Source organism: Taudactylus pleione, unplaced genomic scaffold (genome assembly GCF_031769625.1).
Source record: "Taudactylus pleione unplaced genomic scaffold, aTauple2 ptg000279l, whole genome shotgun sequence".
Classification (NCBI taxonomy): Eukaryota; Metazoa; Chordata; class Amphibia; order Anura; family Myobatrachidae; genus Taudactylus; species Taudactylus pleione.
Window position 1 is genome coordinate 508,273 of NW_028284681.1, and position 54,831 is coordinate 563,103.

The 54,831-nt window shown below is 42.6% G+C and overlaps 1 protein-coding gene across 1 annotated transcript; it reads left to right on the forward strand.

Moving 5' to 3' along the window:
• Nucleotides 1–10,566: 10,566 nt before the first annotated feature.
• Nucleotides 10,567–41,793, forward strand: LOC148512609 (protein-glutamine gamma-glutamyltransferase E-like). The gene is made up of 14 exons (XM_088481886.1): nt 10,567–10,630; nt 13,384–13,436; nt 13,971–14,144; nt 15,975–16,214; nt 18,483–18,601; nt 20,493–20,621; nt 22,712–22,883; nt 24,566–24,701; nt 28,657–28,760; nt 30,418–30,660; nt 33,387–33,722; nt 34,721–34,878; nt 40,960–41,093; nt 41,582–41,793. Exons 2-14 carry the CDS (start codon nt 13,430–13,432, stop codon nt 41,730–41,732), a joined length of 2,103 nt encoding a protein of 700 aa, XP_088338012.1. The 5' UTR covers nt 10,567–10,630; nt 13,384–13,429; the 3' UTR covers nt 41,733–41,793.
• Nucleotides 41,794–54,831: the final 13,038 nt, after the last annotated feature.

Sequence of the window (54,831 nt, forward strand, 5' to 3'; positions counted from 1 at the left end):
TGCTGCTTTAAGGATGCAGGTGCGGCTACAGCCCACACATTTCACAAAGACCGAAAAAAAAAGAACAATATTTTAATTGTTTGTGTAGAACACTTTGAGGTGTCACCACCCTTTAACAGACAGACGCACGCTTGTCGCTGCTGCTTTAAGGATGCAGGTGCGGCTACAGCCCACACATTTCACAAAGACCGAAAAAAAAAGAACAATATTTTAATTGTTTGTGTAGAACACTTTGAGGTGTCACCACCCTTTAACAGATAGACGCACGCTTGTCGCTGCTGCTTTAAGGATGCAGGTGCGGCTACAGCCCACACAATTCACATAGACAGAAAAAAAAAGAACAATATTTTAATTGTTTGTGTAGCACACTTTGAGGGTGTCACCACCCTTTAACAGACAGACGCACGCTTGTCGCTGCTGCTTTGAGGATGCAAGTGTGGCTACATCGCACACAAGTCACAAACACATTAAAAAAATAGTTTTTTATTTTTTGGAACACTTTGAGAGTTACACCACACTTTAACAGACAGACGCACGCTTTTCGCTGCTGCTTTAAGGATGCAGGTGCGGCTACAGCCCACACATTTCACAAAGACCAAAAAAAAAAGAACAATATTTTAATTGTTTGTGTAGCACACTTTGAGGGTGTCACCACCCTTTAACAGACAGACGCACGCTTGTCGCTGCTGCTTTAAGGATGCAGGTGCGGCTACAGCCCACACATTTCACAAAGACCAAAAAAAAAAGAACAATATTTTAATTGTTTGTGTAGCACACTTTGAGGGTGTCACCACCCTTTAACAGACAGACACACGCTTGTCGCTGCTGCTTTAAGGATGCAGGTGCGGCTACAGCCCACACAATTCACAAAGACAGAAAAAAGAACAATATTTTAATTGTTTGTGTAGCACACTTTGAGGGTGTCACCACCCTTTAACAGACAGACGCACGCTTGTCGCTGCTGCTTTAAGGATGCAGGTGTGGCTACAGCCCACACAATTCACAAAGACAGAAAAAAAAGAACAATATTTTAATTGTTTGTGTAGCACACTTTGAGGGTGTCACCACCCTTTAACAGACAGACGCACGCTTGTCGCTGCTGCTTTGAGGATGCAGGTGGAATCTAGACGGGATTTGGAACCGAGGACACACTACCTCCATCAATTGTCTAAATCCCACTGCACTAATGTCGGATACCGGACGCACGTCTAACACCAACATAGCAGTCAAGGCCTCAGTTATACGTTTTGCTTCAGGATGACTGCTGTCGTACTTCATCCTCATCGCTAGGGACTGTTGGAGGGTCAATTGTTTAGTAAAAGTAGTGATGTTCCTACTTCCTCTCTGGGATGATGAACAACTCCCAGCAGCAGCAACAGCACTAGGAGGAAGAGGTTCTTGATCTTTCCCTATTTTATTTTTATCGGAGAAAGTTTGGTCCTCCATTTATGTTATATTGATATATATACGTGCGGCTAAAGCGCACACAAACACAGAAAATATTATTTTATTTTTGCTGGAGAGTAGTGCACTTTGTGGGTTACACCACCCTTTAAGAAATGAGCCAGCCGGCTCTTTACTTATGGGACACAGGCGCACGCTTGGCGCTGCTCCTTTGTTGATGCACGTGCAGCCACAGTGCACACAATTCACAAACACAGAAAATAATTTTTTTTTTGGTTTGGACTGGAGTGTACTTTCGGAGGTTACAGCACCCTTAACGGTCAAGCCAGCCGGCCCTTTACTTATGACACAGGCGCACGCTTGGCACTACTTTGTTGATGCACGTGCGGCTACTGCGCACACAATTCACAAACACAGAAAATAATTTTTTTTTAGGTTTGGACTGGAGTGTACTTTCGGGGGTTACAGCACCCTTAACGGTCAAGCCAGCCGGCCCTTTACTTATGACACAGGCGCACGCTTGGCACTACTTTGTTGATGCACGTGCGGCTACTGCGCACACAATTCACAAACACAGAAAATAATTTTTTTTTGGTTTGGACTGGAGTGTACTTTCGGGGGTTACAGCACCCTTTAACGGTCAAGCCAGCCGGCCCTTTACTTATGACACAGGCGCACGCTTGGCACTACTTTGTTGATGCACGTGCGGCTACTGCGCACACAATTCACAAACACAGAAAATAATTTTTTTTTGGTTTGGACTGGAGTGCACTTTCGGGGGTTACAGCACCCTTTAACGGTCAAGCCAGCCGGCCCTTTACTTATGACACAGGCGCACGCTTGGCACTACTTTGTTGATGCACGTGCGGCTACTGCGCACACAATTCACAAACACAGAAAATAATTTTTTTTAGGTTTGGACTGGAGTGTACTTTCGGGGGTTACAGCACCCTTAACGGTCAAGCCAGCCGGCCCTTTACTTATGACACAGGCGCACGCTTGGCACTACTTTGTTGATGCACGTGCGGCTACTGCGCACACAATTCACAAACACAGAAAATAATTTTTTTTTAGGTTTGGACTGGAGTGTACTTTCGGGGGTTACAGCACCCTTAACGGTCAAGCCAGCCGGCCCTTTACTTATGACACAGGCGCACGCTTGGCACTACTTTGTTGATGCACGTGCGGCTACTGCGCACACAATTCACAAACACAGAAAATAATTTTTTTTTAGGTTTGGACTGGAGTGTACTTTCGGGGGTTACAGCACCCTTAACGGTCAAGCCAGCCGGCCCTTTACTTATGACACAGGCGCACGCTTGGCACTACTTTGTTGATGCACGTGCGGCTACTGCGCACACAATTCACAAACACAGAAAATAATTTTTTTTTGGTTTGGACTGGAGTGTACTTTCGGGGGTTACAGCACCCTTTAACGGTCAAGCCAGCCGGCCCTTTACTTATGACACAGGCGCACGCTTGGCACTACTTTGTTGATGCACGTGCGGCTACTGCGCACACAATTCACAAACACAGAAAATAATTTTTTTTTGGTTTGGACTGGAGTGTACTTTCGGGGGTTACAGCACCCTTTAACGGTCAAGCCAGCCGGCCCTTTACTTATGACACAGGCGCACGCTTGGCACTACTTTGTTGATGCACGTGCGGCTACTGCGCACACAATTCACAAACACAGAAAATAATTTTTTTTAGGTTTGGACTGGAGTGTACTTTCGGGGGTTACAGCACCCTTAACGGTCAAGCCAGCCGGCCCTTTACTTATGACACAGGCGCACGCTTGGCACTACTTTGTTGATGCACGTGCGGCTACTGCGCACACAATTCACAAACACAGAAAATATTTTTTTTTTTGGTTTGGACTGGAGTGTACTTTGGGGGTTACAGCACCCTTTAACGGTCAAGCCAGCCGGCCCTTTACTTATGACACAGGCGCACGCTTGGCACTACTTTGTTGATGCACGTGCGGCTACTGCGCACACAATTCACAAACACAGAAAATAATTTTTCTTTTGGTTTGGACTGGAGTGTACTTTCGGGGGTTACAGCACCCTTAACGGTCAAGCCAGCCGGCCCTTTACTTATGACACAGGCGCACGCTTGGCACTACTTTGTTGATGCACGTGCGGCTACTGCGCACACAATTCACAAACACAGAAAATAATTTTTTTTTTGGTTTGGACTGGAGTGTACTTTCGGGGGTTACAGCACCCTTTAACGGTCAAGCCAGCCGGCCCTTTACTTATGACACAGGCGCACGCTTGGCACTACTTTGTTGATGCACGTGCGGCTACTGCGCACACAATTCACAAACACAGAAAATAATTTTTTTTTAGGTTTGGACTGGAGTGTACTTTCGGGGGTTACAGCACCCTTAACGGTCAAGCCAGCCGGCCCTTTACTTATGACACAGGCGCACGCTTGGCACTACTTTGTTGATGCACGTGCGGCTACTGCGCACACAATTCACAAACACAGAAAATATATTATTTTTTTAGCACTTGGGGGGAGCACCCCTGATGGACAGAGCACCCCCTGGACAACACTACAGCACTCCTTTAGGACTGGGACACTGCACAGGACTTTGGAGTGGACACAGCCCCTATGGAGAACTGACTGCACAACACAGCCCAGCCAGCCCCTATGGACTTTGAAGTAGTGGACACAGCCCCTATTAACAACAGCAGCACAGCACAACACAGCCAGCCTGTATGGACTTTGAAGTAGTGGACAACAGCAGCACTACACTACACTACACAGCCCTAACTCCCACCCTCCCTCTTCACTGTCCACAGCCGAGTGAGAAAATGGCGCCGACGCGGGTACCTTATATAGGATCCAAAACCCGCGAGACTCGGAAGGCGGGATGATGATGTTTTGCCTCGATTTCAGATCCGAGTCAGGCGGGAAAAGTCGAGCCTGACTCGGATCGGACTCGGATCGGGGGGGCTCGGGGGGGGTTCGGATTTCAGAAATCCGAACCCGCTCACCCCTAATAAAAACATATGTAAAAATACTTGTGTCTATCTAAAAAAATAATAATAAAAGCGCTTGGAATGTAGCACCAAAAAATCGTTATCCTCAGATGCCAAAACCAGTATAAATATCATACATCGCTGTCATGGCTATAACTAAATATATAGTCCTAAAAAGTATACAAACTACCTATACAGACAGTGAACCGTATATACTGTATATTAAATGTTAAAGATAAGATATTTAGACCCCAATAATAATAGCTGTATCATCATCTAGAAGAAGAAAATACTGTAATCCCCTGCTAGATAAAATTGATCAAACCGAGAGATTCGTTAAGGCCTCTAGGGCGTAAAGTATCTAAACAAAAATCCAACGGTATTCAAGTTGGAGCAATTTTTTAGATCTATTGCCTCCCCTCTGGGATTCCGGGACGTGGTCCACTATTTTGTACCTCAATGTGGCCATGCTATGTTTGTATTCCGCAAAATGACGGGTCACCGGCTGGTCCACTGTGCCAGATTGTAGAGCTGAGCGAATGGTCAATCTATGTTGGGCAATTCTGATCTTAAACTGGCAATCAGTTTTGCCCACGTAGTATAGCCCACAGGGACACATGATGACATACACTACAAATTTCGAGCTACATGTTAAAGGCCAAATCATTTTAAATTTGCGACCTGCAAAAAGGATGAGTAATATCCTCATCTATAGACAAATAGTTACATGTAGTGCAGCCCAAACATCTGTAACACCCGTTCCTGCAGCTTAGAAAATGAGTGCAAACCTTTTTGAACCTGCCCACATCCGTCTTTACAATAGCGGTCGACAGTTGATGGGTTACGATATTCTCCGTGTTTGAGGTTTTGTAGGGTATCCAACACAGAAGTAGAAACAGATAAACAACTTAACCAAATGGTGGAAAAATTCCGGTCACGGGGAAATCCCTTGAAAGGTTTATTAAAAGCAAAAAATAAAGCTTGGTTTTTAAGTAGAACGGAGCTGTTGAAACCTGTGGTAAAAAAGGAAATTTAAAATGTAATTCCCTGGGTTAATGCTAATATCAGCTGTGATATTTTAATGTTTGCATTCACATTGCATTCACAGCCTGATATAAGGACGTCCACTTCCGCTTACTCACATACGTATACTTGACCAACATAGTGAAACAATCTCTAACATTGAGTACCATCGGAAAGTTAGAGAAGCCCAGACCTTCCTCAGGAATTGCTTAATTATGCGCACGCTATGACGCCCCAGGCAGCATCTGGAATCGCAGTGGATATTTTATGCATGCCCCTGCAATGGCGTTGAAACGCACTGGCACGCCTGCGTACGCCCAACCCCCCCTCCCCACACCCCCCCCACCCCACCCCCCGTCCCCACTCACAAACGGCACTTCCTGTCAATTACCCTGAAATGGGTCTGCGTAGTCACTGGGTTCTCAGGGGTCTATTTATCAAGCAGTGAAAAGTGTGGAGAAGTGAACCAGTGGAGAAGTTGCCTATTGCAACCAATCAGCTCCTACCTAGTATTTTATAGACTGTACTTGATAAATGCTGCTTCAACGCTGATTGGTTGCTAACTTGCTATGGGTAACTTCTTCACTAGTTCACTTCTCCACACTTTTCACTGCTTGATAAATAGACCCCTCAATTCCTAACGCAGCGCCTAGCTCCCGCATGCACATTGCGATGCATATGCATGCGCAGTGCAAATTAATCGACCGATTGCGTGCGTATAAGCAACCGCATTCCTTGCTGAATCAGGCCATGTGTGAGTAGCACAGGGTGCTTTGTACCCAGCATTAACCCTTGAGGTTTTGGCATAAAACACTGTTATTATTATTGTATTTTCATGATGGCAAAAGAAGATTACAATTTAAATATGCTTTAGTCTATAGCTGGGCATCCACTATACAATTTTCTGTCAGATATCTGTCCAATCTGGCTGGTTGGAATGAAAACCTGGTAATGTATGGGAGCAAATGACAATCATTTAGCTCACAAACACTGGAAAATACTGTAGGGGTGTGCACCGGCCACTTTTCGTGTTTTGTGTTTTGGTTTTGGATCTGGTTCTTTCTTCGTGTTTTGGATCTGGATTGGTTTTGCCAAAACCACCCTTCCGTGTTTTGGGTTCTGGGTTTTGTGTTTTGGATCTGTATTTTTTTTTTTAAAAAGCATAAAAACAGCTAAAATCACAGAAATTGTGGGTTTTTCTGCTCCTATGCTATTATTAACCTCAATAACCTTAATTTCCATTCATTTCCAGTCTATGCTGAACACCTCACACCTCACAATAGTGTTTTTATGTCCAAAAGGTTGCACCGAGGTAGCTGGATGACTATGCTAAGTGACACGAGTGGGCAGCACAAACCACGTGGCCCATCTAGGAGTGACACTGCAGTGGCAGACAGGATGGCAGTTTGAAAAACTAGGCCCCATACAGTACATAATGCAAAGAAAAAAAAGAGGTGCGAGATGGAATTGTCCTTGGGCCCTCCCACCCACCCTTATGTTGTATAAACAGGACATGCACACTTTAACAAACCAATCATTTCAGCGCCAGGGTCTGCCACACAACTGTGGCTGAAATTATTGGTTCGTTTGGGCCCCCACAAAAATAGCTGGCAATTAATCTGTCCCTGCACAAACTGGCTCTACGGAGGCAAGATGTCGTCCTCATCCTCCTCATCCACCGATTCCTCACCTTCTTCAGTGTTGTGTACATCCTCATCCTCACAGAGTATTAATTCGTCCCCGCTGGAATCCACCACCACAGGTCCCTCTACTTTCTGGAGGCTGGTCTCCCTGGAAGAGTTGGTAATTCATTTTTATGAACATCATCTTCTCCACATTATGTGGAAGCAACCTCCTACGCCTTTCGCTGACAAGGTTCCCGGCTGCACTAAACACTCTTTCGGAGTACACACTGGAGGGGGGGCAACTCAGGTAAAATAGAGCCAGTCTGTACAGGGGCCTCCAAATTGCCACTTTTTCCTGCCAGTACAGGTACGGACTGTCTGACATGCCTACTTGGATGCTGTCACCGATGTAATCCTCCACCATTCTGTCAATGGTGACAGTATCATATGCAGTGACAGTAGACATGTCAGAAATTGTTGCCAGGTCCTTCAGTCCGGACCAGATGTCCAAACTTGGTCCTGCCTGCCCTGCATCACCGCCAGCGGGTTACTTAGGATACCTAAGTTTTTTCCTGGCAGCCCCAGTTGCGGGAGAAAATTAAGAAGGAGCTGTTGACGTGTCACGTTCCGCCTCAGCTGACAGTGTTTTCACCAGCAGGTCTTTGCACCTCTGCAGGCTTGTGTCGGCCGGAAAGAGAGACACAACATAGGCTTTAAACCTAGGAGTGAGCACGGTGGCCAAAATGTAGTGGTCTGATTTCAACAGATTGACCACCCTGGAATCCTGGCAAAGCGAATGAAGGGCTTCATCCACAAGTCCCACATGCTGAGTGGAATCGCTCCATCTTAGCTCCTCCTTCACTTTCTCCAGCTGCTTCTGCAAAAGCCTGATGAGGGGAATGACCTGACTCAAGCTGGCAGTGTCTGAACTGACTTCATGTGTGGCAAGTTCGAAGGGCTGGAGAACCTTGCACAACACGGAAATCATTCTCCACTGCGCTTGAGTCAGGTGCATACCCCTCCTTTGCCTATGTCATAGGTGGATGCATAGGCTTGAATGGCCTTTTGCTGCTCCTCCATCCTCTGAAGCATATAGAGGGTTGAGTTCCACCGCGTCACAACCTCTTGCTTCAGGTGATGGCGGGGCAGGTTCAAGAGTGTTTGCTGGCGCTCCAGTCTTTGGCACGCAGTCGCTGAATGGCAAAAGTGGGCAGAAATTTTTTGGGCCACCCAAAGCGTCTCCTGCACGCCCCTGTCACTTTTCAGAAAATTCTGCACCACCAAGTTTATTGTGTGAGCAAAACATGGGACGTGCTGGAATTTGCCCAGATGTAATGCCCGCACAATATTGGTGGCGTTGTCAGATATCACAAATCCCCAGGAGAGTCTAAGTGGAGTAAGCCACTGAGGAATGATTTCCCTCAGTTTCTCTAAGAGGTTGTCGGCGGTGTGCCTCTTACTGAAACCAGTGATACACAGCGTAGCCTGCCTTGGAACGAGCTGGCGTTTCTGAGATGCTGCTACTGGTGATGCTGCTGTTGTTGCTGCATAAGGTGATACATCTACCCAGTGGGCTGTCACAGTCATATAGTCCTTAGTCTGCCCTGTTCCACTTGTCCACATGTCCGTGGTTAAGTGGACATTGGGTACAACGGCATTTTTCAGGACACTGAGGACACTTTTTCTGACGTTTCTGTACAGTCTCGGTATCGCCTGCCTAGTGAAGTAGGCGGGATGATGCCGTTTTGCCTTGATTTCAGATCCGAGTCAGGCGGGAAAAGTCGAGCCTGACTCGGATCTGCCTCGGATCGGGGGGGCTCGGGGGGGTTCGGATTTCAGAAATCCGAACCCGCTCACCCCTAGAAAATAGGCAAAAATGGTCATTCAGACAAATTGTTTAAACTTAAAACACACAAATGTAACCAATTTGAATATTTTTTTTTGTCCTTTTTTCGGTGTTTAAAACCATATGATTGACTGTCATTTGCTCCCATACATTACCAGGTTTTCATTCCAACCAGCCAGATTGGACAGATATCTGACACAAAACTGCATAGTGTATGCCCAGCTTTAGTATAATGTTTACCAACATTTTTTTATATTTTAAAAATGTTTTTATTTTATCTATATTTTAAACTATTGGTTTTTTTCCATGAGTGGAACTGAAACCACAAATCTGTGAAACTTCTGCATACAGAGACTGTACCAGAGAAGCATTAACCCTTAAACCTTTGGTCCAGTATAATCGGGGCAGCTATGTTTTGCCAGCTGCCCTGGCACTGTGTTTGGTAATGCTGGGCATACACTATTCAATTATCTGAAAGATATCTGTCCAATCTGGCTGGTTGGAATAAAAATCTGGTAATGTATGGGAGCAAATTACATACATCATTTGCTCACAAACACTGGAAAACAGACAAAACTTGTCGTTCAGACAAATTGGTTAAAACACACAAATTTAACCAATTTGAACAATTTTTTATGTCCTTTTTTCAGTGGTTAAAACCATATGATCGACTGTCATTTGCTCCCATACATTTCCAGGTTTTCATTCCAACCAGCCAGATTGGACAGATATCTGACACAAAACTGCATAGTGTATGCCCAGCATTAGTGATTTTTTAATGACAGAATTGGGGTTCTATTAATAAGCACTTTTATCAAAGTACTCACTTGAATGAGCCTTGAAGTTCATTAGGAATATTACTTTTATTAGTATTACTATACTTTTTATTTATTACATATGGCTTAGCAAAACTGCACTATGGTTTGTGTTTGTGTTTCGTAACTTTTTCCAACAGTTTGTGTTAGAAGTGTCAAATACATTGTCCATTACTAATTAAAATTAGACAGCATAGTCAGTTATCTGTGGGGCTGATATTCCTAGCAAGTGAATGAATCAGTTTGCTTGGTTCATAATTAATCCATCTGTTCCCTCACAGGGATAATCTCAAAACACGGCCTACTGGGGAACTTGAAAATCAAAGCATTAGTATGAGTCCTTCATTTAGGGCAGTGGTCCTCAGGACCCCACACAGTTCACGTTTTACAGGTCACCCAGCAGGTGCACAGGTGTATTCATTACTCGCTGACACATTTTAAAATGTTCACAGATGGAGCTAATTATTTCACCTGTGATTCTGTGAGGAGACCTGGAAAACATGCATTGTTTGGGGTCCTGAGGACAGAGTTTGAGAACCTGTGATTTAGGGGCCTATGTATCAAAGCTTGATGTGAGATAAAATTGTTAAATATATATCACCAACCAATCAGCTCCAAACTATCATTTCTTAAACACAGCCTGCAAAATGTAAGTTATATACTGATTGGTTGGTGATCTATATCTCACAAGTTAATCTCACATCATGCTTTGATACAAGTGATCATGAATCCTGTGGTATTGTTATATCTATTTATCATTCTTACTTGGTGGGGATTCATTCTAAATCCAGATCTTAGAATCCACTTCCAGGTTACAGTGACAGTCATTTTCCATCAACTTATAAAAGGTCCATGTGGTTTGTTGGATCACTATTCTGTGGTGCACAGAGTGGCTGTGTTGTGATTGGGAGAGAACGGTGTCTGGTAATTTGTATATTGTGATCGGGCATAAATATTCCAATTAATGCTTTATTATATTATTAAGTGGTTAATGCAATGCTCAGCAACATACAGTATATTGCCTTCCAGTGTATTTTCTTGTTTGGTTTAAATGTGTTCATCTGCATTGTTATAGCATGCTTCTATTTATTTGGACTGAGTGGCTTATATAGTTCTTCACTGTTCCTAATATTCAATGACCACATAAGGTTCTAAGATTTGTTCCACACAGGGATAATCTCAAAACATTGTCTCAAGTTTAATGTTCAGATCTTTTAAAACTGGGCAACTCTAAAATATGCAATTTTTTAAAAATCGGATTAAATATAAATTCTGATCCTGGGTGTTGTAGGTTGTTTTAAATTGGCAACTTTGCCACATTTTAAAATGTATGCCTGAAAATTGTCTAAGGGCTTTAATTTATTAACTTTATTTTTACTAAAATAAAGTGGAAAAAGGGTGTTTTCACACCCTATTCTCATTATTTTAGTTTCACCTACAGTTACTATAGGGCAATTGGAGTAGAATTCGTAAAATTCTACTCCAACCCAAAGTATCTCTACTTTTTAGTAAGCAGATTGCATTTCCCATAATTGTAATGGGAAATGTGATCTGACCAGAATTACTAAAAATAAACTGTAAAAAAAATATCGGGGAAAGCCCTGTGATAATGCCACCTGGAGGTGGCATTATCCAGGTTCTCCCACCCCCCAGTTACCGGACTCCTGCCTTGCTCTAACGGGGAGAGTAGAGCCGGGAGTCGGAGTTAGCAGCAAGGGTTGGTCAACGCATGCGCGGGGCACTGGTCACGGTATTTTTTTGCAAAAATACCATGACGAGTGTGTGGAGGAGATTTGCAGGGACAGAGCTTTCTCGCAAGCTCTGTCACTGCAAGGGATTTGTAGTAAATCCCTGTGATATTGCCTGAATTCGCAATGCGAATTCAGTCGGTAATATCACACTACAATCTGCACTACCAATGCGGATTGTAGTAAATAGAGCCCTAAATGTTAAGGCCCCCTCCATACACAGTGCGATATGTGACTTATGATCCGACATATCGGGCACTCTCCACACATGGAGCGATCGGGTGGCCAACTGCCTGATATCTTAGCTCCCCCACCTTCATAGCGCTGCATGGGATTGTACATCATATCCCCAGATCAAGTGAACATCCAGTAAAATCTGGAGGAGCGATTTATGATCCCACGGGAGCGGCACTGGCTGCTATCATAATCACACACAGTATGATACAGCAGCGATATCGATCCAAGCCATCGGATCGGCTGCTATATTTCACTGTGTATGGGGGCCTTTAGTGGTGATAGATTTGTTCCAAACTTGTTACATACAGTGCCCGGGGCATTTTTAAGAGGAGGGGACCCGTGTGCACTACTCGAGCATGAAAGGCATACACCTGTCTATATAAGGTCCCACAGTTGACAGTGCATGTCAGATCACAAACCAAGCATGAAGTCCAAGGAATTGTCTGTAGACCGACGAGACAGGATTGTCTCGAGGCACAAATCTGGGGATGGGTACAGAAAAATATCTGCTGCTTTGAAGGTCCCAATGAGCACAGTGGCCTCCATCATCTGTAAATGGAAGAAGTTCGGAACCACCAGGACTCTTCCTAGAGTTGGCCGGCCATCTAAACTGAGCGATCGTGGGAGAAGGGCCCTAGTCAGGGAGGTGACAAAGAACTCAATGGTCACTCTGTCAGAGCTACAGCATTCCTCTGTGGAGCGAGGATAACTTTCCAGAAGGACAGCCATCTCTGCAGCAATCCACCAATCAGGCCTGTATGGTAGAGTGGCCAGACGGAAGTCACTTCTTAGTAAAAAGCACATGGGAGCCCGCCTGGAGTTTGCCAAAATGCACCTGAAGGACACTCAGGCCATGAGAAACAAAATTCTCTGGTCTGATGAGACAAAGATTGAACTATTTGGCATCAGTGCCACGTGTTATGTTTGGAGGAAACCAGGCACCGCTCATCACAGGCCAATACCATCCCTACAGTGAAGCATGGTAGTGGCAGCATCATGCTGTGGTGATGTTTTTCAGAGGCGGGAACTGGGAGACTAGTCAGGATAGAAGGAAAGATGAATGCAGCAATGTACAGAGACATCCTGGATGAAAATCTGCTCCAGAGCACTCTTGACCTCAGACTGGGGTGACTGGTCATCTTTCAGCAGGACAACGACCCTAAGCACACAGCGAAGATATCAAAGGAGTGGCTCCAGGACAACTCTGACTGTCCTTGAGTGGCCCAGACTTGAATCCGATTGAACATCTCTGGAGAGATCTGAAAATGGCTGTGCACCAACGCTTCCCATCCTACCTGATGGAGCTTGTGAGGTGCTGCAAAAAGGAATGGGCAAAACTGCCCAAAGATAGGTGTGGCATCATATTCAAAAAGACTTGAGGCTATAATTGCTGCCAAAGGTGCATCAACAAAGTATTGAGCAAAGGCTGTGAATACTTATGTACATGTGATTTCTTAGGGGTTTTTTTTATTTAATTAAATTTGCAAAAATCTCACTTTTTACACATTGTCATTATGGGGTATTGTGTGTAGAATTTTGAGGACAGAAATGAATGTATTCAATTTTGGAATAAGGCTGTAACAAAATGTGGAAAGTGAAGCGCTGTGAATACTTTCTGGATGCACTGTAGATACGCCACTGTACAGTGCTAGCAATGATCACAGCTCCTGAAAACCAGTCTTTGTGTTTTAGAGCATTGAACTAAAGAAAAGCTGCTTTTCTACCAAACCGAGACACCATGACAAGTAAGTGCATTAATTGGTGCTATGTCTCTACTGTGGTGCTGAATGGTATGTAGAAATGCCGTGTCTACACTATACTGTACTCAGGTTTTTGCACATTATGCCACTTGTGCTTGGAGGCACACTAGTAATCCTAATATATGTAGTTATCTTATGGAAGGCTATCCCACTATTCATGTATCTATTGAAAAGTGGCTTCCTCCATATGTTGCATGAATATTGCAGTGAACGTATTACAGTAGATACTTTGCAGGAGAAAGAGGGCTCTCACCATTTGAATTGGCTTAAAGTCCAGTACTTTCAATTGCATACCACCATGTGTATTACAGGTTAATGTAAGTCAGTCTGTTGTAGTCTCATATTGCAGGACCTTTGACAAGACTCACCGTAAAAACATCTGTCCATGAATCTTTATCTATGGTAAAATGTGTAGCCTATGTTCTAGGTGTGTGGTGGTGGTTTTGTTTTTTGTTTTCTTGAACACCCGGCAAGAAGTCTCTTTAGTTACCAGTAACAGCATCTGATCTTGTATTACAGGCCTGCGGCTCCTAAATTCACGCTTTGAGCACAGCGCAAATTCTTTGGCACACAGAACTAACCATTTCTCCACCAAAGCTCATGTTGTTAGAAGAGGACAGCCCTTCAATGTATTGCTCACATTCAACAGTGCCTTTCAGCCTACAGACTCGCTCTCTCTAACTGCTGAAACGGGTAATGTAATCCAGAACCTTTTCTCTGCTTCCTGAATGCTACTTTTACTGTATGGTAAACTGTCTAAGGCCTTTTTACATGACACGGGTCTATTTACTAAGCTGTGCTAGGAGAAAGTGAACGGGAATAAGGTACCAGCCAATCAGCTCCTAACTGCCATTTTTCAAACACTGCCTGTGACATGGCAGTTAGGTGCTGGTTGGCTGGTACCTTATCACTGGTCACTTTACCTCCTAACAGCTTAGTAAATGGAGACCCCACAATATTTAACTGATGCATGTACCAGTACTTGGAAAACCACATATTAAGCTGCATGTCCATGGAATATTAAAGTAGATTTTATGCTAAATAGTGAATTGTTCCATATTCAATAAAGATGCTTCACACAAGGATGCTCCAAAAAGTGTTTTCTTGGAATGCAGCCTTTTTGGGCTTCCTACATGTACATGCATCCACTGTGATGTAATAAGTCAGTCCACTGGAGCTGATGTTCCTCTTACATTCATCATGGTTACTAACTGCTCAACCTTGGCATTACATCTGACATAGTTTGGCTGCCTTATGCCGGCCATACACTGATACTGAAACGTCACGATGTGTTGTACGATTTTCCTTTGAGATTCTTCCCTTGAAATTCTCCATAAGATGTGTTCAAATGGTTTATGATTGATTGTTATGATCATACGATATGGATGCTAATGTGGATCACATTGTACACAATAGATCACAATCTTACGGTTTTCCCATAAGATCTACAGTACAATCCAGCTATACGACTGGGGATGCACATCATAAACATACAGAATCAACACACTGTTGTATGGGCTGCTTTAGAAGCATTCGGGCATATTGATGTTTGGGCCATTTTCTTTAAAAAAAACCAAAAAAACTACTAGTTCTTAAATTCACATCCTTTTAGTGAGCAGATCACATTCCCATATTTTTAATGTGAAATCTGATCTGTTTCAGATTTACTAAAAAAAAAATTGTGGGAAAATACCAAGAGGGAGCCCTGCAATAACTCTGGAGATGGCATTATGCAGGGTTCCTCCCTTGTTGAACCTACTGTAGCTTAGCCTTCCATCTCTGCTAATAGGGAAAGCGGAGCCCAGAGCATTCTTATTTGGATTTATAAATGTCTGTACAATGTTTTAGAATTCCTTAATTTCGGTTCATGATTGGTGTTGTGGTTTAACAAATGAGGTAGATGTATTGTCATGGATGAGGCATTATGTAAGTCATTTGGTGCTTTCAGGGAGTGGCAAATCTTCCATGCATTACACAATCATCTTGGAATCTTTTTGGTACGGAGTGGGCATAATTTTCTAAAGAGTATTGTATTAGCCTGTTAGGACAGTGGGACCATCAGGCTTGAGGGCAATGGAGTCTTGATATTCTTTAAAAGAGCATCATAAGATTGGTGCTCAAATTAACAAAATGTAATGTATGTTAACTCCAAACTAAGTCTCTAATGACCAACCTAGATGGTCTAAAATGTGCTTTGACAACTTGGTAAGAATCTAACTTGATAAAACTTGTATGTGTGGAAACTGTAAAATGTTTGCTATGGCTACTCAAAATCTTGCAAGGGGCTTGGAGTGTTTGGTGGCACTCCAACTGAGTCTTTTCTGTTCTAACATATACCTCTATGATCAGGGCTATTCCTATTAACCTTTGGTACCAAACTGTGTTGCTCTGCTATTTCCATTGGATAAACTTGTATCCAGAAAGCAGCTCTGACAATGGATATTGGAAATTAAATTCTGCATGACAAACACAAGAGAACTGGAAACATGCCAATTGTCTGACTTTTTGTTTTTCTTGTTCCAGGCCCTTTTCCATCAGTAGCTACAAATACAAAGGCAGTGATGGCAATCACCACCTCTAGCAGTGGAACATCTTGGAGTGCAGTCTCTAAATCAATGAATAACCCCCTCATGGTTATCCTAAGCTCTCCTGTCAATGCTGTCATTGGGCGTTATCGTCTGAGTCTGTATGTTACTAGTGGAGGGAAGACCACTTATAACAGACTTGATGACTTCATTATGTTGTTTAATCCCTGGGTCTCAGGTAATATACCCTCAATAAATGGACAAATGATCAAATTATATTGAGGTCTATATTGATCATAGAAAGAACCCTAGGAGCTCCAGAAACTGTAGCTAATGAATAATTTCTAGAAGCGGCTCACCACTGAGGGGTTGGCTTGTCTCCAATTTTAGGATCCTATATCTAAGAAGCAGATGTGTGGGAGCGCTAACTAGAAATGGGTAAAAGGTGCACAAATAAGATGTGCAAATAACAATTGGTAGATTAAAATAGGGAATCCATTTAATGGTGGTATGAATTGATCATAATCATCCCATAATCTATGTAAGATATACATAGAAATAAAATGACAGAATGAACATGAGTGGTTGTACAAAAACAATAGGCATATAATAGGAATGTGTTCCTTGATAGAAAATAGTTATTTTCTGTATAGCAATGTCCACAGATGGCATTAGGAAGTTCTGTAAATAGGGCAAGTTCAAATCTCTTAAGGTTAGAGATGGTCTTATCACAGTTGAATTGGAATTTTGAATGTGACAAATATTTGTGCAGGATCAGTATGTGTCCACCCCCCTCTGTGGGGTACTTGTAGTAGTCCCGCTTGCTTACCTACTTGATGTAGATGTCTCTAAGTGGTGTAACGGACAACACTGTAGCCCCGCTTGCTTACCTGCTCGATGTGAATATCTTATGAGCAGTGAAGCTGAGGTCACGAGAGTCTGTCCTGTCTTTGAAGGATTTGTCCCGGCTGGGAAAGAGCTCTGACTCAGACTTATATTCTGCTCAAGTGAGCTCCGGGCGGCAATGCGCCTGTGAAGAGAGCCGTCGGAGCCGTTCGTGCAGTCTGCCTCCATATATTACTTCAAAATTTGTAAATCCAAGTGAGTGGTGTGGGGCTGATTGCCAGTAATTATTTGGTGCTAAGGCAATGGTGGGTGAGAGAACCTAATGAGTTTCTCGGCCTCACATATACTGGCTGTTTCCTCAGAGGTAGTGGATCTCACTCCTATGTGCCTTCTTTTTATGCTCCTGTAATGATAGTAAGCACTTACAGATGTGGATCTTGGAACATCATTTTGTTGCCAGTTTATTAGATGCAAATAACTTTGTATCCACTGTGTAATGTTTTATCTCAGTTTTGTTTCAATTGTAAATTTCTTTACAAAGAATATATATCATCTTGGATATAATTATAATAGATTATAATATTTGTTAGTCCAGAAGACTTCTAAAATTATGTATAAATAAAGCATACAAATAGATATATAACAAATTAACTAGATCTTAATTAAAACAATAAAATCTTTATTAAATATAACAAAATATATAGTGTTAGATAAAATTTGTGAAATGCAATAAAATAAACTTAATATAGTGAAGTAGATGTTTATAGATATTCAATAAACGATACCTTTTCCTTATTTATATATAATAAAATAATTTTATGTATTGTATTCATAGTTACAGAACAGATCATTGGTCAGTGTAGATAGTTTTAGTTATAGGTTTTGTTCTAATTTAGATTGAAAAATGTCATACAAATTTGATGGAACCACTTAAAAAGAAGAGACAAAAAACTCTTCTGCATCACTTGTTCTAATGTCGGGGGGGGGGAGGAAACCACCTGCCGTGGCTATTTAAAAATGCAGAACATTCTGCAGGGCTAATCGGGGGTACCCAGAGTGAACCCTTATGTCTGGACATCTTTAGGGGGCCCTAGGAGCAAAACCGCCAAATTCACTAACTTTAAGCAATTCTTACCTTTTCTGCAGGCTCCCGTTTTCACTGCTTCCTAATTGAATACGGGGATAAAGTGGGCACGCCCCCGATACTTTATCCCAGGAAAGGCTGCGATGTGGAGAGAAAAGTCCAGCACTGACTTTTTGCTCCCCCAATTGAATAACCCCCTAAGACTTGGATGGAGATAGTAGCAGCCATCAGCTCCTGACTGCCATGTCACAGGCTGTGTTTGAAAAATTAGTTAGGATCTGATTGGTAATGTGAATGGAGAAAGTACAAACCAACCAGCTCCTGTCACTTTTTCAAACTGCCTGTGACATGGCAGTTGGGAGCTGGTACTTTATCTCTGTTCACTTTTTTTTTACTTTCTATTTTTTTTTTCTCCATCTGAGGCTTGTTAAATGGACCCCACAGCCTGTAAACTGACATTTAGGAGCTGATTGTTTGGTACTTTATCTCTCTCTCTCCAAGGCTTAATGAATAGACCCATATGTGTATCTGTTATGTTGTTGAAGCCTACATCTAATGTGCATATTTCTGATCCAGGTGATGAGGTCTACATGAGCAATGAGGATGAGAAGAGAGAGTATGTTCTTAATGAGACTGGGCTAATTTTCATTGGGAATGCACAGTATCGGCAATCTCGTTACTGGGATTATGGCCAGGTAACTTTGGCTGCTTAATATTAAAGCTCTACACTTCTTTGCCGTTTTTGTTTGTTTTTTATGGTGTCCACATATTACATGGAACTTGCTGTCAAATTTCTCAATCAATTGTACAGACCTGTGTAAAGTGCGCTAACTTGGTAAGATTAACCTACAGTGTTTTTGGACTATAAGAGGAAACTAGGGTAATGTAGGAAGATGGTTAGTTATGGCAACAAATCCTAGTTGGTGGTGCATCCTGCACTCCCTTCTATGGTTTGGAGTATATGACTTAGGGGATATCATCCCTGTATGCTGCCCTGGTTACTAGTGACTTTTTCCAAGCTGTCAGGAGTTTAATAATCAAATAGTGTAAAAGAAAAGATCCCTTGATGTGTAAGATGGGTAGATGGTTTTAAACATGAATATTCACATATTTAATGTCTTTAAAGTTAGGTCTTAAATGGTCTCCTATAACATGTAGTAGTTATATAATTATGGTAACTTCTGACAAAACACAATATTTAAAACTGCACAGTTTGGATGGAAACAGTAAAGTGATAGAATGCTATGTTTTCTATTCAATAATTCTCTACTGGTACAAAGAACATATAAGGCAGAATTATATTAAGAGTCCTTTGGTGCACTAGTGAGTGAATTCAAGTCCAAAGGTTGTAGGGAAGCTGATGTCCATTTTACTCTTCAGTCATTAGGAAGGGAGATGGTGTGACCACCCATAAATTTTAAAAAGTTGGTTCCTTCTTATAGCCATAGGGGTTTATTTACAAAGCATAAAGTTGTAAACCCTGGTGCTTCTGATTACATTTGATATTTAAAAGGGCAATGCTTTTACTAGCCATGTCTTGATAGTAAAAGAATTACCCTTTTAAATATCTGGCATAAACATGGTCAGTAGCGCTGCTCTTCACCAATAAACCCCATAGTCATGGGTCTTAAAGTTGTGCTGTAACTGGAACCAAAAAGGAAACTGGTAGGGTTTATGGGATCAAGAAAGTTGATAAGATGTAGTTTCTGGTGTGCTGTTTCTAATTTATGGGGGATCTAGAAAAACTAGGTCAAAGGATTTGATGATTTATGCCAGGAAAACTTGTGGGTTGAGGTTGAGAACTCCAAACTACAGTAGCCATGTCTTGAGGATTTCTGTCTGTGGAAACAGGTGGGATAATCACTGTTTTATTGCAAAATAAACTAGCTCACCTGTGCATGATTACAGAAATTCACAAAATGACATGTTGGTGGTACTTGAAGACTGAGACACCTTGGTTTAGACGTGCAGAGTAAAAATGTACCTTGTGGCTTAGGTGTTTCAATGTTTGAGATAATTTGAACACAAACTTCCATGAGCATGGATTTGTATTTTGAGCAACTGTTTTGACTGGGGCAAATGGTGAATTCAGTACTAACACATCAGTGTAGTTTGATCATACAAATTGTGACTCATCTGATCCAGCTGGAGTGCCAAACCTGAAACCAGATCTGGTTTTACACTGTGTACACTGGCTGATCTAGAGCAATCTAAAAAGAGGGTCAAAATGGTGGTTCATGGTGCTGATGTTTCATTAATATTTGAGCACTTTCTATGTCAACAATGGTTATTTGCATGAAACATGCTGTTCCACTTTATAGTTGGTAGAAAAACATTAGGCTGCCTTCAAAAATAAGCGGTGAAGTGTCTGTACAGACATGTACTGTTCTAGAACTTGGATATCAGACTAGTCCATTCCAGATATCTAATAGACTAGGTAGACTTACCTGGCCACTTTTTCTAGAAAAAAAAAAAAGGATGGTGCCTCCCAGTTTACCATTACCCTAACACTAGGAACCAATGTTTAATTATAGGTTGAGTGGTCATTCTCGCTTTTATAGTAATGATTTCTATTTCTGTTTTCAGTTTGAAGATGATGTATTGGACATAACCCTCTCATTGCTGGATAAAAATTCAAACTACAAGAAAAATTCTGCTAAAGATGTTTCACTCAGACATGATCCAGTTTATGTGGGAAGAGTGCTTAGTGCCATGGTAACATGTGACTCATCTAGCTTAAGTTCTGTGTAATCATAAAAGTACAAGCAAATATGCCTTGAATATTTGCTGTCCACCTAGGAGATGCCCCTTATCAGTAGTAGTATCGGAACACTAGGGCCATCAAATGCTCACATCTACTGATGATGGTCAGTCATGCCTTCTTGGGTTATGGCTCAGACTCCCAATCAGCCCCTTAATATTTGGTTGCTGGAAAGAATGAACTGAAAGTGGATTGGGGAGTGTAGGACAAGAAGTAAGATTTCGCATGATGCAACATCTTGAGACAATGACTGTCTTTAGTAGGTACCAAACTCTTGTCTGAGGGAAGAAGTCCAGGCGTGCAGAGTAGCTAGCTGAAGTTTGCAAAGACACTGGGGGTTAGACATGGTGGATTTTGGAGGAGGGAAGAATGTGTGCTTTTCAAATGAGTGATGTTTATTGGCAGTTCCCAACTTTAATACCGTGGAGAGGCTGCAGCATCTCATTGGCTGTGGTCCAGTCCCTATAAATTGAGCATGTACACAAAAGCAGCACTGGTGCTAGAGGCTGCTGTAATAAAATGCTTCAAATTGAAGTGCCTCATCTGCTAATGTTAGACCAGACTGGCAGTTCCAGGGCCAGAATAATCCTACCCCCCCCCCCCCACTCAAGCTGCAGAAAGCCCTTCCAATGGGAAGCCCCTTCTGCTTTCATTATAGCAGCCAAAGGACTGCTGGAACACAGTGGTAGCCTAGGAGCTCACAGGAAAGTGATTATTTTATAGTGGGGGTGCAGCCCCTAGCTAAAATCAATCACTGGCAGTATTGTAAGATTAGTATGAATTCATTGTGGAGCAAGTTGGCATTGGAGTAAGATTGCCTCCAGTGGTGCTCAACAGTGTGTGTATTTTTGCAGGTAGTGGGTCTATTTAGTGTGCCATGGTTGAGGTTTAGATTGTTGGAAACTGTTGGCTGGATCTGCATTGTCTAGGACTGAAGTGTCTTGTAAATGAGAACTGCTTGGGCAGAACAGGTTGGTCACTGAGTAATTGTATTCATGAAAATGGCCTATTGATTTGGTCAAGAGTATTGAGGTTACCTCATGCCCAAATACAGTAAAGTGTGGATGGAAGGAGGTTGTGGTTGGACAGTAGGAAACGAGAGAATAGAAGTGAGGGAGGACCAGGTCAAGGGTGTTGATCAGTTTTTCGGAGATAAATTTCACTGGGTAAGACTAAAGAAGTAAGTGAGGTTTTGTGGCAATAGGTATTGGATTTTACTATGGAATTCTCCAATTTCCTTTGAACCACCACTAAGTGTTATTGTTAATGAGTAAACCAATTGTAGTTCACAAAACATAGCATGAAATAGAAGTGTAGTTGGCTGTTAGACTTTAAGGAGGTGATTCAGTTTTGTGTGCCCATCAGCAATTAAATTGTTCCCCCTCCCCATAGGGCAAAAGTGCTGCATTAGTGTCTAAAGTACACATTTCTGCTCACCACCTCAGAGGCTGCAAGCAGATGTATCTCCCGCAGTGATTTGCAGCTGAATAGAGCAACAATTTAATTACACCATCAAGCACCCACAAGAAAGTCATGGGGAAAACCTTTGAATCTCCCCCTTTGCTTGATTAATTTAACTCTTTGCTTATGTCTGTAATCGCTCTCAAATTGAGTTTGGCAAGGCTACAGATATTTCTACATAAGCTTCCATCCTAGCATAGGTCTAACTATTGGTCAAATGTTGCTTGTGTCCTTAACATATGCACTGCTACTTGAGGTTTAGCAACTATCTGCTTTAGGGGACCCTTTTTACAGACAAAAAAAATTATTAGTTTCCAATAGAACTTGTTATAGTTTACAACTAAAATCACTAAATTAGTTCATTAAATGGGACTTGCATATGGCAATTTCTATGTTGCACTGTCACTCAAACCTTCATGATTGCAAAATTCTAGATATATCTAATTCTGAATCGATAGTTTTGGTTGATCTTAAGGGGGGAGGGGGATGTAATTTCCTTCCCCCTTCTCTTCCTACTGCAGATACAGATCCAACTTTATTCCCAGATTTGAAAAGATCTTTGTTTTATTTCCTCACTTTTTAGGTTAACAGCAATGATGACCATGGGGTGGTTTTTGGAAACTGGAGTGCAGACTACTCTGGGGGCACAGAACCCACACAATGGAATGGAAGTGTTCCCATCCTACGCCAATGGAGTAAGGCTGGACCAGTAAAATATGGGCAGTGCTGGGTTTATGCAGGAGTACTTTGTACAGGTTTGTGCAGATCTAATTACACTCCATAGTGTTCAAGGCAGAAATTAAAGTGAGAGAGGGGGTAAAGTCTGCATAACTTGGGTGGCAGACATCAGGCAGCACTACCTGCTGAACTCCAGAGAAAAGGGATACACCAAAAGGCTTTCTAATTCACAATCTACAGTATATTTCCTACCACATATATGCACATACTAGGGTTCAGTTTTGTTGGGAGCCAATTATCTTACAGGCTTTGGAGTGTAGGAGGAGACCCTAGCAAGCACTAAGAATGTACAAACTCCGTAGTTTGGTTCGATTCACACCACGGCCTTAAGATCTCAGTGCTGTGAAGCAGTAATACTATCCATTACACCAACCATGCTTAAGATGAGAATTAAACTTTTATTATGGTAAAATATCAGGGTGGTCCATTTAATAGACTTCTACATTTTACAGCAATATGTAAAAATAAGTAAAAAAATCCAATTGTTGAAGAAAATGATTTCAAATGATGCTGTAACAGTACAATAGAATGTATTGTTTGCATGAAGGTGTCCAAATTGAAGTACTGAATTTGTAAAACATGAAGGGCCATATTCAATTACAGGCAAAAAGATGTCTTTGCCTGGCTTTTGGAGATTTTTTTTCGCCTGAAAACAGATCTCCAAATTCAATTCCAGGATTTCACCTATGTGGAAGCTCAATGCATTGAAATAAAAAAAGGTTCTCCTTTGAATAGCAGGAGATGAGGTAGATAATCTTTATTTTGTGGTGCTAACATGGGGAAACTACTCAGAACCCTTGGGACATATCTGTCAAATAAAAATGCCTCAACACCCCAAAACACATGTCCTTTTTTGGGGTGAAAATGTTAAAAGTATAAAGACTAGCAAAATGGGGTGCTGTAAGGAGGGGCCAAGTGTTTTTTGGATTGCAGGTGCATGTAGGAGGGTGTCTTTTTTCATGTTTTTAAAAGCTCACTATAGAGACCTGAAAATGGGTGCTAGCATATTGTCAGGTAGTCCATACGTGATTGGGCTACTTATTTTCACAAACACTGCTTTATGCCAGTCTTCACCACTTTTCCATAGACTTTAATAGCAAGCAATTAACACCACTTAAGTACCCTAAATAGTTCAGTTAGGGCTATTGGTACACATCCTTAATGACTTCCTGTGTCAGTCCATCTTTTCCTAGGGTACAGAGTGGTTCTCCCAATCCTCCTGCACTTTCCGCCAGTTCCCATTTTAGTCTATTTCAGGATTGAATTAGGCAGGAAGCGGGGACACGCACTGAGATTCCTCCTCTGAAGGAGGCGGAAAGTCTGACAGGCAAAACCTTTCCACGACAATTGAGTACAGGCCTAAGTTACAAAAGTATGTAGTAGCTTCTCATAATAAACACCGCTCCACCCTCTTGATTTAACAGGTGCAGTGTTGCTACACAATTTCAGTCAGGGTAAACTCTTCACGTGAACTGTAGGTAAAAAGTGTTAGCATGTATATACTTACAGAATGTAAATAACCATTACACTTAATGTACAGTAAATATTCAAAGTATGCTGCCCCAATATGAATGGGCATTAAGTAGGTGAGCATTGTGAATGCAATGATGTAAGCTGTGCAGAAGTATCTCTTGGATTGCATGACTATTGCCCTTTGTTTAATGTATGGAATGCAAATGAGCTGTGTATCTGTATTCAGTGCTCCGCTGCCTGGGGATTCCTGCGCGTGCTGTCTCTAACTTTGAGTCTGCTCATGACACTGATGGGAACCTCACTGTAGATCGATATGTTGATAGTGATGGAAGAGAAACATCTGACACAGAAGACAGCGTGTGGTAAGATCTTTGTTGTGTAGTAGCATAGTCCATGCTTCATATTTCGTATGCTCCTCTGGATTTTGTGCCATTGGCTTGACAAGCCTCACTTATCAGCATCTGATTGTACCTATTAGAGATCACATAAATATCTTTATTTTTACTATACCAAGCAAAAGGTATAAGACCAAGAACCTATCCAGTGCTATGGCCAAATGTATTAGGTTCTTTCATAAAAGCTTGTGTACGTCTAAATCAAGATCAAAGTCTAACTCTTTATAGCTGTCATTCCCTGTCGTCATCCTTAAATATCATCGCATATTTTATAATAGACTGTTTAGAAATGCATACCACCTCTGTACTTTATAAGATGGCATGTCATTGACAGGTACTTCTTGCCTGTGTAAATCTGAGTCAGATGTCATGCAGATGGATTTTTTACCTGGTCTTGAACAATTTAATTTAGAACTTTAGTTGCTAGCTGTTGGCCTGTTGTAATACAGTGCTCCAACATTCTTATAGTAGGGGCAACACTTCTGAACAGATGGCTCTGGCTTATGACAAAGTTGTCTGCCAAATGCACTTTTTAGGGGCAATATATTTACTATTGAGTCTGTGCATTTCTCCAGCACCTCGCACCCAATGATGTCCTAGATGGTGTGAATTTATTTAGGTTTTTAACCAAAGATTCTTAGAAAAATGTAATGCAATAATATTTAGGAATGAGTGCAGCTGAACATCACTCATTGGTGTTTAGGCAATCTCCTTTTAAACTTTACAAGCATTTTAAAGCAAGCCATTCTCTCCAATAGGACTTGTATAAATTGACATATTTGCATAGGGTGCACTCAGTTGTAAATCCTTCAGATCTTTCCCTGCCACAGTAGAGCTTGGGTTAATTGGCTTCTGACAAAACCGACCCTACTGTGTTGTAGGTAACTATAGATTAGTGTGGGGTTTTTTTTTTTTTCTTTTTTTTAATTGGGGGAACCACAGCACCTGTAATAAACAAACATGGTGGGAACATATATATTCCTCATACAAGGATTTGGGGGACAATCAAACCAGTACAATGTCTTTGGGGGTGATTCAGCAGAGGAAGCAGGATCTATTACAGCTGCTAACATGAAAGCAGCTGTAATATGGTAATGCAACAGGAGGAGTCACACCTTTTGAACGCAGCTTGAATAAATAATGCATGCAAGTACACAGCTGGCTGATGTGATTGCCGATTATCAGATCCTCAGTGATTGCAGATCACTCAGCTGGCTGGTTCGTATATGCAACAGAAGCCAGGAAATCTCAATCAGCCAATCCTGGTATCTGCGAGCACCCATGTAGGCCATGGCCTGGTTCCTCCAGGAAAACGGGGGTGACACGCGGTTGTGAGGCTGAGTACGCCTCCTGCGCATGCACAGTCCTCCCACCATAGGAGATGTGGGCTAACCATTGCATACATCTCTAAATCCGGCCCTCTGTGTGATCATGCAGGACCTATACTACGCATGCGCAGATTCCTGACAATCAGGAATCTGCATTCAGCAGTGCACTACTGAACTGGGGCCTCTATCCCTATGGGGATAGCTTATTATGGCATGATTTGGATTTTTTTTTTTTTTTTTTGCCTGTGAAAGGCCACAATTTTTCACACCCAATGCTCTGACTTGTGCCTGGCTACCAGTGGAATTGCTTGTGTACCAGTCGTCATGCAAAAAAAAGTTACTCTTTCCTACCAAAAACCTGGGTCTGACCTGTGTTTACAGACATGGTTCCAACCCAAGTCAGACAGTCTACACAGCACCATCAATCTGGGTTATCCTACGGTCAGCCCTGTTCACATTGAACCTGGGTCTGCCCTGCTAAACTTGTTAGGTCATAAAGTGGGAGATGATTGCTCCACAACCAACAGTCGGCTAATTTTAGGCATTACCAAGGTCAAATAACCCAGGTTGCGCAGTTTACACTGCATTACCCAGGTCTGTTTTGGGTCTGACCCTGGTAGCTACCTTGGTTGGATTGCCAGGTCACATTTACACTGAGTTGTGACCCAGGTAGACCCAGAAATAACCCGGGTTATCGCAGCAGTGTAAAAGGGCTATTGGTGAGGGCTTCATTGCCATGCATTACTGATTGGTGTCCTGTAAGTAGTCGGGATATGGTAAATACAATATATTTATTATTGACCCAGGAAGGATACTTGGTTGGGTCCCCTTCAATTAAGGATGGTTGCAGGATTTAAATTTGTTTCATTAGTAGTTGGCTACTGAAGTTATCCAACACCATTCTATTGCAATAATGTGGTAATACATACTTGCAACACTATCTCTCTATCATAAATAACACTCTACAAGACAACCTGTCATAACCAGCAGTGGCTCCTATCCTATTGGATGATGGGGCTGCCCAAGGAAAGGAGACTGTCCCTGCACCGGCATATCTGCAAGCAGCGATGGCGCCACACAACACTGGCTTCTAGGGACTGCATCAGCTGAAGCCCCTAGAAGCTGGATAGGGCTGCCTGAAAGGCAGGGGAGTGGCTTACCACTAGAAGTACACTTCTGCTTGTCATAGCCTGGATTGGTAGTCCCAGGGTAGAACACCTCCCCCTGTGACTGCCTGTACTGTGTATCTGGCAGGTAGCGCTTTCAATGGAAAGTGGTGGCATAATTAGGTTCTTTGGAGCCCAGGGCAAGATGAAAAAATGTCACACGCCACGCACTTTGCTTCAAGCAAAATTCCATTGCTACTTCGTACCGAACCACTAGAGGTCAAATGGCAATGTTTCAGGATGATATTCTTGCTGTCCACATAGTGACTATATCATCCTGACCCAGCTGGCTCCGAGATCCAACACTGGTGTATTGTGACTTAAAGCATTGTAACTGCATGAGTATTCTAAATGAAAAGATGCCAGTAAGCAGCATATTTAAAGTTGGAGCATTTTAACAATTTGTTGTAACTTTAAACATGCTGCTTACTGATGTCTTTAAATTTACAATACCCACCAATGTCAGGATCCTGTCATGGTCAGGTTGACATACTGTCGGGTTAACTCACACTCTGGCTGCATATTGAATTTAATTTCTAGGAAAGCTCCACTTGCTAAAGACCCTTGTATATGTTGATAGACTTATCCGAACACTCAGAGGACCTATGACCATGACAAAGCCCTGTGTTATGTAACTGGACACTGGAGTCAACCTACTTTAGCAAAACAGGGTGCTGTTCATGGAGTGGAAGACTTGTGTATAGTACACCTATTTATGACATTGGCTACACCAATTTGTCCCTAGATCTTTCCCATCTAGCTCTGGTAACCTGTGCTTTGGTGTCTTTACCAGGATTTTATTTCTATCATTTACTGTAAATTGAGGTGACATGGGAACATCTAGAGCCATTTTATTATCCAAAATGGCAAGGATAAAGTATGCTGCTTAATCCTGCCGCTGGTACACAGGCTTTATGGGACATCCTTATCGCTCAATTGATGCTGATGAGAACAGACGTCACTTTCTGTGGCACAATCTAATGAAATCAGGACTGTCCTATCTAAAGTTGACTTCAATTTTTATTTTTTTTTCCATACATGTGAGTTTTTGTTTTGGGATAAGCAAAGCAAGCACTCTGTAATAAAGGCAGACCAGTATTACTTCAATGTAAGCCATAAATGAGGCTATAGAGCAGGCATTTAGATGCATCCATTGGCATACTTGAAGGTTCTACTTTGAACACATTCCCTTTTTTACACCATTTTTGGGCATCTTCATACTCTTCCACCTAGCTATGCACAATTCTAATTAGTGAAAGTAGGCATGCACTGGGCAGTCAATCTGGGTGCATAAGTTTTGTAGGTTGTCTGTGTATTGACCACTGAGTTCACTTATAATTCAGCTAATATGTAAAACCTACTGTTGTCTGCCAATGTTTTATAGATTGTCCTCATCTAAAATTGAATTTTTCACTGTACACTATACAGGAATTTCCATGTGTGGAATGAAGGCTGGTTTGTTAGGAAGAGCATCGGTTCAAGCTATGATGGATGGCAGGTTTTGGATGCAACTCCACAGGAACAAAGTGAAGGTATAAACTGCATACAGAAGTTCTCGAATGGATGACTTTTAAATGATCAAAACCCTGCATTGTCATATTGTACTATGCACCACTTCAGTCCACATACTGGTGCTGAGGCACAAATGGCACCAATGTGGGTGTTTACTACTTAGAAGTTTGCAGAAAAATGGTGCATCTCTGCAAATACTGTATGAAGTGCTGCATGTCTCTGCATTGGTAACATGTGCCCGGTTTACAAACTTGCCTAGAAGGTGCAGAAATACTGTTCCTAATCTGTATATGCACTTACTTGCTGTGCTGCATTTGTGCATAGCTGGAGAGGGCACGGGCCACCAGGAATTGGAGCACTGCTCCTTAGGTGACTCTGCTGGATGCATGTCCAAGCACTCTGCAAGCCAAATGGGGCAGCTCTGCAGCAGCACTACTGGCTGTAGGAGTTGATATGGATTGGCCCCAATGCACTGTGCAATAACACAGCTCGAACACCCCTGGTTAGTCCTCTATCTGTGTAAATTACAATTACTGAACTTTGGAATGGAAATAGGGTGGTTTTTTCACATACACCTTTCTGTTTGGAGAGTTTGATGCTTCACTGTGGGGGGTGACACCAAAGTTCCGGCTCCTCCTCATTCATCTGGGTGCAGCTCCTGGTCGCTGAGGGGTCGGCAGTGCAGGCAATCTGAGGGCAGCATGGCACCTCTGGGAGTGCTGGGCATGCCCCCAGTGTGATGTAACCAGGGGTGTGCTGCAAGGTCACTCCCCCTTTCTGGTGGTGTATTGGGTGGACGGTGTCACTGGCCCAGTGATCCCATTGGATGAGAACAGGGCTGCATAGCTGTGAACGCATTTGCTTTCTTGGCATGTGCAATACAAACTTGCATACTACTCACTCTGCAGTCTTGCATATAAACCTAGCGGGGCTGAAGCAATTTTCCAGCATTTATGCTTCTGATTTGGTTCCCAAACTGGCTCATTGTATTGAACTTTCAAAGCCTGGTTTTTCTCATTTGTGACTAGCCTATTTGAATTAAAGTCAAGCAAACAGATTGGAGCGGTTTAGAGCTGAAATGACTACTGACCACACCTATTTGTATGGTATTTATAATGTCTATATTCCTTATGTGAACACCATAATGTCAACATTCAGGATGACAATGTTCAAAATGTTGACATTCACAATGACTACTAAAGTAATGTCATCCCTCTTAATGTCCGCATTGTGAATGTCAAACATCAGAATGTCGACAATGTTTTAGCCTAACCCTAATTTCAGGTGTCTGCGTTCTGACTACATCCCTGCAGTGTTCCTTGCAGACTCCAGTAACTGATTGTTAGAAGCACAAACCTACAGCATTGTATGTGATCACTGGACATGGGGCTTACCAGAGTGGGAGGTTTGGATGCAAGGAGCTGATGAATGGAGTTCCTGGGAGAAGTGGGCAATGTATCTTGGCCTTGCATGTTGAAACCTAAATTCCCAGCAAACTAGCTGTGAGGCCAGGAAATGATAGGTGAGCCCGCCAGAAGTATGTGTGTACAGAGTGCAGGCTGCTGTAGTTGTCACCACAAGTGTTAAGGTCACCTTCTTATTACAAATGGAGATTGCAATATAATTCTTATAAATATAATATTTAATTTTTATTTATTTTTTCCTTCTCTACATCAGGCTTGTACTGTCTTGGACCATGTTCGCTGAATGCAGTTAAAGAGGGAGATGTGGATTTGCAGTTTGATACAGCATTTGTATTTGCAGAAGTGAATGCTGATATTGTAAACTGGATGGTATATCCTGATGGGTCAGCCAGAAAAGTTTACTCCAACACCCGATCAATTGGGCAATTCACCAGCACCAAGGCAGTTGGCTCTAACAAACGTGTAGATGTGACTAATAATTATAAATATCCTGAAGGTATATAATGCACATCTAGTAACTTTGTTTATTGTATTATACTCACCACCCACTTAGTTGGAACTTAATGCTGGATGTTGTCAGTTTTTGTTTTACAACTTTCTTATTTTCAGTTTCTTTGGCTCATCTACTACAGCAGAGATACAGGCCAGGGCTGGATTAACCTTCAAGCAAAATAAGCACATGCCTAGGAAATCATAGGAAGGGGGGAGTAGCACAGAAATTTTCCATTGCTGGATTTACAGTGGACCATATGGTGCAGCAGTACCAGGTTCCACAAAAGGGGCTATATACAATAATAAACATAAAATAGTAGTACTAGTAATGGAGGTTAATGACATGCATTACTATTGGGAATACAACAAAAATAGACTCTGGTAAACTGCAGCATGGTCCACCAAGGTTCTTTATCGTTCTTGTCTTGGTCATGTCGCTGTCTGTCCTTCAGAGTACAGCAGAGCTCAGTACAGTGTCCCAGATGGGGGGGGGGGGGGGTGGGGGGGTGTCCTACAAACTGAGGTTTTTAAAGGTATTGGTGAGAATGTTTTATCTTTTTGGGGGGGGGGGAATATATAATATACTTGCATTACTGTGCAAAAGTTTTAGGCGGGTATGGGAAAAAATGCTTCAAAGCAAGAATGATTTAAAAAAATAAGTGTTACTTGATAGTTTATAGCTGTACAGAAGGGGGATCAAAATGAAATCCATATTTGATGTGACCACCCTTTCCTTCAAAATTGTATCAATTCTTCTAGGTACACTTGCACAAAGTCAGGGATTTTGTAGGATTCTTATAATCGGGTGTATTATTAACCAATCATACCAAACAGGTGATGATGATGACTTTAAACCTACATCTGAAAATGATGAACTGAAACAGCTGTGTAGGAGGCTCGAAACTGGGTGAGGAACAGCCACTCTGCTACAAAGGTGGGGTTGTGGAAGAGTTTCAAGACACAAGGTAGTTGTACTACATCAGCAAGGTCTCTCCCAGGCAAAGATTTCAAAGCAGACTGGGGATTCAAGATGTGCTGTTCAAGCTCTTTTGAAGAAGCACAAAGAAACTGCAAATGTTGAGGATCGTAGACTCGGTGGTCGGCCTTGAATCAGATGAAACGCATCATGCATGATTCCCTTCAAATTGGGAAGATGTGCCATCAGCTCAGAACTGGCAGAAAGCAGTGGGACCCAGGTACACCCATCTACTGTTTGAAGAATACACAAAAAAGAAGAAAATTCCCCTTGCGCTCCACACTCTATATTGCTGCTTACAAGACAAAAAATGGAGGCTTCACACTCAACAAACAGTATTATATCACATAAGATAATGTCCCGTAATAGCTCTAATATAGTTTTCCACAGTACTTTCATTTTAGAGTTTGTTCCCAAATTTTACATACAAGAATTCCAATGGTCGCTGTATCTCCTCTTTGGTAAAATTACTCCAACTCCTGATATTGGTATACTCAAAGAGGAGATACAGCGACCATTGGAATTCTTGTATGTAAAATTTGGGAACAAACTCTAAAGGAAAGTACTGTGGAAAACTATATTAGAGCTAGTACGGGACATTATCTTATGTAATATAATACAGTTTGAAGAAGTCTGTCCAGAAGTGGCCTTCATGGAATAACTTTTGCCAAAAAGCCATACCTCCAATGTGGAAACAAGGCAAACTAGACTATGCATGAAAAACCTATCAACTGGGGTGCAGAAAAATGGCAGCAGGTGCTCTGGCCTGATGAGTCAAAACTTTAAACATTTAGCTGTAACAGAAGGTAGTTTGTTTGCCGAAGGACTGGAGAGCAGTACAATAAGTGACTGCAGGCAACTGTGAAGCATGGTTGAGGTTCCTTACAAATTTGGGGCTGCATTTCAGCCAATGGAGTTGGGGATTTGGTCAGGATTAATGGTGTCCTCAATGCTGAGAAATAGACAGGTACTTGTCCATCATGCAATACTATCAAGGAGGCATCTGGCTCCAAATTTAGTCTGCAGTAGGGCAACTACCCCCAAACATACAGCTAATGTCATTAGGAACGGTCTTCAGCATAAAGCAGTACAAGATGTTCTGTAATTGATATGGAGCCCTGATCTGAACAATGTGTCTTTGATTACATGAAGTGACAGAAGCATTTGAGCAAGTCTATATCCAAAGAAGGTCTGTGGTTAGTTCTCCAAGATGTTTGGACAACCTTCCTGCTGAGCTCCTTCAACTGCAAGTGTACATTGAATGAACAGAAGAAGAGAAATCTAGCATCAATTCTCTTTGTTTTTATCAATTAACAAAAAGCAAACTCCTATTTTTGAAAACATTCTTACTGTGCAGCATTTGTTCCATACTTTCCTAAAACATATTTGCACAGTACACTGTCTAATATATATTTTAAATATGGGCACAGATCTCTAATGCTTTAGGTCCTCTAAAGGTCTTGAGATAGCCCCCCCCCAAATTGCCATTAAAATATTACCAAAAAGTTGAGGGATCCTTGTTTCCATGGTAAAATTGTCTGTTGGCGGAAAGAGGACTTGTGCAAGTTTGCCTGCCAGTCCTGATGCTATCTGTCTTTCTCTAGCCTTCAACTCCAGATCATGCATGCAAATTATTTTAGATGTGACCTTCTAATGGAGACTTCAAATTAGCAGCACCCTAAACATCTGATTAACACAACACATTTTTGAACTTGTCCTAATTATTCTGATTAACCCATATCTTCCATTATCAGGCTCTGGTAAAGAGAGAGACATCTTTGAGAAGGCTCAGGAAAAACTAAAGGATTCAAGTGTCAGCACAAGGCCACATGGCCCAACATCTGGACCTGGAGAAGACCTTGTACGTCATACAGGCTCTGCCCCAATACCTGACTTCTCTGCTACTTTTAACCAGGGCCCTGAGACGCAGGTTGGTCAGGATGTCCTACTTTCCCTGAACTTGAAAAATAAATACGCAAGTAGCAAAAATATAAGTATCAAAATGACTGCAACCGGCATTGTGTACACTAGAGCCGCAGTGAAGGAAATCTTAACTGACGCACAGTCTGCTACACTGGAGCCACATGAAGGTATGTATAAATGAGGTGTACTACCTTTCCACTACCACCCATGGTTTTTATACGTTAACACTTAAAATTTCAGGAGCACTTTAACACTTCTAAAGTGGGTGTAGTCTGGAAGTCGACTATCTAAATGCCGACCACCAGCTTCCAGACTCTCTACTCCCGACATGGGACTAATGACAGGCGTCAAAATCGGGGAGTTAGGGTTAGGCCTCCCTAAGGGAGGGTTAGGGGGTAGAATTAGGTTAGCGATACTTACCTTAGGGACGATTGGGATCTTCACCCTTGCCGGGCTGCGGCTGGCGGTAATTCCTACTACACCCTTCTAAAGAAGCCTGAGACTTCTTGAAAATGTTCAAGAATTCAATTAAGTTCAGAATAATAGGTAGTAAACATTAGATTTGTTTCACCCATAATTTATTACTAACTTAAACTAGTTTATTAGCTGTACTACAAAAATGTTGTAATTTTAGATCTTTTCAAATATAAATGACAAACTCAAGAAGTGTAACTTTGCTGCTGTCTTTTAGTATGCTGATGTTAAAGTCCATGTTTGCAGACCCCCGTGTTGGTAAAAATACCCTCAATTTTTTTTCTTCTATAGTTACTGATTTCATTCAAATTGATAAAACCGGTAAAATCATGTATTTTGGACCAGTTTACATGCTATCCAAAACCAGACATTCTGTTTTTAAATCCCGAACTTGCAGGAAACCCCAGCCGGGACTCTGTTCTTCTTGGAACCTTAAAAGTGATCAGAGACCGGACTCTTTGACCCCAAATATCAGGGGGTGTTTGGTTTTCAGTTAAACAAAACCACACCTAATTTTAAAGAGGCAGCCATTTTCTGGTCTGAACCATGTTTTGACCAGTTTATCCAATCAATACAAACCAATGACATTAACTCTTGTCTTGGGACTCCATTATGTTTCTGAACTTTTTTGTAGTAAACTTATTACAAAATTGCCATTATGTTGTTGACTTATTAATTTTTTGTTTTCCAGAGAAAAACATACAGCTTTCTATATCTTACTCCCAGTATAAAGACACCCTGACAACAGACAATATGATTAAAGTTGTTGCTGTATGTGTAGATGATGCTGGATTGATTTTTGTGACCAGAACAGTGATCACTTTAAAGAGCCCACCAATTCATATAGAGGTATGAAGTCATGCACCGTACAGGGTGTATATAAAACATGACAATGGTACAGTAAATGTTAAGTTGACATATCTTTGGAACAATAGAGCAATAACCCAACAAACTAGGAAGGATGTGGCCTAGAGGTGACTGTTAGGGAAACTCACTATTTTTATTGGCTGGTGGAGGTGAATCGCTTGGAGAAGACAGTTAAGTACTCAATGAGCATGTGTCCTATCAAGGGTGAGCATAGTTGCTGAAATGAGCTAGGATGCAAGGAGCATTGGAGGCAATGCTAGAGGTGAACATGAGGAAGGGGGCCCTTGCATAAGAGGAGGGTTGAACTGTAGAGGAGCAAATTATAGGAGAGGAGTGGAAATTCAGGAGTAGGGATGGTAGGCTTTGAAATGGTGAGTTCAAAGTGAATGTTTGAAGCTGGCGAAAGGCATCATTCCAAACTTCAAGACTACCAAATGTGGGAGCTGAAGCTTGTCGTCTACTGCACATTTCACAGTAGAAATTATCTCTTGCTACCTCAGTCTCTCCTCTCATACAGGTTACAGAATTTATTTAGAATAATGCTCCAAAAGCCCAAACCCCAATAGTGACTGACACCATAAGACTGGTATTTAATGGGGGTTTTTTAGGTTTAACCCGGTATATTTAGCACAATCAAGCAGTCTGCAGTAGTGTACATGTGACTGTATAACAGCAGTCTCAGTTAGACATTGGGTTTTCATGTCAAGGAAACTTGTACTAAATATAAATTGTGCTAAATAAAATACGTAAACTAAAAAATAAAATTAATCAAAATTCGCAACATTCAAGCTATTCATTTCCCTTTTGTGTGTGGTCCCCTGGGGCTTGATGATGGGTCAAACTTCACCATCTGAGAGTATATACAATGTTTGGATTTTCTGATAATTGGAAATTGACTGCAATCTGCCATTGATGCCTAAAACAGTGTTTCTTCTTCGGGGTCCACAGGATACACCTTGGGGTATTTAGTTGGAGCAATCCAATGCACCAAACAGCTGCAGCTTTGGAACTTCCAGCATGCACTGGTTCTCTCTAAACCCCGCCTTCAGCCACAGGCATTCAGTTTTTTTGTTTAGTGTGCGACCAGTTATACAGCGGGACTGCCTAGGCAGTCCCAGGCTTTATTTTATGATTTTAACTTTTTTTTATTTTTTGAAAGCTCAGAGTTTAGCGGTACCAGCACCGATAATGACACAGTACCACTATATGCCCTGAGGTTCTCGGCAGGCCTCAGCATGACTTGGCTAGAGACTTTCGCTGAGGTCCGGACTGCAGTCGAGTCATAGAGATGTTGGGTAAGCTATTCTTCACTGGGAATAGTGTGCGGCAATCCGGGCCTCCGGTGTAGACTCATCAGAGGCAGCTGCGGGTGAAGGCCTCGTGTGATGTGTCCTCAATGAGGCGGCCAGGGCCATATTGCCTGTAGCCAGGGACAGGTGGTAAGATGCACTAGAGGCGGACTAGTCAACGTCTTACTACTGTGAGGTCAGTGTACCTGACCCTCAAAATCGCAGCCTAGGGGAGATGGGCGCTCCTCCCCGTCAGACACTATCTTCTGGGAATGGATTCCTGTGTCTGGTTCACTATATCGAACACCTCATGTAAACAGACTCTGGCAGTTAGTGTTTGTTTGTACTGCTGTAGCTGTTGGTCTGTCTCTGTATACCTCTCCCCTGGGCCTGGTATATAGCACTCTATCAACTAAACAGCCCTGAGGGGGTTGTGGTAGAATATAGTAAATTTGCAATAGCAATTGTGCATATTTATGCATTGTATGCTAGCTGCTGTGTGTACTGCATGTGATGGTTTTTTTTTTTTTTTTCAAACTGTCAGTTATATCACTGTTTCCCCACATACCTCTTCAGGAGGGATGAGGAGAGTTTAAATGATACACACTGCATTGTATACCTTATACCATTTACTAATTTGTCAAATCTAAAGTTAAAGGTGAGATGGTTGAACCACCAGTGCTGAAGACATGTAAGTCCTGTGTGGCAGGCCTGTTGGAGCAGGATGTTATACAGGATGTATTGTGTAGTAACTTGTAAACAGATACCTGGGCCATCCAGTACACCTGCACCAAAGCCACCCTGGGTGGCCATGTTGCCTCAGGTTTTGTCATACTAGGTAGTCAAGGCTGCAGAAGCACAGGCTCCTGCTGCAGTGGTATTACCTCATGCTATGGGGTGTTCACAGCATGTGTATCCTTCTATGTGTATGCCCCCCATGAATTCCTGTTGGGTTAATTCTACTGCTCACTCTAGTCAGCAGCATCCTCTGTCTATAGCCTCTCAGCAGGTATAGACCTGTTAGGTAAAGCAGGGGCATAAGGGGTTCTTGTCAGTCATTGCCTGAAGAGTGAGTATCAGTCTGCTGAGGAGGCAGGGCCAGAGTTCTGGGTCTTACTCAGTGGAAGACAATCAGTCCTTTGTGGATGTCCCCTTTCTGGTAAGGGCTGTCCTCTGTATAGAGGAAGAGATGTCAGCCACTTTGAAACCTAAGACTCTGGTCTAGATGTCACTAAGAATTATTTCCCTCAGTCTGAGCATGGGGCACTCCTGGTAAGCATTTTCATGCTGCAAGGTATATAACCTCTCCATACCCACTTGCACTTTGAGTGCAAAATGGGAAGGCCCCGCCCCAACTGTAGATGATCATTCACAAGATTGATTAGGCAGCGTCCTCTTTGAAAAAGGTTACAGAAAGAAAACTTGCCAATTTCAAAACCATGTTTTAATTATCTGGTGCTATTACCAGACCAGCTATGGCTGTAGTCTGGGTAGACAAAGCTATGGAAGAATGGACAACTCTGTTGTTCTGTTTGCATCTGGCATAGTATCTTCCAATCTCTACTCCAAATGTGAGAAGCGGCTGTGTATATGGGGCAAGCTGTTATTGACTCATGTATTTTGCCTTCTAGGGTCTCTGCAAACTCAGTTGAAGCCCAAAGATCCAAGAAGGATCTTGAATCCTTGCCTTTTGAAGGGAGGGTATTGTTTGGTGTTGCCAAGGAAGTAATTATGTGATTCGGCTCTAGTCCAAAGTCTGCTGCATTGCCATCCACGGCTGCCTCTAAATTTAGGGAGTAGTCTGTCCTTTTGCCCACAGGGTGTCTCGAGAGACTGTGTTTATTTGCTCCTGTCATTCCTAGAGGAAACTACAGGCAAAAATCTTGGTCAACCAAGGGGCGATGCTGGACTCTCTGACAATTCTTCTACCAGAAGACAAGATTGTGGCACTACAGAATCGTGTGCACAGTCTCTGCATGCAAATGGTGTTGGTACACTTGGCAATGCAGGTGCTGGGCTCCATGACTTCCACACTCGAAATGGTGGCGTATGCCCAGTTCCACTCCAGGTCCCTGCAACAATGAATCCTGGCTCAATGGGATGGTCAGTATCATCGGATAAAGTCTTGGATGATTTGCATCTCGCCAGGGGTTCGGCTCTCCCTTGCCTGGTGGCAGGAGACTAATTTAAACAAGGGGCGACCATTATGGGTACTTCTCACCACAGATGCAAGTCTGCGAGGATGGGGAGTGGTGACAGGTCACCACACCTTCCAGGGAAGGTGGATCATGCAGGAAAGTCACCTACCAATAAATATATTGGAGCTTCGTGCAGTGCTCATTCTAGCGCAGGACCTCCTACAGGGAAGGCCTGCCCAGGTTCAGTCCAACAATGCAACAGCAGTGGTCTACATCAATCATCAAGGAGGCACACCAAGTCTGGCCTCCAAGGATGTGGCATTCTGCTCACAGCAGAATTTCTGCCATCTTCCAGCAATCTCTGCAATATTCATCCCAGGTGTTCTCAACTGGGAAGTGGGACATACGCACCGGAGAATAGGCTCTTCATGCGGATGTCTTTCAAACCCTGGTGGACAAGTGGGGATTACCAGATGCAGACCTCGTGGCGTCATGTCACTGCCACAAGTTCCCAGGTATGGGTCCAGAACAAGGGACCCATCAGCCACCTTTGTGGACACTCTGGAGAAAACATGCATGCTAACCTGAAATCCCCTCACTGCCAATCTCCCTCCTCACAAAAGTTGTCAAAGTTCAAGCAGGAAGGTGGCAGGATAATACTATTAGCCCCTGCCTGGCCCAGGAGGCATTTGTTCTCTGATCTGACATTTCTATCCATGGATAGTCCACTTCCACTGCCTCTACGACTGGTTCTGCTAAGGCAGGGTCCCTGCCTATACCAGGATTTACCTCTGCTGGCTTTGATGGCATGGCTCTTGAGTCTTCAGTCTTAAAGGCCAAGGGTTTTCCAGACTGAGGGCAAGGAAGCCTGCTTCCAGCTGCATCTGTCACAGAATTTGGCATTCATGGTTTTTTTTTTTTCTTTTTCCTTTGGTGTTCTCACAGAAATTATGACCATAAGATGCTTAAAGTATTGAGAGTACTTGCTTTTCATCAGGCTGGATTAGACTTAGGTCTGCGCCTGGCTACCTTGAGAGTTCTGGTTTCTGCTTTGACAGTTTGGCCCCAGCACAATATTGCCCTTTTGTCGGATGTTAGAACATTCTTACAGGGGGTTCTTTGGCTGCAAACCTCCATTTCTCTCACCGGTGGCACTGGATTTATCCTTGGTTCTCAGGGCACTGCAATCTCCTCCCTTAGATACAGTGGACTTGTGATGGCTGACAACGAAGACCCTTTCTCCTCGCTATTTCTTCAGCTCAGAGTTTGACTTTGCAGCATTGTCATGCCATTCTCCATACTTGAATTTTCATTAAAATGGAGCAGTCCGCCGTACTAAGGTGGGTTACCTTCCAAAGGTGGTTTCCATATGAATGAGGAAATTTGTAGTCCCAGACTTTCAGCCTTCAGACCTGTCCTACAGGTGAAGCTGCCCTGGATGTGGTTCGAACCCTTTGTATTTACGTGGATCGTACCAACTCCATCAGGAAATCAGATTTGCTCTTTGTGTTATATGGATTTCACAAGCAAGGCTGGTCAGCGAACAAACTTTGGCTCGCTGGCTACGTATGACTATTTTTCAAATCTATACACAAGCTGGTCTCCCTGTCCCTAGGAAGGTAACAGCACATTTCACTGTCTGTGGGACCATCATGGACGGTTTGACATGGCACCTCGGCTGAACAGCTGTGCAAGGCAGCCATTTGGTCTTCCGTCCAGACCTTTATCCAATTCTATGCATTTGATACTTTTGCCTCCCAGGATGCTTCCTTTAGGCGGCTGATTCTCCTCTCTGCGCGGGAGCGTCCCCACCCTTAAGGGAACTGCTTTAGAACATCCCCCAAGGTAGATCCTAAAGAAGAAAACTGGTTATGATGCAGCAACTTTTTTCTGTTAACTTTCTTTGAGGTCCACAGGGCACCCACGCTGATTCACCTGGCCGCACTAGGGATCTGTTCTTTAAACATACGAAGAGGGAATCAGTGATACAAAGAGGATAGTGTTTCTTGTGTACATTGTACTTCTCCATGCTCCATCTCTTGCCATTAGGCTTGCTTACAAACTATGCCTGTGGCTGAGGGTGGGGAATTTAGGGAGGAGGACCAGTTCATGATGGAGCAATCCAATGAACCAAATAGCTTTGGAGCTTGTAACTACATACCCCAAGGTAGACTCTATGGACCTCGAACAAAGTTAACAAAGGTATGTTATACCATAACTCTTATTTACAGTACTATGCATAGTGTATAGATGGGGAGGGGGGGGAGGAGTTAAATGTGTGTTTTTTTTTTTTTTTTGTTTGTTTGTTTTTTATTTGGTTTTTTCTTCGTTTTATCTGCCATTGATACCACTGACCAATTTGTCAGATTTTTGGCAGAATATTGGTTTCAAATCAATCACCCCATGCCATCTGAGCCTAGACTGCCATTTTCATCACCTAATTTTCAATACCAGCTGACACTAGGAGGAGGGCAGAGCATGGGGTTCCCCTGCCATAGTGCTAGAAGAACTCAAGCACCAAAAAAAAAAAAAAATTAAATACAAATGGCTGTCTTTAAACAAACTTTCTGTTGCAAACCTTCTTGCTTATTTCTACACCTTGCATGGAGATTAACTTTACAGTTTTTGTGTTTTAGGTGATTGATGAAGCCTATGTTAATAAACCTCTTCATGTAGAGATCACATTCTTCAATCCATTATCTGAGAGTGTTGATGATGTTGTTCTGACAATAGATGGCAGTGGACTGATAAAGCAACAGATTAAGATAGAGTAAGTACATTAGTACTGTTAGAAGTCGTCCTAAACAAAGTATGCATACACACACTGGTAAAATAAATTTATTTTTGTCCTCTTTGGTAAAAGACCAAAAGATACTGGTGGCTATTGGGATGTCTTCATCCAGGTCTCCTATGCTCAAATGTTACAAGTTAGGTGGTGTGATGTAACACAACCATGTTGAGAGAAAAGATATTGTCCTTTGAAGTGAGAGTTAATAGGCCTCAGGGTAACTGAGTTATTACTGATGAAATTGGGCCTCTGGCAGAGCCTAGCAGTGGGCTCCCAACCTGTCATTTTTAACTGTTCCTTAAAGCTGCATTCCCATTATGTTTTTATAGAGGTTGTAGAATGGAAAACCCCCCCACAAAGTAAACCTTCCAAAAACTATTTTTGGAAAAGTGTTTTGTTTTTTGGCTTACTGAAGCTACAACTGTATCTTTACTAACTATTTTATTTTTTTATATTTTTTTTTTTTTTAGTGTGCTGCCTGTGCAGAGCAATGAAAAATCCATTACAAAACTGGACATCAAGCCATATAAATCTGGCCAGAGGAACCTCCTGGTGGATTTATCATGCAATAAGTTTTTTGACATTAAGGGTTTTGTGTTGGTCAATGTTTCTTCAGATTAGCAGACTGTACTGATGCTGTTTACAGATGAATCATTGAAGCATTAAATATCATAAACTCTTAGTCTGCAGTCTGTCATTGGTTCCATGCGTTCAGATAGCATTAATTCACAAGTGTGCATGCAATTTTTAGTGGTTCCATTCTATATTCTCAACATGTGTGGCAATCCCAGGTATTGTCCTGGAGTAGGAAACTGTCCAGAGATGGTTTCACTGTGATGTCTACACTGTAGTACTACATTATCATAGAACACTTACACAAATTTTATATTTTTTTGACACTTCAGACCATGGGATATCACCACTGTTGGCAAAAAAGGAATTCAGGGGTATGATTTGCATAAGTTACCAATCGGACTCCCATATTACATAATTAGCGCAACTTGTCTTTTTTTATATGTGTATCATAAGAATAGCATGTAAACCAGCTTTATCTAGTTTGGAAGCCAACAGTCCGTGGGACACTTGGGCAAATTCAGACTCTTCTATCATAGAGAAGGATTGCACATGGAAATTCCAGCTGTTTGAGAGCTAGCCAACCTGCTAAATTTTAGAATCTGCCAGACCACCCATGCTTAAGGTTAGTCATAAGTAAGAGCTACTGTATATACAGTATAATTAACTAACTTCTAGTTCTCCATTCCATATTACCACCTCTTTCCACACAAGAAAAAAACACAATCAGGGAGGTTACATCTAGCTCACATGATTTTTATAAAAGTGTTAAATATACTTCTGGATATTCTAATTTCTCCTATTTGAAGATCTGTTTTATGCTCCCAAAGGGAGAGGTGAAAGTGCAACCTGGTATCTGTGTTTATGGTGATCACTTGTTAAAATAATGGATTACTCTAGTTTTCAACAAGCCTTGGACCTTTTTTAAATTTGTAGTAATGCTGTCTGTTTGCTGGAATACTTGCCTATTATTTTTAATATGAATGGACAAATTGACTGAGGCAAAGTTACTGGTACTCTAGCTGCTTATGGCAGTCAAAATGAGCAGCTGTAGTAAATTAATGGATTTTTCACTAATGGGGGAGTGTAAAATGCATAAGACCATTAAAAATGGTGAACAAACTATAAAATACAGGTATACAAAAGGATAAATTGTAATACATTATTTCATGCTGCATGGCTTTAGTCTGCTTCCTCAGGTTACCTTTGAACACCCTGCTTTGTCCTATCCTTGACTCTGCTCTTACCATGTATCAAGCTTATACTGCCCTCAATAATTTCTTCATAGATTTTTATTTATTTTTTTTTGTTCTCCACCTGATTAGCATGTTTTTCTTCTATACTGAAATCTAGCAAAGCCTTTGCATTAACCCTTAGAGCAGTGATTCCCAACCTCAGTCCTCAAGGCACGCCAACAGTCCTGGTTTTAGTGATATCCATGCTTAAGCACAGATGGTTAACTCAAAATAACTAAGGTACTAATTAAGTCACCTGTGCTGAACTATGGCTATCATTAAAACCTGGACTGTTAGTGTGCCTTGAGGACCGTGGTTGGGAACCCTTGCCTTAGAGCTTCAACAAAAGTAGCTGTTGCTGATGGTACGTTGTTCTTGGCTGTAATGCTGGCCATACACTAGAATATCATTCAAACCAGCCAACTAATTGGCTGGTTGGAATGAGAATCTCCCAGTGTGGGGAACAAACTATAATCAGCCGACCTATATTTTTATTATTTTTTTTTCTTAACTAATTCTAACACTCTGCTCCAGCCTGGACAGCAGATGAGCATCTGCGGGTCCCTCACTCTCCAGTCACCCCTGTGGTGTCCCTGCCTGCTGTTATCAAATCCTGGGAGCAGCAGCAGGTACATCAGACTCCATATGCCCTCTCCAGCAACAGCGTGCCCCCCAATGTACAAGCGGCACCACTGCCTCAACCCCAAAGCCCACCCCAGTGCCGCCAGAAATGTATACCACCTCTGGCACCACTACTCACCGGCTCAATTTTTGGTGCATTAATTAAGCCGATTCCTGTGACACCTGCCGGGGTGCTGTCTGACCTTCAATCCCTGTCTTTACAGCCACTGTGGTTCTGGGGATGGCCTCCCCCCTCAGGTAGTTGTACCCTGCTACCTGTTGGCTACTAGAGAGCCTGTTTATCAATGATTGCATTTGCAATGCAATCTGGGTGCCATATTGGCACCCAAGATTACATTGCAGGATGCGATTATACCACCCGGGAGAGAAGTGACCCTGTCAGCAGCCACTACACTCCTGTACCGGTGATCTTGTGCATGCATGGTTTAAGGAGGGTATCCACTACCCAACAGTGAAAAGACTGAACGTTATCGTTCAGTCGTTCACTACACTGCAGGGTGCCCACACTGAGCGATATGTCGTTTAGTGCAGGCACAATCAATCATCTGCAAACATGCTGAACCTGACTATATCGTTAGGTTGACCAGCATGTTTGAATGATGATAGATGTCTAAAAGACCAAATTTTCAAACTATCGAATGATTTTATCATAATCGTTCAACTTTATCGTCTAGTGGATACCCCCCTTTAGGGAACACTCTCCCAGGCAGACTTACAATGTGTAGTTTGTAGGCTACAGCAGCTTGCCTATGGGGGTTGTATTGCTGGCGGAAATGTAGAGACAGCGGCAGATATCGGAAATATCTGCTGCGATCCCTCCACAATACATTAGGGGATACTTAATATTTGCAGCTATCCATTTTCAGTTAATACCACAAATATTGAATGATAACCATGAATATTTTAGTGGGCCATCCAGACTCTTAATGCATCCGGTCACCCCCCGCACCAGCAGATCTGTCCTGACTCCTCCTTTTGGCAGTGTGTCAAGATATAATCTCTCACACATGATGGATTGTGTGTGCGCACATAAGCACACACATTGGATAGGGACCAACTTTCTGATCATCACCTGCGGGGACCACCCCTTCTAAAGGTTCTAGAGCAGTGATTCCCAACCTCTGTCCTCAAGGCACACTAACAGTCCTGGTTTTAGTGATATCCATGTTCCAGCACAGGTGGTTAAATCAAAATAACTGAGGTACTAATTGAGTCACCTGTGCTCAAGTATGGCTATCCTTAAAACATGGACTGTTGGAGTGCCTTGAGGACTGTGGTTGGGAACCCCTGTTCTAAAGGTATGAAAAGAAAAAAAAAAATCATGCACTCTAACCATAGCTTTGTTAGCTTATACACCACTTCATTTATTTGAATTGATGAAGTAATGTTCTCCCCATTCTAAATGGGGACTTGTGAAAACTCAAGGGAACATGGCTGATGGGGACCTCCTTTTCATTTCCATAGGTCACACTAATTCCCCTTTTGATTAGTGGGGACCTTGCAACAAGTGTATTATAAATGACATGCATCCAGCAGTGGCTCCTACCCTCTTACCTGAGGGGGGTTGCTGCTGGCCTGGGTCCCAGCGCCTGCTCAATGAATCTAGCAGGTGCCAGGAACAGCATATGTGCAGGTGCATAACACCAGCTTCTCTGGGGTGTATTTGTTGCATCCCCGAGAAGCCCAATAGGGCTGCCCGAACTGGCAGTCCCAGAGGTAGGAGACTCCTTGTGGGAACCAATTATGTCTACATTTTTGCACACTTTGTTCTCAAACACTGACTGAAGGTATTTTGTGGGGACGTTGTGAGTGTCCAGAATAGACTGATACAATGTCCTCACAAAACACCTTCAGTCGGTGTTTGAGAACAAATTGTGTGACAATGTAGACAAAATTGTCCCCACAAGAAACTTTAAACACTGAATAAATAGGCTTTGTGGGGAGTGTGTGAATAAAGAAGAAGAGATATTTTACTATGAGTATTTTCTCCAGGGCCGGATTTCCCGCTAGGCATCCTAGGCGCTTGCCTAGGGCCCGGCGGGACCAAGGGTCCCATGAACTGGCCCCTTTGCCCCTAGAAATTAAAGGATCACAGCGCTCCCAGAGGAGCACTGCATGTGGTCCTGCCTCCTCTCCCGCGCGGCTGTCTCTTTGAGAGAGACACTGTACGTGGCGCGGCCACCTGCCTGCAAATGAAGGAAGAAGCCCAGAGACTAAGACTGACCGGGTCTGGGCCCCACCCCCAGCCAGGCTCAGTAGCCTCTCTGCCAGCCTTCCAGGCCTACTGCCGCCCACTAGCAAGACCAGGCAGACAGGTAGGGCCCCTGATTTTTTTTTTATTTATATATATATCAATGGGTGCAAATATACATTGATATATGCATTTTCACATCATATACACTATATTTTTTTCACATCTGTTGACATTGTAAAGACTGCATATATCCAGTAGGTGTCACTAAGTCAAGACTTGACCTGGTGACACCTACTGGATTTATGCTCAGTTATTACAATGTTATATATACACACACACAGTTTTATATCTCCAAGAGAAACCTGTCCGATCTGTGGACAGGAATAGGCGGCAGTCTTTAAATCGTGATGAAAATGTCTTAGGACCTTGAAACACTGACTAAGTATTTAATCCATCGGTGATCAATACACTTTTGAGACAAAAGAAGGCAGCCTATTCTTTTCCACAGGGGGAGGGCCAGGTTTTCCTTATCTTGCTCCAGTAATACCTACTGTACTATATACACAGTTACTAGTCTTCCTAGATCAACACACATCTAATTAGAGATAGATAGAGATATATATATCTAATCATCCTGTAACAAATATATATACATGAAAGGAGTGTGCATGTATGTGTATACATACAGTGTGATAGGCGAAACAGGATGAAAGGGGGTCAAAAGAACAGAGGGAGATGGGAGGAAGAACAGAGGGAGATAGGAGGAAGAGCAGAAAATAAGATACCTACACAATAGGTAGTAACTCAGCTTATATATATAAAAAATTTATATTATGGTGCATGTATATAATATGATGTGGATGTGTGTCTTGCTCCAGTGACACCTACTGTAATATCTGCACAGGATTGTTTGAGGGAGGGGGCCCCTAACCAATATCTTGCCTAGGACCCCGTGAGGTCTAAATCCGGCTCTGATTTTTTTCTAAAATTTAGTTTTATGTTGGCATGTAGCACATTTTAGAGATGACAGGAGGTCAGTCTAATTGCATGTTATGCAGTATTTGCATCAATTACCATTTGTATTTTGCTTTTTTAAAATGTTTACAGACCAGTATTATAGATTATACCATGGTGGGGGAGGACCCCCATTCTTCACTCCTGTCAAAGACTGGATGGATGATGCTACTGGTCCAAAAAGTCTTTAACTAGTTCATCATTTCACAATTCTACAGTTTCTCTTTAATCATGTTTTTGTATTTTTAGGATGTTTTTAAGCAGCTAAAAAGGAGTAGTTTAGTAATTGCACTGAGCTTGTTCCCCACTCTCTGCCAATCTGTGGCAGAATAGACAAACACTAATGTCTACACTTGAATAGAGAGCTGAGAATGTATCGCAACATAATTACACTGGTATGATATTGGGAAGGAACTTTTGGGTTTAATTTTGGTAGTAATACAGCATAAATGGAATCATTTCTCTTCCAAAACTAAAACAAGTTAGTAGTCTGGGCAGGAAATGCAGTTATATATGTGGCCAATGGGTGTGGTACCAGAATGTGACTGGCGTTCACGATGTGGACATTATGTCAATATCAACATGTTCGCAGACATTCTGAATGCCGACATAACGACCTCATACCGTGGCCAATATAGCCAGCGCCACCCCTTTGTAGAAGATATAAAGGTTTGTTCCCAGTTGTGGCACTAGAAGAACTTTGCTTAGTGTTTGAGTTATTGCTGTTAGGCTGGTTATTGGTTACAGCTGCTTCAATATGCTACCTAGTCTTAGGGATCAATTCAATTAGGAACAAGTTTTGTTCGGCGAGGCATTTTCACTGTCAAATCGCACAGCTTTTGCAATTTTGCGTTGCATTTTAAGTTCAAAATAAAAATATTGGGTGCAGGATGCACCAGTGGTAGCACCCAGAGTTCTAGTGATGACAGATGCAATTTCAAGAAGGGGCAAGGTCCAGTGCAATGATTGATACATACCTCTGTGTATATAAGGCTGTGCTCTGTGCACACAGACACAGGTGTACTGTAAATACATCAATGCCTATACCTGTAGTCAGTTTCCGCTGCATGGAATGTCCGTTAGCGAGTCCCAGTTTTACCAGCTTATCAGGACATGTCTGTGTGTGGTTCTGTGGCCCTCCAGCTTTTCTGAGTTTTTTAGGTGACTCCACCGTGATCACTGGCCACATTCCAAAGATGTACTGTCCGGCCAAGCACCTGATAACGGGATTACTCACAGAAAATTACCTGACACGTTTACCGGGGTCGGGGTGATGTCTGCCTCCCCAGGTCGCTACAATTTTTAAGTTAGTGCTGCATGCCCAGTGTGAGAAGATGCTCCCTGACCACTTCATTTATCCTAATCATACAGTCAGTGACAGAGGAGCTTCTGTCTGTCTCCCAGCCGTTGCGGCAGGGCTGATTGGGAAGGTTCGGCCCGGGCTGAATCATATACCGCACTTCCGTGATTGCGTTCCATTGTGGAACGCAAGCCGGAAGCTGTTACCCGCTCAAGCTAACTGGCACATCCGGGTGCCGTTAGCCAGTGCAACCACATTGCAGCCGTGGCCGGCATCACTTGCGGAGGAGCGAGTGCCAGCAGGAATGCACAACCCGGCAGACAGGGTCACATGGGCACAGTAATGTAGGAGGGAAGGAGCCACATATACGAGCAGCCTCAATGGTGAGATGGATCCCAGCAGCTGGAAAAGGTGCTCTGGCAGTAGGAGGGGAGCTAAAGGTTGGCGCCACCTGGACCAACCCAGGAGTAGTGGGTCCTGGAAGTTGGAGAGGTGAGAGGGCGATCAGCTTCACACAGCCGCTGGGGAGGGGAAATCTGGAGTCGAATTTAAAAAGGGGGTGGCAGATATTTAATGAGCAAGGAGAAGCGGCCAGATTGTGGATCTGGTTTTATGCGTAATTATTCTATAGAGGTCACTGTTATGGTGTCTGTATTGAAGAGAGGACACTAGTATAGTTTTTGTTTTGTCAGATGGGGCTGGAAGGTTATGTATTTGTTAATAGCTCTTTGCCATAAGTAATTTCTATGGCTATTTAAACCACACCCACATTAGATACACCATGCCTCTGACCACACCCACATTAGATACACCATGCCTCTGACCACACCCACATTAGATACACCACGCCTCTGACCACACCCACATTAGATACACCATGCTTCTGAGAAATGTATTATGCTATTTTTTCCGTCGGTTATTTGGTCGAAAATTGAGGGCCATATGGTTGTGTTTGCCCCTCAGGCTTAACATTACCAGCCAGCCCCTGTCCATACTCCCATGCCAGACAGTGTACCTCTAATCAGAAACCTAATTTCCTGATTCAGTAGTGTGTACATATTCTGTGTGTGTATAAATAATTAAAAAAAATAAAAATGATATATATATATATATATATATATATATATAAAAAACACAATGGGGTGCTATCCAACCCCAAAGTGTTTACAGCTGTGCCCCCGGATGAGAAGACATCATGGCACGTAGATGTATAATTACAGCTGTGTGAAAACAGACGCTGCTGAAGTGTGATCTTGCTGCCCCACTATGGTGACAAAGCCACGCCGTGTTCTGGACCCAAAACTCATGGTGAAGATGCAGTTTTACCCAGTGAGCAGAGCTATGTACCTTTCACCTTTGGCTGATGTCATGGGTAAAGGTTCCAGGTGTATAAGCTAAATCAGACACAGAAAACCGGATATATCTCTGTTGATATATATATACTGTATATATTAGGGATGTGCGCCGGACCATATTTGCCGGATTTGGATTTGGTTCAAATTCATCATCCGGATTTGGATTAGCCAAACTGCGGTGACTGGCTTTGGATTTTTTACAAAAATTGGCAAAAAACGCTAAAATCACATAAATCTGGCTTTTTTCTCTTCCTAGAGTGGTGTTAACCTCAATAACATTAATTTCCAGTCATTTACAGTCAATTTAGACCACCTCACAGTTTCAATTATAGTTTTCACCATTATTGGCCAAAGGTTACAGTGAGCTGACTCTTTACCAAGCGTCAGAGCAGTGGCGCAGTGGCACAGACACCACAGTTTAAAGCACATCTATGAAACATTGCCACACAGCAGTGGCAGAAATGAAAGGTAGTTCAAGATGGAATTGTCCTTGGGCCCTCCCACCCACCCTTATGTTGGATATTAAAAAGGACATGCAGAGTCACAGTGCTTTTATACATAGAGGGCTAGTGCCCAAAGGAGTCACAGTGCTTTTGATTTATACACAGAGGGCTACTGCCCAAGGACTCAAGGTGCTTGTATACACAGAGGACTAAGGCCCAAAGAGTCACAAAGATTTTCTACAGTGGGCTAAGGCCCAAGCAGTCACAGAGCTTGTATACAGTGGGCTAAGGCCCATGCAGTCACAGAGCTTGTATACAAACAGTGGGCTATGCCGTCACAGAGCTTGTATAATACACTCAGTGGGCTTATGCCCTTTCACGGAGCTTGTATACACACAGTGGGCTATGCCCAGTCATGGAGCTTGTATAATACACACAGTGGGCTATGCCCTGTCACGGAGCTTGTATAATACACTCAGTGGGCTTATGCCCTGTCACGGAGCTTGTATGCCGTCAGTGGGATTATGCCCTGTAACGGAGCTTGTATAATACACTCAGTGGGCTTATGCCCTTTCACGGAGCTTGTATAATAGACACAGTGGGCTATGCCCTTTCACGGAGCTTGTATGCACTCACTGGGCTTATGCCCTGTCCAGTGGCGTAACTAGGGTATTTGGAGCCCAGGGCAAATTTTAAAACTGAGCCGCCCCCCCCACTAACATACCGATATGTGCGTGGAAAAAAAATGGGCGTGGTCACTTAAAAATGGGGCGTGCCAACATGACACACCCCTTTATTTTCACGCTGAACATTCCTATCCATATGCACCTTAACCCCAGTAGTACCCCTTATACAGTACCCCCAGTATGCAGTTGTGGTCCCTCTTATGCAGGCCCATAGTAGTGCCCCTTTTACAGTATCACCAGTAGTGGTCCCGCTTATACAGCCCCCAATTAGTTCCCCTTACTCAGTACCCCCAGTAGTGGCCCCCCAAATGCAGTGCCCCACGTAGTGTTCCCCCTTATGCAGTGCCCCCAGTAGCAGTCCCCACAATGCAGTGCGCCCAGTAGCAGTATCCCCTTATGCAGTGCCCTTTATATGGTGCCCCCAGTAGTAGTCCCCCCCTATGCAGTGCCCTTTATATAGTGACCCAGCAGTAGTTCCCCCCCCATGCAGTTTTCCCAGTAGTGGTCCCCCCTATCCAGTGCCCCCTGTAGTGGCCCTTCCTATTATTTCCACCAGTAGTGGTCCCCCGAGTGCAGTGCCTCTAGTAGGCCCCTTTTATAATGCCCCCAGTGGTAGTTCCCCCCAAGTAGTAGTCCCCAGTAGAGTAGGTCCTCCCAATGGTGCCCCCAGTAGTAGCCACCCCTCCCCCAGTAGAGGTCCCCCCAGTAGTAGCCACCCCTCCCCCAGTAGAGGTCCCCCCAGTAGTAGCCACCCCTCCCCCAGTAGAGGTCCCCCCGGTAGTAGCCACCCCTCCCCTAGTAGAGGTCCCCCCAGTAGTAGCCACCCCTCCCCCAGTAGAGGTCCCCCCAGTAGTAGCCACCCCCCTCCCCCGTTGTGCAGATAGATATATAGATATATATTTTTTTTAACCTATCTATAAAAATATACTTACCTGAATCTCTGCTCCTGGTCCTGGTCCTGCTCCTGCTCTCGACGCCGCTCCCGCCCGGGCGCGCGCGCTCAGCATTATGGGACAGACGTCATGACTTCAGTCCCATTACCCACTGCAGGAGCCGGACGGAAGTGTATATATATATGTTTAATTAACTGGTTTATCAAGTTAAAATAATTGGTGTGTATATATATATATATATATATATATAAATGAAAGACCAAATAAACAGTGGCGCTTGGAGGCTTGTGCAAAACGTAAAAAAATATGTATTCACATGGAACCCATATGACACCAACGTTTCGGGACCAATGTGTTCCTTTGTAAAGGCATGTAACAAGTGTGATAAAAGAACTAACCTTAAATATCTTGGAGAAGCCCGCCATGCGTGGACCACTGCTGAAAGCCTGGAAGTCCCGTCTCCCAGAGTGCGCACCAAGAGTGACGTCAAGGCGCAGTCTGTGTACCGTTGCCCTGGCAACGCTCAGTATGGTGGCCCTGAGCAGGAAAAAAGGTGTAGAAAGCAGAATGTGTAACCCTAATAGATAGGAAAAAGAACCAGCGTTCAACCACTGTGTTTTATAAAGAGATGCAAAGGCTGTAAGAAATGCTGGAGCAGAAAACCAGAACATGCATTATTAGAGAAACATGTATCTATAGGAAATAAGCACCTTTAGATAAAGCCCCATGGGGAACCGCACATCACATATGGCAAGGCAACTGATGTACATGACAACTATAAATAACAGTTATAATAAAACACTGTATCCAAATATAAAAATATATGTTGTGAAAGCGCATGATCAGAATGTGGCATATGAAAATAAAAATGAAAAAACTGTGATGTAAATGTGAAATGTGCTGTGTATCAGAAAAAATGAAACGTGATGTAAGTGAAAAATGCGGTATGTGCCTAAATATGTGCAGAAGCATTGGCAAGTAAAACAAAAAACTAAAACAGTGAAAAACGTGTAAAGCTAAATCACGTGAGCAATGTAGAAGATGACACACACATCTATTGTGTGTCCATCATGTGTTAGTGCGAGTATATGTATATATATATATATATATTATATATATAAATATAGGTTAGTGAGTTTATGTGTAGTGTTGAAATAAATATGAGTGTTCTATAATAATAAAAAATGAAAAATATATGAGAAATATTAAGTGTAAGGATACACAAAAAATTTGTCAAAAATTATGTCAAGCAAAAAATGTACCTGCAAAAAAATTGTACCATAATTACGAATAAATCCCTAAAACAATGGACATAATTTACTGTAAGATGCCATTTATAGTATGAAACATCATTTAAAAACACTCCATTGGATCTTCTCATTGAGTCCCTTCGGGTTCATGGAGTTGAGATTAAAAATCCACCATGCCTCCATATATATATATATATATATATATACCAAACGAATTGATCCAGTACTCCGGTCCCCACCAGGGGAAGCTTGCTCTGGTGCTCGCCTCGTGGGTCAGCGCCCAAAACATAAACAGCAAAACAAAGCGGCACTCCAGAGACTCAAAGATACGTGAAAGGATTGAAAACTTTACTGTGGTCAATGTTTCGGGGACGTGCTCCCCTTCTTCAAGACAGTAACAAACAAATATAAAATACAAAAATATATTTATACACTCACCCCTGAAAACTTCCCAATCAGCGTGTATCCTGGCTCCGTCGTCTGCGGTATCCGTCTATGCACTTCCGGGAACGTGACTCACATCCTGCCGGAGTAACCAGATGAGCCCATACGGCGTTCCCGTGGAAACACTATGTGCATAAAAACAAACACATAACATAATATAGATAAATGTGGATGTTAGTGATAAAACATCAGTGATCAAAGCATACATTTAAGATACAGCAAATAACTGTAATGGAGTATTTAAAGTGCAACTTCAAAAAAATTATATCATAATAAGTAGATGACATTAAATAAAATAAAAAAATGCAAACAACAAAATACTGATATTGTGCACAGCTACATGAAACCATGTTGAGTGAACATATAGGTGTAAAAAACATATGTATAAAAACTAGGGGTGTGCACCGGCCACTTTTCGTGTTTTGTGTTTTGGTTTTGGATCTGGATCTTTCTTCGTGTTTTGGATCTGGATTGGTTTTGCCAAAACCACCCTTCCGTGTTTTGGGTTCTGGGTTTTGTGTTTTGGATCTGTATTTTTTTGAAAAAAAGCATAAAAACAGCTAAAATCACAGAATTTGTAGGTTTTTCTGCTCCTATGCTATTATTAACCTCAATAACCTTAATTTCCACTCATTTCCAGTCTATTCTGAACACCTCACACCTCACAATAGTGTTTTTATGTCCAAAAGGTTGCACCGAGGTAGCTGGATGACTATGCTAAGCGACACGAGTGGGCGGCACAAACACGTGACCCATCTAGGCGTGAAACTGCAGTGGCGGACAGGATGGCAGTTTGAAAAACTAGGCCCCAAACTGTACATAATGCAAAGAAAAAAAAGAGGTGCAAGATGGAATTGTCCTTGGGCCCTCCCACCCACCCTTATGTTGTATAAACAGGACATGCACACTTTAACAAACCAATCATTTCAGCGCCAGGGTCTGCCACACAACTGTGGCTGAAATGATTGGTTCGTTTGGGCCCCCACAAAACAAGCTGGCAATTAATCTGTCCCTGCACAAACTGGCTCTACGGAGGCAAGATGTCATCCTCATCCTCCTCATCCACCGATTCCTCACCCTCTTCAGTGTGTACATCCTCATCCTCACAGAGTATTAATTCGTCCCTGCTGGAACCACAGGTCCCTCTGTACGTTCTGGAGGCTGGTCTCCCTGGAAGAGTTGAATTGTTGAAGTTGTATGAACATCATCTTCTCCACATTTTGTGGAAGCAACCTCCTACGCCTTTCGCTGACAAGGTTCCCGGCTGCACTAAAAACTCTTTCGGAGTACACACTGGAGGGGGGGCAACTCAGGTAAAATAGAGCCAGTTTGTACAGGGACCTCCAAATTGCTTCTTTTTCCTGCCAGTACAGGTACGGACTGTCTGACATGCCTACTTGGATGCTGTCACCGATGTAATCCTTTAACAGACAGACGCACGCTTGTCGCTGCTGCTTTGAGGATTCAAGTGCGGCTACAGCCCACACAATTCACAAAGACAGAAAAAAAAAAAGAATATTTTTATTGTTTGTGGAGCACACTTTGAGGGTTACACCACCCTTTAACAGACAGACGCACGCTTGTCGCTGCTGCTTTGAGGATTCAAGTGCGGCTACAGCCCACACAATTCACAAAGACAGAAAAAAGAAGAAGAATATTTTAATTGTTTGTGTAGAACACTTCGAGGTGTC

What these genes read in the sequence shown, in the direction of transcription:
- LOC148512609 (XM_088481886.1), top strand. An exon ending in TAATTATAAATATCCTGAAG is followed by an intron (nt 30,661 to 33,386) that starts GTATATAATGCA and finishes TTCCATTATCAG; the next exon opens with GCTCTGGTAAAGAGAGAGAC. An exon ending in TACACTGGAGCCACATGAAG is followed by an intron (nt 33,723 to 34,720) that starts GTATGTATAAAT and finishes TTTGTTTTCCAG; the next exon opens with AGAAAAACATACAGCTTTCT.